The sequence below is a fragment of the Camellia sinensis genome, chromosome 12 (genome assembly GCF_055761805.1).
Source record: "Camellia sinensis isolate YWXY chromosome 12, ASM5576180v1, whole genome shotgun sequence".
NCBI classification, from domain to species: Eukaryota; Viridiplantae; Streptophyta; class Magnoliopsida; order Ericales; family Theaceae; genus Camellia; species Camellia sinensis.
In genome coordinates this window covers 146,477,491-146,549,579 of record NC_138972.1, presented here as the reverse complement: position 1 = coordinate 146,549,579, position 72,089 = coordinate 146,477,491, and the positions used below count along the sequence as shown (strand labels likewise).

Sequence of the window (72,089 nt, the reverse complement as noted above, 5' to 3'; positions counted from 1 at the left end):
GGTTCAATCCCGAGCTACCGATATCCACTCCCTTGATAAGATTGAGATTTTTGGCTCTTTGGATGAGAATATTTAGACCTTCAACCACAAGATTAAAGAGAAAGGGGGAGAGAGGGTCACCTTGCCTTAAGCCTCTCTGAGGGGGAAATTCTTGAGAGGGGGATCCATTCACCAAGACAGAAATATGAGGGGAAGAAACACATTCCTTAATCCAAGAGATCCACTTTGCACCAAAACCGAAATTTTGAAGGATATGAAAAAGAAAGTTCCAATTGACACTATCAAAAGCCTTCTGAAAATCCAATTTGAGAAGAAGCCCACCTGAAGAGTTGCGCTTCCACAAATCAACAACTTCATTGGCGATGAGAATACCGTCCAAGATTTGCCTCCCTTTAACAAAAGCTGATTGAGTTTCATCGATCAGGTTTGGCAAAACAGATTTCAATCTACTTGATAAGACCTTGGCTAGAACCTTATAGATACATCCTAGCAAGCTGATGGGTCTGTAGTCAGATAGAGAAGATGGGTTTGGAATTTTTGGAATCAAGGTTAAGAAGGTGGAATTCAGGCCTTTCTTAATCCTGCTGTTAAGATGGAATTCATTGAAGAAGAGACAAAGATCTGCTTTTATGAAGGCCCAGCATTTTTTGATGAATTTCATATTGAAGCCGTCAGGACCAGGAGCCTTATTACCTTCGCAATGATTTATAGCATCCAGGATCTCAGTCTCAGAAAAAGGTTGTTCTAACAGAGAGGCATCCAAATCAGAAAGGGAGCGCTGAAAAGGTTCTGAAAATGTGGGTCTTGAGGGCCACTTTTCGGAGAAAAATTCCTGAAAATGAGTACTAACTGCTCTTTTTATTTGCTCCGGATCTTCTAAGTGAATTCCATTGATGACTAGATTGCCAATTGAATTTTTCCTCTGCCTTGTGCTTGCAATCATATGGAAATATTTGGTATTTTTATCTCCATTCTTGAACCACACTTGCCTAGATTTTTGCAGCCAAATGCTCTCAATCAGCCTTGAAGTTATCCAGAAATCGAATTTCAGCTTTCTCTTGTTTGTTGACTCCTCCTCAGATAAAGAACGGGTCTCTTGAAGGAGATCTAGCGAGTGTAATTGATTACCAATGGAAGTGAGTTTTTCATTTTGATCACCAAACTCCTCCATATTCCACTGTTTGAGAGCTGATTTCACTTCCTTGAGCTTCATGAAAATTCTGTGCCCAGCCCAGCCAAGGTGCAGACTCTGATTCCAAGCACCTTTGACAACATTTAGGAATTTAGGATGGGAGGTCCAGGCGTTGAGGAACCTGAACGGCTTTGGACCCCAGTCTCTATTATCCACCATGAGGAGAATTGGACAATGATCGGATAATAAGCGTTGAAGACCCCATTGTTTAAAATCGAATCTGTCCAGCCATTGTGAGTGGAGGAGAAACCTGTCTAATCTACTCCATCTGTCAGCCTCTTGATTATTGGACCAAGTGAAGGATCTGCCTTGCAGGGGAAGGTCTCTAAGCTCCAGATTGGCCACTAGGTCACTGAGATGTTTCATACTAGCGGAGATTGTAAGACAGCCTTTTCTTTCCCCAATTCTAATAATTTCATTAAAGTCTCCCCCAATACACCATGGTAAATCATAACTAACTCTGAGACTTAATAATTCATCCCATAGAATTTTCCTTGCCCTGGCTTCATTAGGAGCATAAATATTGATCAAAATACAATCAAAGTCCGGAGAGATCGTACCTTTAAGAAGGATGAAGTTCGGCCTCTGAATGCATTCACAGACTGAAAAAACTGATTTATCCCAGACGCTAATAATACCACCCGAAGATCCCTCGGCCTCCACTGCTGCAAAACCCGGGTCATTGTGGGGCCAAATAGAGTGGATGAGTTGATTTGTGATGGTTGCTACCTTGGTTTCTTGAAGGAGCAGAAAGTCAGCTTTGTGCTGAGAGATAAGATTTTTGATTCCTCTCCTTTTCTCCCTTTTCCCTAGGCCCCTTATATTCCAAGAGATAATCTTCATGGAAAACAAAATTAAAATTCCATGGATAGGCCGAATGAGCAGATTGTTAAGTTTTATGTTTGTATTTGCCCTTCCATTATGAAAGGAATGGGGAGAAAAAAAATATGAGAGCATGAGTTGGGAAGGTTTTGCATCATCTGCAAATCTGGAAATTTGAGATTGTGGACCTCGGCAGAGAAATATTGATGCTGGTGGAATTGATACTTTAGACTCTCCAGTACACGTGTTTTTCATTGTTCACCTTGGGATTGTTGGAAAAATTGGTTTATATAGGCATATTTTGGGCCAATTTTGAGTCCAAAATTGAGTGGGTCCCAAACGTCTTTTGGGGCAGGTCCGAAGAGGTGAAGTGTTCCTTGCCCCGTGGCAAGTCACACGGTGAAGATGGTACATCAAAACCATTTTTGAGTGAATGGGAAGTTGACGTCGTTTTCGGGTTCGTGGAATTGAACATTTAAGTTTTAATAATGGGTTTCCTTGTGGGTTGTCCTACATTGAAACTTTAAGAGAGTTTATTTGTGTATGTAAGCTCTAGCCTACAACACTTGGGTTGGACCCCAAGGGGCACCCCAAGTTTGTAGAAGGGAGGAGTTATGGACAAAGTGAACCTTAGTCGAAACAAACACACGCACGCCGCCGTGCCAGGCTGGGTTGGGTTGGGGGTCGGTTCTAATATTAATTTTTTGGACAAAATTCATTTAAATTTTTTTCAGAAATTATTGCGGGAAATTAATTCAAAATTTGAATTCTAGATTTCTGTCCATTTCTTGTCCGAAATTAGAACAGTTCAATCAGGTCTTATTTGTTGCAAACCGGACAGATTTAAAATTCAAATCTGTCCAGGCAGTTGGCGGTTTCAGCAGCAGATAGGTAACTGCAGCAGTTAATCTGTTCCACACAGGTTGCATCTGTTCACTTCATTTTAGTACCTGTTCGAGTCTATATAATCTAGACTTGTTCCAGCAGATTTGGGTCGATAAAAAACTTCAAGTAAATTCTGTCCAGGCTTGTTCTTCAATCTGTTGAAATTTTGGACAGTTTCTAAATTTGCACAGATTCAAATTTGTCTAGTTTCCATACTAAATCTGTTCAAGGGTTTAGCATCTGTTGAAGTTACAGAAACTTATCTGTTCGGACAGCTTTTGTTGCCTACATATACCAAACATTTCCAACAGTTTTGTTCATGGAAAATAGTCTGAAAAATACTCCTTTTGCTGTCCAACTTTGCTTTGTTTTGCATTATTCTACATTTTAGTTTTAGAATAAAATTCAGAGAGTTAGAATACAGGCTTGGTTCGCCGTACAATTTGTTTTGGAGTGCGACTACAAATTGGTTAAGATCATTGTATCTTGGGAGATAGACGCCACTTAACCGTAAGCACCGTAGCGGGGTGTAGACACCCCATTTTTGACCAACCTTAAGACTTAGACGTCATCGATTGAGCGCTCGGTGATTGTGCATGTTGTGCTCGTTTCGAGGTTTCAGAGTTCTTGGCTGAGAGCCTCACCTCCGGACCTCGGGACCCTTTGTACTTTGACTCGGTCCGCAGACCAAGTTTTGTTTTCTCTTCCCGGAGAGAGGGAGAGGTCTTGTAGACCATCTCTCAGTGGTCGTAGGCTACTTTTCATGGTCGTAGGCCACTGCTCCTATTTGGAGACTAGTTTCCGATTTTCGGAGCCGTCGGCCGTGTCCCTCGGCTTGGGACCGCTTAACATTCTCCGCTTGGCACAGTTTTTTGGAACACACCTGGTTTCCTCTGTCTAGAGGGACACTGTGGTCCGGAAGACCACTTTTGTGGTCGTACGCCACTTTTGATGCTCGGCAGTTGGTTTTCGGGGCTCCCGGTCGCACGTCTTGCCTCCCAAACCCTTGTCTTGCACCCGTTTTGGTTTTTCTTGGATATAAACCTTACTTTCCATGTTTGGGAAGTGGTACAAGGGTGGAAGACTAGCTTTTATCCTTGGAAACCATTTTTCTCCCCGCCAGCCGGTTTTTTGTTCGGGAAACTGGTTTTCTTGGTCTTTGGGCCACATTTTCTGGTTTCCCACCGCACCATTGGCTTGCTTTCAGTGTGGAGACCACCAATTACCCTGGCCAACCACTTTTTTTTTTGGGAAACCACTTTGGGTGGTCAAATGACCACTAAAAGTAGTAGGCCGACCACCTTTTCTGGTCGGCAGGTTTCCTCCTGTTTTGTCTGACTGAATGTATGCCAGCTGTGCCAGCTGGAGGGCACAGACTGTATCCTCTATACACGTGTTTGGAGGGGTTGCATCCAAGTTTAGCTTCTCCAAGAAGCTTGAACCCTTTGTTTCTTCTATAAGAGAGGCTCTCCCTCTCCTTGAACCAGGTTCAAAAAAATTTCCTAAGGCACAAACACATATCTCTCTCTATATCTCTATATTTTGAGTCAAAAGTGTGTATGGTTCTTGACCTTTAACACCCCAACTCTTAGCCATTCATCCTTACCATTGAAATGAGGTTCCTAGAGGTTATTTTTGGAGGTTAAAAGGGTGGTTTTTGGCTGAGGAACTTGCTGGTTTTGCTGAGCTTCAAGGGTAATCTCTTTTCTTTCTTTTTAAGCTCTGACTTGATCACTCTCATAGCCATACTTGCATGCTTATTTGAGCTTTGTTGTCAACTGAAAAAAAGGTCCATATTTAAGTGTTTTTCATGTTTGTTTAAGGCCCTTTTGGTGCTGAGGGTCATCTTCCCTCTTGCATGCCCTATTTGGCCTTGTTTTGTGCCATGCCATAAGGCCTTTGAGTTAACCCTTGCATGGCCTTTTAGCCACTGAAAACTAGTGGATTTTCAGTGGTTGGCATGTGGTTTTGAGGCCCTAAATCAGAGAGGGCTGACCCTCTCTCTTTTGGTCTTGTTTGCTTGCATTTTTGGCCTACCAAAGGAGCATGTATTTTCATACTTTCAAGGCTTGGTTCAGGTACTTTTTGGTGACTTTTAGGGCCTTCCTAAACTCTATCTATGGCCGGTTTGGTTACCTTGGGTTTGTCTCTTGAATGTGTAGAGTAATCCCTTTTGTGGCTTATCAAAGTAGCATGTTATTCTTGCATGTATTGGTCATATTTCAGTGGATTTTTTGTCATCATTTGGCATGCCATGACTCTGTTCTTGGCTGGTTTGGTAGCCTCTCACATGCTTCATATGCTTGTAGTGTAAATCATGTTTACTAGCTTAGAATGCATGATGTTTTGGCCCTCTATTCTAGCATATTTTGGCCATGCTCCAACCTGGTTTTGTTTATATTTTGTGCTGTCTTAGCTCTGTTTTGAGGCCTCTTGGTCGAAAGATGCTTGCCATGCATGCTTGTAGTGTAATAGCCTTGACTAGTTTCGAGTTTTGAAGTCCCTTGCATGCTTAACTTGAGGTATTTTCATGTTTTGGTATTATTGAGCATGATATTTCAGAGCATATAGGGCTGTCATACTTCCATATTTTCCACTCTTTAAATGCCCTTGAGAGTTGTGCTTTTATACCCTATTTTGTGAGCCATTGCATGAGCTTCATTTTTGTGCCTTTCAAGCCATCATCCCAACTCATTTTGCTACTGTTTTGGGCCTGCATAGGGTCTGTTTGGAGTTGGTTTGGCCATTTGAGCATTGCCTTGCATACCTATAGTGTAATACACTTCACTAGTTTCGATGCTTGAGCCATTCAACATGCATTACATGAGTCGTTTGCATAATTCGAAGTCATTTTGTATGCCATTTCAGAGCTAAAACATGTGTCATTGCACTCCATATTTCATCCTTTCAATGCGTTTAGAAAGTTGTGCTTTGTGCCTTAGACTTGGGGCCGTTGCATTGTGCATGATTGTATGTGTTTTGATGCCTTATTTCCATCATCTATTGGCCACTGATTTGGGTGTGGCTGAGGCCCATCCATTTTGGTTTAAGTCCATTTTGCATTGAGTATGCCATTGTAGTTCATAGCATTGAGTATGCCATGTTGTCGCATGATTGATCATTGCATTGTGCATGCCTTGTTCATCTCATTGTGTATGCTAGTTTCTATATGCATTGTGTATGCTAGTTGCATGTTTGCATGTTATCCCTTGCATGTTTGCATGACTTAGTTGCATTGCATTGAGATTGTATGCTAGAGTTGCATTGGTGCATGCCTTGTTTGTTGCATTGTGTTTGGAATAGGGGTTAGTCCAAACACGGGAAACGAGGGATGTTTCATGCTTGAAATGATGAAACGTGCCTCGATTCCCGGTCACTGACACTCTTGACTACCCATGACGGAGTTGTTGGCTTCAGGTGCTTGTATGTGCATTCATTTCACATTGAGTCGTGCAATTCGACTTCTCGGCTATCATGCATCGAGATGCGTGATTGGTGGCCCGAGGGTCAAGGACTACACTCCCTTGAGCTTATGCAATGATGGGGAGAGTGGTCGTGCACACATGTGTTGCGAATACTTTGCCATCTCTCTCTCTTGCCTTCTGTTGCAGAAAATCGGAAACCAGGGGCAGAAATTGGTCGGCCAACCAGATTTAGTGGCTAACTGACCACTTTTTTTGGTTTTTTACCACAAACGTGGTCGGTAGGTGGTCTCCAAGGCCAATAGCTGGTCGGCAGCCTTCCCACAGATTCCTAGGGTGGAGTTTTAGCCTTCTGGAGCTTTGTGCAGTGTTCTGAGATCAACTGCAAACAGAGGCAAGTTGGGGCGTCGTGAGGGATTTCTGAACAAGGCAATTCAAGCATGCATGCATCTTTTGTCATTCAAAGCAGAGCTGGGGCAGCCCACATTCATTTAGTTTGCATGCTCATTTAGATTGCTTACTTAGTTAATGTTGTGTAATAAGTAGTTGTAACTTGTTATTAATTTCGTCGTGTAATAACTAGTTTAATTAGATTAGCTTAGATTAGCTAGCTGGTTCTGTATTATTTATTCAGATCCTCCGTCGAGAGGGCAAATTTTGTAATAAGTGTGTGTGTGTGTGATGCATGTCTTCCAACCCCCACTTCTTTCTCTTTTTTTATTTACCAACTTACGATGGTTAGTTTTAGGGCATGTTTCAATTAACATCCTTATACTCGCATGTTTGCATCTATTCATCTGTCTTGCATGCACCAGGCTCGGCGCATCATACTAACTGCATCGTATTTCAATTCCAAGTTGAATGCGTGTTATCTGTAGCATCTCATATGCCATATTAGAATGGCCGAGCCTATCTTAGTTGCATTTTGCATGTGTTGCATTAGCCATCTTAAACATGAACTAGGATCATGCATTGATTTCTAACATATCTTTTGTTTTGGCTCGAAGTACTCGGTAAGTGTTTATGCTTTAGCATCTTTGCATGTGTGTGAGTGACTGCCATGATATCATGCTTACCATGAGGCTATTTGCTTATGTGATATAACTGCCTGATTGCTTGTGGGTGAAGGTTAGATTACTTGAATTGGGACAATTCATTGATTGCGAGTTTTAAGCCCACTTGAGAGTGGCAAATCACCATATTTTCTAAGCCCACTTGAGGGTGGCAAAATCCGCATTTTAACCTACTTGCGAGTAGCAAATCGCTTTAAAAAACAAACATGAGCTGTTTTGTTCCAAATTAGGCGATCCAGTCTATACTTGTATGCTGTGCGCATCACATAGTAATTCTAGGCTAATAAACCGGAATAAGAGCACATGTGTTTTTAAAAACAAGATATCATGTTTAGTAGTGGCCGATCTTTAATCGGGCGAGCAGGGGTGCTCATTGCATGACCTTCCCCTCTCGTACCCAAGTTCTCGAGCCGAGATAACTTTGGTGATGACGGACACGTGGCCTTAGGCGCGAGTTTGGGTTTCCTAAATTTTTCAAAATAAAAACATTTAGGTGGCGACTCTGTATCTGGCAAAACAGTCCATGTTTGGCACTTCTTTCTAAAAATCAGTTTTTCAAATCGATTTGTCGAATTTGGACTCTTTGGTGATTTATCGATCTTGTATTGCACTTTGTGAGATTAGATTCAGAACCGTGACATTGAGTTCGAACTGTAGTGAGCCTAATGAACAAAACGGGATTTTCCCGGGACGTTCGGGCGCGTCCACACAGGGTGAATCTGTCTTAAGGATAGAGTGTCACACACTCGACTTGGTCTTTGAATTTTTAATTCAGTTCGATGAATAAATTCGGTACGTTATTTATTTATTTGTTTGACTTTGTTTCAATTTATTTTATTTACATAGAAGATTGTTCCAACAATCTTCAGACAGATTCGAATTATTCTGTTTACAGAATTTTTTGTTTATTTCATTTTCTCTTTCTTCTTTTAAGAAAATTATTTTATGTGAATTTACAAAATAATATTCTGGTTGGAAAAACAAATAGTGATTATATGCTATTTGACAGATAGTAGTAATATACTGTCTATTTTCTTTGACAACTAGTAGTAATATACTGGTGTCATTAACAATTTAGAATATATTTTTGTGAAATTTTTTTCAGAAATTAATTTTGATTTTTAGAAATTATTTTCTGAGTTTTCATTAATTAAAATTCTGTTTTAGTATTTTAATTATTGAAGTGTTACAGAAATTAATTTTCTGTGTGAAATTACTTTGGTTAAATAAATTTTATTTTATTTTATTTTCAAATTAATTGGAAATAAAAGTTACATTTCTTGTTTCTTTTATTTTTACAGAATTTAAAATTCTGTGTTTTTTGGTTTAAATTTTCTGTGTAGTATAAAATTCTAATTCTAATTTTATTTTATAATTTAGAATTTATGGCTACTGAAACTGGTCAAACTAATGTTTAAACTAGTATTGGTATGGTGATTGCCATTACCCAACCTCTCCTTATGTTGGGACTGTGCCAGTGAATCATGGTGAAAAACCAGAGAAGTTCTTAGGAAGTGTTTTTAAAAGATGGCAGAAGAAAATGTTATCTAAAGGAGGGGAAACTAAGAAGTACAAGTTTAATAGCATGTATTACATTTGTAACAAAGAGGGACATCGGGTCAGAGATTGTCGTAGCAAAGGCAAAAGTAAAAGAAGAACAAGCAAGAAGCCTGCTAAAGCCTATATAACTGAAGTGGACAAGATTTCCAATGGTGTGGATGACATCAATCTTTCTGCAGTTGTTTCTGAGGCAAATCTTGTCAGAAATCCTAAAGAATGGTGGGTGGACACTGGTGCTACTCGTCATATTTGTGTCGACAAAAAGATGTTCACATCTTATTCTACAGTGGACAATGGTGAACAACTTTTTATGGACAACTCCTCAACTTCCAAAGTTGAAGGACAAAGAAATATTGTACTCAAGATGACATCTGGAAAGAAACTCACTCTCCACAATGTGCTGCATGTACCGGACATTCGCAAGAATCTTGTTTCCGGATCCTTGTTGAGTAAGGATGGGTATAGGCTAGTATTTGAGAGTGATAAATTTGTACTTACTAAGAATGGGATGTATGTAGGAAAATGCTACACGTCTAAATGGCCTTTTCAAGTTAAATGTAATGACCATTGTACCCTCAGTTATTAAAAATAATACATCTTCTTCTTACTTGCTTGAGTCTCAAATTTATGGCATGGTAGACTAGGACATATTAATTATGGATCTTTACGTAGATTAATTCATATGGAATGTTTATCTAATTTTGACATTGATTCAAATCATAAATGTGAAATTTGCGTTGAGGCAAAATTATTCAAAACTCCTTTTCATTCAATTGAAAGAAGTACGGAACCACTTGAATTAATTCGTAGTGACATTTGTGATTTTAAGTCAATTCAAACAAGAGGTGGGAAAAAGTATTTTATTACTTTTATAGATGACTATACTAGATATAGTTATATTTATTTAATTCGAACCAATGATGAGAAACTTTCATTCAATATAAGAATGAAGTTGAAAATCAACTTGATAAGAAAATCAAGAAACTTAGAAGTGATAGAGGTGGTGAATATGAATCACCTTTCGGTGAATTTTGTAAAGAACATGGAATAATTCATCAAACCACCGCTCCTTACTCACCTCAGCAAAATGGAATTGCTGAAAGGAGAAATAGGACTTTAAAAGAAATGATGAATGCCATGTTAATCAGTTCTGGATTACCTCAGAACTTGTGGGGGGAAGCAATACTTTTTACTAATTATATACTTAATGAAGTGCCCCGAAAGAAAGTGAATCAAACACCTTATAAATTGTGGCATGGAAGAGTACCATCCTACAAATACTTAAAAGTGTGGGGGTGTTTGGCTAAAGTGGCTATACCTAGTCCTAAAAAGACTAAGATAGGTCCTAAGACCATTGATTGCATTTTTATTGGTTATGCCAAGAATAGTAGTGCATATTGGTTTTTGATTTATAAATCAGAACATACCGAAATGCATGTAAATACTATTATTGAGTCTCAGAATGCATCTTTCTTTGAACATGTGTTTCCAAATAAGACTGGACAAGAGACTAGTAACAATAAAAGATCTCATGATGCTATTACTAGTCAGGATCAAGAACATGATCAAGAACAAGAGTTAGATCAAAATGAGGAAGAGGAACTTAGGCGTAGTAAACGTGCTAGAACCTCAAAATCTTTTGGTCCAGATTTCCTAATATTTTTGTTAGAAAATGAGCCTTTAACTTTTAAAGAGGCTATGTCCAGTCCTAAGGCTCCTTTATGGAAAGAAGCTGTCAATAGTAAAGTTGAATCCATCTTGCAAAATCACACTTGGGAATTGATGGATTTGCCACCAGGTTATAAACCTCTTGGGTACAAGTGGATTCAAAAGAAAAATGAAAGCGGGTGGATCAATTGACAAATACAAGGCAAGACTTGTGGTCAAAGGTTTTAGACAAAAAGAAGATCTTGATTATTTTGACACATACTCACCAGTTACTAGAATAACATCCATTAGAATGTTAATTGCCATTGCATCTTTGTACAATCTAGAAATTCATCAAATGGATGTGAAAACCGCTTTCTTAAATGGTGAGTTAGAGGAAGAAATTTACATGGAACAACCAGAAGGGTTTTCTGTTCTAGGGAAAGAAAAGAAAGTGTGTAAATTGGTTAAATCATTATATGGTTTAAAACAAGCGCCTAAGCAATGGCAAGAGAAATTTGACAAGGCAATGATGTCAAATGGATTTAAAATTAATGAGTGTGACAAATGTGTTTATATTAAAAACATAGACAAAGGTTATGTCATTGTATATCTTTATGTAGATGATATGCTTATCATCGGTAGTAATAATGTCATGATTAAAACTACCAAGAAAATGTTGAATAAACATTTTGACATGAAAGACATGAGAATTGCTGATGTAATTCTTGGTATGAAAATTACCAAAACATCAGAAGTATATGCTTTGTCACAATCTCATTACATTGAGAAAATACTTGACAAATTTAGCAAAGATGATGATCACCTTGCTAGAACACCTATGGATGTTAATTTGTATCTTTCTAAGAATGTACAGGAAAGTATTTCTCAATTAGAGTATGCCCAAATTATTGGAAGCTTAATGTACTTGATGAACTGCACTCGCCCAGATATAGCTTATGCAGTAAGTAAATTAAGTATATATACAAGTAATCCGGGAATAGAAAATTGGAAAGCAATTATAAGGGTTCTAAGGTATCTCCGATTTACTCGTAACATTGGGCTTAATTATACGAGATATCCAGCAGTACTTGAAGGATACTGTGATGCAAATTGGATATCAGATTCTAAAAACTCAAAGTCTACCAATGGGTATGTCTTTACTCTTGGTGGGGCAGTTGTATCTTAGAAATCTTCCAAACAGACTTGTATTGCTAGGTCTACTATGGAATCAGAATTCATAGCTTTAGACAAAGCTGGGGAAGAGGCAGAATGGCTTCGCCACTTCCTTGAAGATATACCAATATGGCCAAAACTGGTGCCTGCTATATGCATATATTGTGATAGTCAATCAGCAATTGGTAGAGCACAGAGTCATATGTATAACGGTAAGTCTCGACACATTCGTCGTCGACATAATACCGTAAGACAACTACTCTCTAATGGAATTATTTCTATTGAATATGTGAAGTCTAAAGACAACATAGCGGATCCACTAACCAAAGGGTTAGCAAGAGAGCCAGTTGAGAATTCATCGAGGGGAATGGGTCTAAAGCCTATTAAATAAGAGTTACCATAACAGCAACCCAACCTAATTGACTGGAGATCCCAAGATCTAGGTTCAAAGGGACAACCGAGTTGTGAATGACTCAGAAGGATCACTGGAGAGTCTAACTCCTACCCATTTCTATGATGAAACAGTGATGTTTACAACGTTTTAGGTTAAGTAATATTTTTAATAATTCTTATATCTTGGTAAACCTAGTGGAGTATGGCAGAATACTCTTCATAAGAATCACCTATGTGAGTGTGAACTGGGCCGGTTCTATGAGATTTGTGAAGGGCTACAAGTCTTTAGAGCACTTATAAAAGACCAGGTTGTTCAGGGCCAAAATGAACACAATAGTGAGAATTAAACTGTGTCTGGGGATATTCTGTGTGAGTTCTATTATCTTGGTTTACACAAACGAACAATTCAAGACATCATGTTCACTGGTTAGCTAGTAAATCCGATAGTGTCTCACAAGGGAAGGTTCAAAGCCAAAAGCTACCTATCCTTTGCAAAATATTCTCAATTTTTGTACTCTCTGTAATTAGATCATGTTGTTGCATTTTCTCTTCGTCAAATTCCATTCATGTGGGGGATTGTTGGAAAAATTGGTTTATTTAGGTATATTTTGGGCCAACTTTGAGCCCAAAATTGAGTGGGCCTCGAAATTCATTTGGGGCGCGTCTGAAGAGGTGAAGTATTCCTTACCGCATGGCAAGTCACACGGTGAAGACGATACGTCAAAACCATTTTTGAGTGAATGGGAAGTTGACGTCATTTTCGGGTTCGTGGAATTGAACATTTAAGTTTTAATAGTGGGTTTCCTTGTGGGTTGTCCCACATTGAAACTTTAAGAGAGTTTATTTGTGTATATAAGCTCTAGCCTACAACACTTGGGTTGGGCCCCAAGTTTGTAGAAGGGAGGAGTTATGGACAAAGCGAACTTTAGTCGAAACAACCACACGCGCGCGCGCGCCGCCGCCGCCGGTCGTGCGCGGGTGTGGGTTGTGGATCGGTTCTAATATTAATTTTTTAGGCAAAATTCATTTGAATTTTTTTCAAAATTTCTTGTCCGAAATTAAAACAGTTCAATCAGGTCTTATCTGTTGCAAACTGGACAGATTTAAAATTCAAATCTGTCCAGGCAGTTGGCGGTTTCAGTAACAGATAGGTAACTGCAGCAGTTAATCTGTTCCACACAGGTTGCATCTGTTCACTTCATTTTAGTACCTGTTCGAGTCTATATAATCTAGACTTGTTCCAGCAGATTTGGGTCGATCAAAAACTTCAAGTAAATTCTGTCCAGACTTGTTCTTCAATCTGTTGAAATTCTGGGCAGTTTTTAAATCTGCACAGATTCAAATCTGTCCAGTTTCCATACTAAATCTGTTCAAGGGTTTAGCATCTGTTGAAGTTACAGAAACTTATCTGTTCGGACAGCTTTTGTTGCCTACATATACCAAACATTTCCAGCAGTTTTGTTCATGGAAAACAGTTTGAAAAATACTTCCTTTTGCTGTCCAAGTTTGCTTTGTTTTGCATTATTCTACATTTTAGTTTTAGAATAAAATTCATAGAGTTAGAACACAGGTTTGGTTCGCTGTACAATTTGTTTTGGAGTGCGATTACAAATTGGTTAAGATCATTGTATCCTGTGAGATAGACACCACTCAAACATAAGCACCGTAGCGGGGCGAATCTGTCTTAAGGACAAAGTGTCACACACTCAACTTGGTCTTTGAATTTTTAATTCAGTTCGATAAATAAATTCGATACGTTATTTATTTATTTGTTTGACTTTGTTTCAATTTATTTTATTTACACAGAGATTGTTCTAACAGGGATGGCCTGCTCTGATCCCTTGAATCTGACAACCCAAATAGTTCTGGTTTTAGTTTGCTAGGCTCACAATAATGGAAACCAATAGTTTGCACCTCATAGTTTAGATTTTTTTTGGTAGGATGAAGGTGGTTTATTATTTAAATTTTGTGCTTGTGAAAATGAAACTGAATAGGTTTCGAGCATATAGGGAGGAGGTACACAAACCAAATTAGTTGTCTGCGTCAACTTTTCTTTTATTTCTGTACTGGTTGACCTCTTCGAGTTTCAATTTTAATGTATCTTCTTTACAGATATTTGCAGGGTAACTACTTAAGTGAATTAATTCCTAGTGATCTGGGAAATCTTTCAGTGCTCGAAAATCTGTAAGTTCTTTCTCTTATACAAATTAGTGGTTGCTGTTATGCATGGTCAGGAAATTAGTTTTAGTGAAGCAGCTGACAAATATCCTTTCAGTAAGGTAAGGTTGCGCCGAAACCTAGATTCAGATTATTCCAATTTAAAGACAAAAATTAGCTAAGCTTTATGGTTTTCATGCGTGTCTTTCTTCTAGAAGTGAGACACGTGGGTCTTCCTTTCAGAATAATTCATCAAACAACATGAAACTTGGTACTATGCATAATGGTTTTGAAAATCCTCTTTTCTTTTTGGGCTGTTGGAACTTACTACTGACAGTGAAAAGAAATTATCAATGGGAATGAATATATTTCAGACAAACTGTGAAACATCATAATCAGAAACTGAAACTGAAACTCTGCTCATCTGCAGGTGGTTGTCTTAACTCCAGTACATTCAAACGAAAAGAAAGGGACATAAACCATTTGGACAGTTTGAATTCTTTGAATTTTCCCTACTGAACAAGAAAAGTTTCAATTATTTCAACTTAAAGCGAATGATCTTTCGAAATGTCAAAAATATCCAATTGATAGCCCTCTCTATGGTGTACTAGTTTTGACTTCATTTAATTTGTTTCATATGGGTTCACAGTTTGGCTTTGATCATTATGGACCGGTACCAAGATTGAGTTCTAGGCAAGTTGACCTAATTATAACAAAGCGACCATAAGAGAAATAGATGGGCACTATGAAAATGGCTCCTTTAGTGAAAAACTTTGAGCTAATGCCTGAACAAAAATATTTCATGGCTATGGCCAATGAGAGCCTTCATTATTACAAGAGGGGCATTCTGTCAGTACGGATAATCAGGGAGTCAATAATCAAATTCCTGTGGATGTCTATTTTCCAGGCTGGCTCCCTAAACAAGTGGGAAGTATATACTATTGAATGAATGAAACCTAGAAAAATCAGGTATGAGTAAATAAGAAATGATGGGAATGAGGATTTAGTTTTCACTTCTGAAATTTCATCTGAAGATATCTGTCCTTCAAGCAAGTGTGATTGGTAAAAACCTTGAAATTCTGGAAGGAAAGAAATTCCAGTGGCTTTTTTCTTGGGTTAGAATGGTTCTCTACCATTGTTAGCTGGAAGGGAGGCGCTGACCAATAATAAGATACTATCACATTAGGAAGTCTGATTTGCTCTGGTGTTGTGACAGGGATATCTCTAGTAACTCTCTAAGTGGATCTATTCCACTATCACTTGAGAAGTTGTACAAGCTCTTAACTCTGTGAGTAGGCCAACTTCCTTCATGATTACTGTTTAATTGATTTCATTGAGCCTGAAATTAATCGTTACAATCTTATTTAATGTATGAAGAAACGTGTCAACCAATTTTTTGGTTGGGCCAATTCCATCTGATGGTGTGCTTATCAACTTCACGGAGAGCTCGTAAGTACAAAGCGTTGATTTTATTCCCTTGTCATCAAAGATCTGTTATGTTTACATTCTGTAACTTGACATATAATGTGGTTCCTTGTATTGTTTGTTTGCATATTTTTTCAATAATTGCTTTTGTGTGGCGTGCATGTAATTGTGTAATACCGATGAGACTCCTAATTTTAAAACATCTTTTTGAGTATGTTTAATTGTTTTTTTTGTTTTTTTGGGTATGTTTTATGGTTTTCATGGTTCATTAGTTCAAAACTTGTCATCATGATTAAACATCATTCTAGTGCCTAAAGAGCTGCAAGACATTGTCATGCTATACAGTTTTAATATAAAGCACTTGTGCAGCTTTGTGGGTAATCGTGGTTTGTGTGGGAAACAAGTCAACAAGAGATGTGATGATGCCGGAGGTCCTGCATCAGACTCCCAACCCATTTCAGGTAAACCTTTGTAAGAAAGTGGCTGTATAGCGTTCTATACAAAACCAAGGCTTTTTTTTTTTTTTTCAATTTAAATTTTTTGAAGTCAATGACCATAAAAGCCTCAATTTATATGGTCAAGGAATTGAAAATTTTTCTGTATGTATGGCTACTGTGTGACCTCTTTAATACTGTCAAGTAGGAGCTCATATATGACATTGACAGTCCTCCAAACATTCCCAGAAATGTGTTGTATATGCCTCAAACATGTCTGTCTAGTGTTTTATTTTATAGAACAGTGACACATGTTGAACTTGTGGCAAATATCTTTTATACAGAGGGGTGATGCTATGGTACATTTAGATGTACCATACATTCAGTTATGAACTTATATGATTTTATGTTATAACTGATACCATATTAGTCATAATCACTATCATATTCAGTCATAACTTAGTTATAATCAGTTATTCATTTATATCATATTACTTCATAACCAGGTCATAATTAAATTATTTAAATAATTTAACTCTCAAATAGGCAACCGGTGTAGCCGGTTACAAGGGGAGCAAAATTGAATCAGTCGTGCTTGGCCCTCTTGTTGGCTCTTCTCCTCCCTCTTCTCTTCCGCCAAAGCCGAAGCTTCCGAGGGCCACAAGCCTCGTCGGAGATCCGGGCTTCAGCCATGTCGACATTTTCTTCACAAGCTCTCACTCTCTGGATGTCTCCACCATGGGTTTGTGAGCAAAGACCTAGTCATCGTCTTTTCCCTTCCCTTCCATTTGAATCGAATTTTTCCGAGAACTCTTTTCCGTAGTTCAGGTTTGTTGCTAACTCTAAGCTTCATCTAAAATGTGCCATTGATGCTTTGATTTCAAAACCCTAACCATTGAATATCATCTAAATGTGCCATTGATGCTTTGATTTCAAAACCCTAACCATTGAATATCTGTTATTAATTTTTTTTATCAGTCAAAATTAATATCCATAGCCACCCAAGATAGTTGTGCCATTGGGGCTTTGATTTCAAAACCATAACCGTAAAGAATGAATATCTTATATTTGTTCTCATTCAAAATTAACATCGGTTCTCAGTCATATTCACATTCCTCATGCTTCTTCAATCTAGTGCTCTGTAATGCAAAGAATTTATTTTTTTTTGTCATTTTGTTTTATTTTTCTTCATAGTAATTTTACTGATATCTAGTAAAAGTTGCTAAAAACACTTTTTAATATATATATTAGAGTATACTTCATTATCATAGCCCACCCTACTTGAGTGGGATTTAAGGCTTAGTTTGGTTTGAGCATGCTTTGTTATGAAAATTTCTTTGTCTATGAACTGCAATATATTTTTTTTGGGTTGATAAATCTATGAACTGCAATATTATTTATCTCTCTCTCCCAACCCACCTGTAAGAAGGAGCAGTGCACTGGGAAAGATAGATTGGTTCTACTACCAAAACTACTCTATTTTTGAAAACTTGAACTTCCAATGAATTGCCTGGTTGTATTGTAAATGCTTGTAAAAACAAATTTTCTTTGAATATCAAGGAAAAGACTTGTCCACTCCCTATTTCCATACCTTGTTTAACGTCTTCAAACTTGACTTTGAGAAAGAAGATGCTTGATGTGAGTTGAATTGGGTAACAGAACTGTTTGGTTATTAATGACAACTTTGTTGGTTTAATGGCCAAAATCATATGATGATGCTGTCCTTTTGTATAAATTATCAACATCAACAATTTGAAGGACAAACAAATAAGTTTATGGGAGTAGAATAATATCTTTTCAATTCATAAACTCTATAATGTAACCCATTGTAGGTTTGGTATTCACAAACTGCTCTAAAAGCTTAACTTGTTACAAAGGGTGTAGCTTAAAGAATATATATTGTCAACATGCCCCCTCATGTGTGCCAAACTCCAAATAAGAACCAAATTCTTAAGGTTTTAAGCAATCGGAAAGGGTTTGAAGTTTTTTTTTATATTGTCAACAGGCTGCCTCTGGTATGGCCAAATTTCTTTCATTGAGTTGGCAAACTCATGCATACCTTAAATTTTATTAGGTGAGCTTGAGACTTGAATACAAGACCTTCCTATTATGATGCCATGTTAACCAACAATGGCTCTTAAAAGATTTTAGAGGAGTTGAGCAAATGGTTTTTAACATGGCATTAAAGCAAACAAGTCTTGAGCTTGTATTACACAGTTACCTTATAGATGTCATACATAATTGTCATTGGCTCGCTCATGGACGGGATTTTGGCCACACGAGGAAGTGCATTGATGATGTAAATACAATTACACTTTCTAATAGCTTCAATTTTTAGATTTTGGTTGTTAAGTTTATAGGATATAATATTTCATGTATTGTCAAATAGCTTGCATGAGTATATTGTACTCAATGTTTTAAATTCTTCTTAAAATTTTGAACTGTTAACTATATTTATGAATATTCTTTTGCAGGAAATTTCAAAATTAAGATACGAATTATGCCCGTGCGTGATGAAAGAAAGGACCTGTTAATCAATGTCGTATAATTCAAAATCAAGAAACTGATTTTTTGGGAAGGACCTATTACAAATATACTTGTTTTTATTTGGGCTTAAATGGGTTTTTGGGAAGTTGGTTAAAAACTGATTTTTTGACTTTTTTTAAAAAAAAATTAAGAAATATATAAAAAAAATAGAGAGATGATATGATCAAAAATAGATTAAAAGTTGACTTTTGACATTTAGCCATTTTCCCAACAAGGCCTAAGTTAACCCATTGGACACCCAACCAAAAAAGGTAATAACCCGTAAATTCCATTGCTTGCGTCTTGAGTTGAACCAAAGAGTGACCGTATCTGACCCATCCATATCCAACCCGCTATCTAAATGGATGATTTTGAGCTAACACTCTTTTGATCCGTTACCCATTTCAACCTGCCCAAACACGCCCATTTGCCACCTCTAGACTATTTTGATTATGGCAATATTTTTAGATCTTGGTATGGAGAATTTTTACTTAAAACAGTTAAATCAAGATATAACTTGAAATCTTTATTCAACAGCAAACAGAAACATGAACAGTCATTATTTACGACTAGATTCATTGTTTGGATATATTGTTTCAACAAGAAACATGTTTGTTTCTTGTTTGATGAAATGCCTCAATGAGTTCTCTACATAAAGATAACATAGTAGGCTTGTACTTGGTGGCCATATCACATGTTTTGAATATTTTTGTGCAAAAATTTATAATGTTAACTGTGTGGGATTGCAGGTTTTGACCATATCAATAATTTTTTTATAATAAAAAAATGCTTAGATTTTTAAATGTCTAGAAAAGGTTTTTAAAGTTGTGAGTTGCAAAATGCTATGACCATTATTTACCATAGTAGCGATGATGCTGTCCTAAAAATGTTTTACCCTTCTAAAGACATTTTATAGTAGAATATATATAGATATAGATTTATTCTTTCATTGAAAAGGAGAGAGGGGCGGGAACTTGTTGGGTGTGATAGATTTAGCACCTTGTAATAGATCTTATGCTTGATAGAAATATTAGATTGCATAGAGTCATCGAATGAGGTTTTGTGCTTTACTGTTGCTCTTGATACTGCTTTGGTGTCTTACGTTTTGCCTTTCTTGTTGCTTGTAGAGGTATTCTTTAATCGGATTTTAAATAGCTGCTTTGACTTTTACAGATATCCGGACTCGTAAGGATTGTTACAAAACATGACAACTGCAGCTCGACCTACATGGGCACCTACAAAAGGTGGTAATGAACAAGGTGGTACTCGAATTTTCAGCCCCTCCCAAAAATACTCTTCAAGGGACATTGCCTCTCACACAACCCTAAAGCCCAGGTTGGAACTTCTGCAATTTCCACATTTTAAGGTTTATAATTCTCTTTAGGGTTTGATTGCATAATATGAATATTATGGAAAACCATTAAGGTGGATACTATCTAGTAAAAGCAATTATATGGTCTGAGGTAATGATCTCCAATTGTGATCGTTAAGATGCAATTTGAGATTTGAGTCCCCTATTGTCATGCAAGTTAAGCCTTTATGATTTTAAGGATTTTGACAACCCCTACCAAGAACTTCATATTTCAAATATTTGGAAACGAGAATTACAATTTATACTTGATAAAATGGCTAAGTTTTAGTATATAATGTATAAAATGAAATCTGAGTCTTTCAATTTGAAACGTCATAAACAATAGGTGCACTGAAGCAATTTCACTCATTGTGAGGAAATGCACTCAAAAGACTCAGATCAATGACACCTCTGCTTAGAAGTTGAAATTTTCACTTGTAGTGAGGGAATGCCCTCCAAAGGTTCAGATCAATGACATCTCTGTTTAGGAGAAGTTGAAATTTGAGGATAGCTTCTACAATAAGAAAGCCTAATAACCATGTGCTGATAAAGACGGTGATGGTCTGGCCTTGTCAACCCAATCATGATACTTAGGGATGGGACTTAACTAAGAAATTTGGCTTTAATTTCTTTCTGGTTCTTTACAATTTCCGCCCCTTGTCCCTTTCTCTGCCAACAAGGGGATTGTGAAAATAATTATTTGGCAAACATTTTTTAGTGAAGTGATAAACATATTTGAATATAAGGGCCACATGTTTAGTTTCCCAGCACAAAAGACGAACACACAACTGGAGCTGGGGGTGTTCTAAAATTGAATTTGCAAGAGTTTGAAAAATATTGTGGTGGACAACTGATGTGGGGTATGGGGAGCCCCTCTATTTCAAATACCAGGCGTCGTGATTTTTTTGTTTGGGTTCTGGTAGTACTTCAAACCAGGCCTATCCGTTCTTGTTTATTTTTTCTTTTTTTAATTCTTTATTTATGCGGCCATGGTAGTACTTCTATGTCATCTGCATATGCATGCAGCTGTTTTTCTTTCTAACGCCTATCTACAGAAACTGTTCACTGATTGGAATATTTGCTGCAGAAAGGATGGGCAAGACACTAAAGAGGAATTGCAGAAGAGGAATCTCCGTGATGAGTTGGAGGAGCGGGAATGGAGGCATTTCTCGTCGAAGGATAAGTCCTATAGTGGTAGAGAAGTTTTTGACAACCCTTTTTGCTCTATGTTTCTTCCTTTACTATTGTTGTTGTTTTGTTGTTGGACAGTATTTTGTAATTGTTTTGTATCAAATTATTTATGGGTGCAGACGATAGAGATCGTAGAAAAGGAGGCCACCTTCTATTGGAAGGTGAGTACTACCTTCCATGCTTTGTGTACCAAAAACACTAGCTATCACTACAACAAAAGTTACCTATAACCACGTTTCTTACGCAACATTTTTTTGAAAAACGCTGTGGAAGAGGTAAAGTGAAATTAAAAGGCACGCATTTTCCTTCTATAAACACGTGTTCGACTTTTAAACGGTGCTCCGTCTCCCTCTATCCCCATTTCTGTTTCCGTCATTCTTTTTTCTCTATCCATTTCTCTCTCTATCGTTTTCTCTCTCCGTCCTAGATCTAGGGTTTCCTCCGTCTCCTCATGCTCCTTGAGAGATTCACCAGGGTTGATTCCGATTACTTGTTCAGATCTAATTCTAAATCCATCGATTCTTGAATCGATTTGGTTAAAATTTCTTGATGGTTTTTTGTTTTTCTTGATTATGATTCTGATGATTTTATAGAGGAAGATGGACCGGTTGAGTTGCACAAATCGGCGGGGTTACGAGACCGATGAGTGAAGAAGGTTCAAGATCATCGAGAACGGGATCGAGACAGGGATCGGAACTGAGACCAATCGAATTGGGGACTGAGGAAACCAGCCGATTGAGTGAATACTGGGTTTCTAGTAATCGAGTTGCTACGTTAGCGAGGGGATTTTATCTAGAGTTTCGAACCTGTTAAAGCTCCTTCTCAGGTATGGTCCTCCCATCGCTACTATCCCTCAAGTCTGGTCCTCTCACTCTCTCTCTCTCTCTCTCTCTCTTTCTCTCTCTCTCTCGCTCCATCTGGTCTCATACACAGGACTCACTGTATTCCTCGCTCTTCTATCTGGCCTCTCTTCAGTCGAATTGTACTCTTTTTAATCTTTTCCCTTGCCATTTTTGGTCTGCTCTCTTTTCAATAGAATCTCATTCACTTTGATATTTTTGTTTTTCAATCTCACTATTTTCAATTTTTTCAATCTATGTTTGTATATTGGTAGAACATAATTTTATGTATTTCTAATGAACATAGATAATTAGACTATGTTATTCCTTTTTGTCTTGAAGGAAGAACACTAGAATCCTTAATTTATTTATTTTTTCTAAATTTTTTTTTACTATAATGCGATGTTGGTTGTAGGTATTGGGCTCAGGATAAGTGTGTTTGTGTTTGCTTCATGGTCCAAGCATCATAGTTTTTGTGTTGCTGCGGTTTTATGGTGGAAGTTTGGTGTATAAACAGTACTGTTCTTGATGTAGTTGTTCTCAACTCTGTCAAACTTCCTTTCATTTTTTTTCTGCATTTCTACTTCATATGTCATATGACCTTGGTCTTCAAGTTGAGAACATAAAAATCATTTGTAGTGTTTGATTGATCTTTTTTAGCAAGCGTGTCTCTTCAGTTGATGAAGATTGAAACTCAATCCGAATCATTTCCAATTGATTATATCGATTCATTTAATTTTTTATTTATTTTTTACACCCAATCATCTGCTTACTTATGTGCGAATATTTTTTTTTTGTGGATGATCACAGATGTGGACATTCTTTTTGTTACAACTGCGGATCTTGTAACGCCCTCAAAATAATAACAATAAACCCATCAGATAAGACATGCATTTACATTTAAACTAACCGCATTCCTTTCATTCATTAGAATTCCAAGACATAAGTATTACATGTTAACCTCATAACAAAATGCCCTACGGGCTTACAGCTTTCCAAGTTAACACTTGGTTACAAGAAAGAGTACTAACTCGTTTACACATTAAGCCCTTGGCTTGAAATTACATGTAATACATCAAAAGTAAAACGACAAAACTATGCCCGCCACTAGCCTCCCAGCTATGTCCTTGGAGGTGGCATGCTTCCTGTACCTGAAAATGATATTCCCATATAGGGTGAGCCACAGCCCAGTAGAAATACACTAAACCAACCATGGACAATGACTAAAACATTAGCAATTGATAGTTGGTCAACACTGATACAATCACATAAATTACATATTTATGTCAACGACTTACAAGTCCCAATTACTTTTCATTTTCCCTTTTCAACAGATAAGCATGCTAGCTCTATCATCATTTCCACAGATATGTATAAAAACTATATCTCACATTCTCAATAGACATGTATATCAACAATATCCACAGATAAGCATACAAGCTGTATCCACATTCTACAACAGATATGTATATCAACAATATCCACAGATAAGCATACAAGCTGTATCCACACTTCACAAAGATAAGCATATGAGCTCTATCTTCACTTCTCTAGACAAGCATATGAGCTCTGTCTACGGAGTTCATCCCCTATCTCCTCCCAATACCTATCCGGTTTAGAGGTACATCCCCTATCTTCCCCTAAACCGCGGAGTACATCCCCTATCTCCTCCTCTACACATAACATATATAAACACATTGGTTCTATATGCAATCACACAATACATACAATTAATGTATTCTATCAACTGTCAGGTTCCATGACACATTCTATTGATTAGTTTCCGTTTACTTAATCATCATGCATTGTCTACAACAATTCCGACTATCCTCCACCGATAGCCCAAAGCAGTTATTTCTAAAACAGAAAATAAATGCACAAATGGATATTCAATCAACATTTCATTTCCTCATTTTTCACCAATTAATTATCCCAATTAATTAAACAATGTAATTAGGCCATTTTCCATAATTATCATTTCAACCCTTAGGACCCATTTTCATCAATGATTCAACAATCATTCCATTTTTTTATGCCTAACATGCATCTAGGTTTATTATGAATAAAACCCCAACTTTTGTATAATTGCACAAAAGCCCCAAACTTTTACAAAATTACCAAACCAAGCCCAACATCTCAAAATACCAAAATTTAAAGACAAAACCCATAGAGAGGAGTAGGATATCCCTACCTTGAAGTTTTAGCCCAAAAGGAGATGAAGACTCCAAGATCAACTTGCTCCAATTCCAAACCTTTTCAGATTAAATCGAAGCTCTCAACGCCCTCTATCTTTTTAACAAAGGCCCTAGGCTAGATTCCCACCCTAGGGAGATCAAATCTTAGAGAGAGTGCAAGTTTAGAGAGAGAGAGTGTCGAATTTAGGTTTTGCTCAAAGAAAGGGACTGAAAAAGTGATGTTTAAGACGCTGCTGTCCGCTGATATAAAACACTTTCGCTCGAGCGAAGGATTGGTCGCTCGAGCGACCAGACACAGAAAACTCTCGCTCGAGCCAAGAAGTTCTCGATCGAGCGAAGAAAAACCCAGACCGCTCGAGCCACGAAAAGCTCGCTCGAGCCAGAAACTACAACTCTCAGGTCCAAAACCAGGTGCAACACAACGCTCGCTCGAGCGACAAACTCCTCGCTCGAGCGAAGGACCAAAAATCTGGGCAGCAACACTAGGCTCCCAAGCACAACCAACCTGTAACAAACCTGCCCAACACATCCCATAACTCAATATACAAAGTAAAGAGGATGCAAACTAGAAAATAAACAACTACCAACATTCACGGACACATGTCCGGATCACTGTACAACAAGGGTAAACTCGGGATCGCTATAACCTCCCCCCCTTAAAGAATTTCGCCCCCGAAATTAAGCACAAGTTTTCAAAAACAGGTTTTCCTCCATTTTAAACAATGTTACAATTTAACATTCAACAAGTCGACCCATTACCGGTCATCCCATCCCTTTAACAAGAGACATATCACAATATGTAAACAACATATGTATTATCAACATGCATCAACATTATGCACTAACTTTCCAATGTCAACAATATACTTAACACCTATAATGTTACATTCAACTTCCATATGAGGCAAGTTCCAAAACATACTTCCAATAACCAAAACATTTTCAATGTTTCACAACTTAAGACATATATAAAAGCTCTTAAGTTCAACAAAATGTAAAAATTTAAATACAAAATTACATATCAATAAACAAGTCCGGATATTTCTCTCGGACTTCCAACTCACGTTCCCAAGTGGCTTCCTCCACTCCGTGATGTTTCCACAAGACTTTCACCAAAGGAATGGTCTTGCCACGCAGGACCTGATCCCGCCTATCCAAGACCCGAACCGGTCTCTCCTCATACGAGGCATCCTCATCTACCTCTAAATCGGTCCAATCCAGCACATGTGATGGATCTGGCTCATACTTCCGAAGCATACTCACATGAAACACGTCATGTACTCCGGACAACTACGGCGGTAAGGCTAAACGATAAGCAACCTCACCTATCCTCTCAAGGATCTCAAAAGGACCAATAAACCGAGGGGATAACTTCCCACTCTTCCCAAACCTCATCAAGCCTCGCCTAGGTGATATCTTCAGAAAGACATGATCACCTACCTCAAACGCCAAAGGTCTCCTCCTACGGTCGGCATAACTCTTTTGTCGACTCTGGGCTGTAACAAGCCTCCTACGGATAAGCTCAACTTTCTCCGTCGTCTCCCTAACCAACTCCGGACCCAACAAAGGTGCATCACCCACCTCGGCCCAACAAACTGGAGACCTACACGGTCGGCCATACAAGGCCTCAAACGGTGCCATACCGAGGCTAGACTGAAAACTGTTGTTGTAGGCAAACTCTACCAATGGCAAGTGCCTCTCCCACGTCCCACTGAAGTCCAGGACACAACCCTGAAGCATATCCTCGAGGATCTGAATAGTACGCTCGGACTGCCCGTCAGTCTGAGGATGATAAGCCGTACTAAAGGTCAACTTAGTGCCCAAGGCACTCTGCAAACTCTGCCACAACCTAGCAGTAAAACGAGGATCTCTATCTGAGACGATCGTCACTGGGACCCCGTGCAATCTCACTACGTCCCGAATATACAAATCGGCAAGATGATCTACCGAATCTCTCACGCGCATAGGAATAAAGTGCGCCGACTTAGTCAACCGGTCTACAACCACCCAAATAGCATCACTACCCCGTTGAGTCCTCGGAAGACCTACAACGAAGTCCATAGTGACATGCTCCCACTTCCACTCGGCAATAGGCAAGGGTTGCAACAAACCCGCTGGCCTCTGATGCTCGGCCTTCACTTGCTGGCAAGTAAGGCATTTCGATACGAAAACAGCCACATCTTTCTTCATACCCCGCCACCAAAACTGGCGACCCAAATCCTGATACATCTTAGTACCTCCCGGATGCACCGCAAGGCGCGAATGGTGAAACTCTCGGAGTACTTCCTCACGGCAAGCCTCCGGTACAAACAAACGGTCTTGGTATCTCACACTCAGGTCGGGATACACCGTCAAACCCTTCTCAACTTTCCCACTGGAGATCTTCTCTCGGAGGGATTCTACCTCAAGGTCACCTCTCTGTGCCTCTAACACTCTAATCACAAGTGTAGGCTGCGCAACAACAGAAAACAAGGCCGCAGTCTCAACAGATTCGCCCAGTAGCAAATCAAACTCGCCAAGTGCTCCCAACATTTCCCATTCCCGGATGGCTATACAAGCTACATCACTAATGGTCTTCCTACTAAGGGCATCGACCACAACATTGGCCTTTCCCGGATGATAATGCAACTCAAAATCATAATCCTCGATGAACTCCATCCATCTCCTCTGCCTCAGATTCAAGTCTCTCTGTGTAAACAGATACTTCAAACTCTTGTGATCCGAGAATACCTCGAACCTCTCACCATAAAGGTAGTGCCTCCAGATTTTCAAGGCAAAGATCACAGCTGCTAACTCTAGGTCGTGTGTGGGGTAATTTTTCTCGTGTATTTTCAACTGACGTGAGCCGTAAGCTACCACTTTCCCCTCTTGCATCAACACACAACCCAAACCCTCTCGTGAGGCATCACAATATACAGCATAACCCAACCCTCTCTCCGGAATAATCAACACCGGAGCGGTGGTCAATCTAACTTTCAACTCTTGGAACGACTTTTCACAAGTCTCACTCCACATAAACTTGACTCCCTTCCGAGTCAGTCTAGTCAACGGTGACGCTAACCTGGAGAAATCTTTCACAAACCGACGGTAATACCCAGCTAATCCCAGAAAACTGCGGATCTCAAACACACTCTTAGGCTGTGCCCAATCTTGCACTGCCTCAACCTTGGACGTATCAACAGACACCCCTTCCCCGGATACCACGTGGCCTAAGAATATGACTTCCCTCAGCCAGAACTCACACTTCCCAAACTTGGCATACAGCCTATGGGCTCTAAGTAACTCAAGCACCACTCTCAAGTGTTCCTCGTGCTCCTCCTCAGAAGACGAATAGATAAGGATATCGTCCACGAAAACAACCACAAATCGGTCTAAGAACTCCCGGAAAATCCGGTTCATCAAGTCCATAAAGACTGCCGGTGCATTGGTAAGCCCAAATGGCATCACCAGAAACTCATAATGGCCATACCGCGTACGGAAAGCCGTCTTAGGAATATCTTCCTCCCTGACCCTCAACTGATAGTAACCCGATCTCAAGTCTATCTTAGAGAAACAACGGGAACCCTTCAACTGGTCAAACAAATCATCTATACGGGGCATAGGATACTTATTCTTAACCGTAGCCCGATTCAACTTCCGATAATCAATACACAATCTCAAGGCACCATCTTTCTTTTTAACAAAGAGGGCCGGTGCTCCCCACGGTGAAACACTAGGGCGAACAAAGCCCTTATCGAGCAATTCCTGGAGCTGAACTTTCAACTCAACCAACTCTGCTGGAGCAAAACGGTAAGGTGCCATAGAAATCGGCGCCGTACCAGGCACTAAATCAATAGAGAACTCTATCTCTCGGTGAGGTGGCAAACTAACAAGATCTTCGGGAAAAACATCCGAATACTCACAAACCACCCTCGGTAACACAACCTGGGTCTCAACACACTCACTACTCTCAAAGCTAGCAAGTAGACTACTAAGCTCACTTCGCCCTCGCGAGTCATACCCCGGTGGCAAAACACTACCAACCCGGTCTCCCAAGAAATGGAACCACTCCCCGCTCAAGGTACATAATGTAACCCTCTGGCGATAGCAATCAATAACAGCCCGGTATGACGATAGCCAGTCCATACCCAAAATAACATCAAAACCCTTCATGGGCATGACAACAAACGGAAAAGGAAGCCTATAATCGGCGACCTCAATATCACATCCTCTAACACCCTGTTTCAGGATCAACTCACCGCCCAAAGGCGATACCACACAAATAGGAGATGCTAACTGTGCTAACTCCAATTCCAAAACAGATGCAAATGCAGCAGATACAAAAGAATGAGATGCACCCGTGTCTATCAACACATTAGCAACCGAGTTGCAAAACAGAAAAGTACCTCTCACTACTGATGGAGCCGGTACTAAATCCTGCGCGGTAACAGCATACACGCGCCCCGTAGGCCCCTGGTCTACCTGCTCACCTCTCGGAGCAAAAGACTGCTGCACAGACTGGGATGACGAAGCTCCCGGATTGGCCCTCGAGGCCTGCACAGACTGAGCTGGCTGAAAACCCTGCGTCTGCCTAGAACCAGACGCTCCCGAAGTGGCACTCAACTGTGGACAAAACCTCTTCATGTGCCCAGGTTGTCCACACTGATAACAAGTCAAGAGCTGCCCCCTGCCCAAACTCTGACTCGGCGGTCTAGCTGAAGAAGAAGCAGCTTTCTGACCCCCACCCTTCTGCGGGCAAACCGAAACCTTGTGACCCAGCTGGCCACACTTGTAACAAGTGAATTCTCCCTGACTGCCTCTCCCCGAGCCTACACTAGGCACTGGAAAGGTCGATCTAGAGACTGCACCCTGAGACTGCTGAGGGTTATTACCCTTCTGTCTCCTGCCATCACTCTGACTATCCTGGCTCCTCTTGGAGCCTCTCTGACCCTCATCCTCCTCCTGCATCATAAGCTCCATATGAGCTGCAGCATCCACTAGGTGTCTATACTCTCGAATATAAGACCCACCAACTCTCAACTTGAGGCCCCGCCTCAACTTCCGCTCAAACTCATAGCAACGGCGTTCCTCAGACGCCACCAGTTCAGGTGCAAACCTAGACAGACTGGTAAAAGTAGCCTCAAACTCGGCCACTGACAAGCCCTGCTGATTAAGCCGGCTAAACTGATCCCTCAGCTTCTCCCTAGCCACTGCAGACAAAAATCTCTCCTGAAAAGCATTCACAAACGCCTCCCAAGTACCACCAACACGAGCCTTCTCGTACTTCCACCATTGACCCGCATCTCCCTTCAGTTGGAAGGATGCCAAGGTCACTTTCAGTGCTCCGTCCTCGATGCCAAGCATCTCAAACGTCTTCGTTGTCTGTTCGAGCCATTCATCTGCCTTCAGTGGCTCCTTAGGATCCCCGATAAACTCGTTCGGATTACACCGGAAGAACTCCCTCTTCAAGAAAGAAGGCCCTGCCTCAGCTGCCTGATTCCCAGCTCTAAGAATACCCAAAGCTCCTGCTATCTCTCTGGCCAAGGCACCCATAGCCTGCTGACCCACTGGCTCGGCCACATTGGCCTGCCCAACTCCCTCCTGCACTGCCGGAATCTCACCCTGTAACGGTACTTCCTGCCTCGCAGGTCTACCACGCCTAGCACCTCTTCCTCGTCCTGACATCCTAATAAAGGTAACACAGAACGTTAGCACATTCATAGGTGTGCCGAAACTAAACACTCACGTCCTAATGCATGGACAAGTGTAATTCACTCCACATAAGCACATAAACACATAAGCACTTACGAATTTCATTTCCGGATAATGATAGTCCCAAGGCGTTACTAGAGTTCCGGTTAGAAACAGCATTGATCAAGTGCTTTTCCAACAAGACTCCCAGAAACTCAAGGACCCAATCAACATCCCAGAAATTAAATCCCATACCCACATAGTCACATAAGCATGTTATCACTTAAGCACATAGCATATGATACTACATCTAAGTCTCTATCAAGCGAGACAAACCCATTGTGATCCTAATCACTTCCCACGTACCCAAAGTATTCGAACCCGGTACGCTCTGATACCAAGTTGTAACGCCCTCAAAATAATAACAATAAACCCATCAGATAAGACATGCATTTACATTTAAACTAACCGCATTCCTTTCATTCATTAGAATTCCAAGACATAAGTATTACATGTTAACCTCATAACAAAATGCCCTACGGGCTTACAGCTTTCCAAGTTAACACTTGGTTACAAGAAAGAGTACTAACTCGTTTACACATTAAGCCCTTGGCTTGAAATTACATGTAATACATCAAAAGTAAAACGACAAAACTATGCCCGCCACTAGCCTCCCAGCTATGTCCTTGGAGGTGGCATGCTTCCTGTACCTGAAAATGATATTCCCATATAGGGTGAGCCACAGCCCAGTAGAAATACACTAAACCAACCATGGACAATGACTAAAACATTAGCAATTGATAGTTGGTCAACACTGATACAATCACATAAATTACATATTTATGTCAACGACTTACAAGTCCCAATTACTTTTCATTTTCCCTTTTCAACAGATAAGCATGCTAGCTCTATCATCATTTCCACAGATATGTATAAAAACTATATCTCACATTCTCAATAGACATGTATATCAACAATATCCACAGATAAGCATACAAGCTGTATCCACATTCTACAACAGATATGTATATCAACAATATCCACAGATAAGCATACAAGCTGTATCCACACTTCACAAAGATAAGCATATGAGCTCTATCTTCACTTCTCTAGACAAGCATATGAGCTCTGTCTACGGAGTTCATCCCCTATCTCCTCCCAATACCTATCCGGTTTAGAGGTACATCCCCTATCTTCCCCTAAACCGCGGAGTACATCCCCTATCTCCTCCTCTGCACATAACATATATAAACACATTGGTTCTATATGCAATCACACAATACATACAATTAATGTATTCTATCAACTGTCAGGTTCCATGACACATTCTATTGATTAGTTTCCGTTTACTTAATCATCATGCATTGTCTACAACAATTCCGACTATCCTCCACCGATAGCCCAAAGCAGTTATTTCTAAAACAGAAAATAAATGCACAAATGGATATTCAATCAACATTTCATTTCCTCATTTTTCACCAATTAATTATCCCAATTAATTAAACAATGTAATTAGGCCATTTTCCATAATTACCATTTCAACCCTTAGGACCCATTTTCATCAATGATTCAACAATCATTCCATTTTTTTATGCCTAACATGCATCTAGGTTTATTATGAATAAAACCCCAACTTTTGTATAATTGCACAAAAGCCCCAAACTTTTACAAAATTACCAAACCAAGCCCAACATCTCAAAATACCAAAATTTAAAGACAAAACCCATAGAGAGGAGTAGGATATCCCTACCTTGAAGTTTTAGCCCAAAAGGAGATGAAGACTCCAAGATCAACTTGCTCCAATTCCAAACCTTTTCAGATTAAATCGAAGCTCTCAACGCCCTCTATCTTTTTAACAAAGGCCCTAGGCTAGATTCCCACCCTAGGGAGATCAAATCTTAGAGAGAGTGCAAGTTTAGAGAGAGAGAGTGTCGAATTTAGGTTTTGCTCAAAGAAAGGGACTGAAAAAGTGATGTTTAAGACGCTGCTGTCCGCTGATATAAAACACTTTCGCTCGAGCGAAGGATTGGTCGCTCGAGCGACCAGACACAGAAAACTCTCGCTCGAGCCAAGAAGTTCTCGATCGAGCGAAGAAAAACCCAGACCGCTCGAGCCACGAAAAGCTCGCTCGAGCCAGAAACTACAACTCTCAGGTCCAAAACCAGGTGCAACACAACGCTCGCTCGAGCGACAAACTCCTCGCTCGAGCGAAGGACCAAAAATCTGGGCAGCAACACTAGGCTCCCAAGCACAACCAACCTGTAACAAACCTGCCCAACACATCCCATAACTCAATATACAAAGTAAAGAGGATGCAAACTAGAAAATAAACAACTACCAACATTCACGGACACATGTCCGGATCACTGTACAACAAGGGTAAACCCGGGATCGCTATAACCTCCCCCCCTTAAAGAATTTCGCCCCCGAAATTAAGCACAAGTTTTCAAAAACAGGTTTTCCTCCATTTTAAACAATGTTACAATTTAACATTCAACAAGTCGACCCATTACCGGTCATCCCATCCCTTTAACAAGAGACATATCACAATATGTAAACAACATATGTATTATCAACATGCATCAACATTATGCACTAACTTTCCAATGTCAACAATATACTTAACACCTATAATGTTACATTCAACTTCCATATGAGGCAAGTTCCAAAACATACTTCCAATAACCAAAACATTTTCAATGTTTCACAACTTAAGACATATATAAAAGCTCTTAAGTTCAACAAAATGTAAAAATTTAAATACAAAATTACATATCAATAAACAAGTCCGGATATTTCTCTCGGACTTCCAACTCACGTTCCCAAGTGGCTTCCTCCACTCCATGATGTTTCCACAAGACTTTCACCAAAGGAATGGTCTTGCCACGCAGGACCTGATCCCGCCTATCCAAGACCCGAACCGGTCTCTCCTCATACGAGGCATCCTCATCTACCTCTAAATCGGTCCAATCCAGCACATGTGATGGATCTGGCTCATACTTCCGAAGCATACTCACATGAAACACGTCATGTACTCCGGACAACTACGGCGGTAAGGCTAAACGATAAGCAACCTCACCTATCCTCTCAAGGATCTCAAAAGGACCAATAAACCGAGGGGATAACTTCCCACTCTTCCCAAACCTCATCAAGCCTCGCCTAGGTGATATCTTCAGAAAGACATGATCACCTACCTCAAACGCCAAAGGTCTCCTCCTACGGTCGGCATAACTCTTTTGTCGACTCTGGGCTGTAACAAGCCTCCTACGGATAAGCTCAACTTTCTCCGTCGTCTCCCTAACCAACTCCGGACCCAACAAAGGTGCATCACCCACCTCGGCCCAACAAACTGGAGACCTACACGGTCGGCCATACAAGGCCTCAAACGGTGCCATACCGAGGCTAGACTGAAAACTGTTGTTGTAGGCAAACTCTACCAATGGCAAGTGCCTCTCCCACGTCCCACTGAAGTCCAGGACACAACCCTGAAGCATATCCTCGAGGATCTGAATAGTACGCTCGGACTGCCCGTCAGTCTGAGGATGATAAGCCGTACTAAAGGTCAACTTAGTGCCCAAGGCACTCTGCAAACTCTGCCACAACCTAGCAGTAAAACGAGGATCTCTATCTGAGACGATCGTCACTGGGACCCCGTGCAATCTCACTACGTCCCGAATATACAAATCGGCAAGATGATCTACCGAATCTCTCACGCGCATAGGAATAAAGTGCGCCGACTTAGTCAACCGGTCTACAACCACCCAAATAGCATCACTACCCCGTTGAGTCCTCGGAAGACCTACAACGAAGTCCATAGTGACATGCTCCCACTTCCACTCGGCAATAGGCAAGGGTTGCAACAAACCCGCTGGCCTCTGATGCTCGGCCTTCACTTGCTGGCAAGTAAGGCATTTCGATACGAAAACAGCCACATCTTTCTTCATACCCCGCCACCAAAACTGGCGACCCAAATCCTGATACATCTTAGTACCTCCCGGATGCACCGCAAGGCGCGAATGGTGAAACTCTCGGAGTACTTCCTCACGGCAAGCCTCCGGTACAAACAAACGGTCTTGGTATCTCACACTCAGGTCGGGATACACCGTCAAACCCTTCTCAACTTTCCCACTGGAGATCTTCTCTCGGAGGGATTCTACCTCAAGGTCACCTCTCTGTGCCTCTAACACTCTAATCACAAGTGTAGGCTGCGCAACAACAGAAAACAAGGCCGCAGTCTCAACAGATTCGCCCAGTAGCAAATCAAACTCGCCAAGTGCTCCCAACATTTCCCATTCCCGGATGGCTATACAAGCTACATCACTAATGGTCTTCCTACTAAGGGCATCGACCACAACATTGGCCTTTCCCGGATGATAATGCAACTCAAAATCATAATCCTCGATGAACTCCATCCATCTCCTCTGCCTCAGATTCAAGTCTCTCTGTGTAAACAGATACTTCAAACTCTTGTGATCCGAGAATACCTCGAACCTCTCACCATAAAGGTAGTGCCTCCAGATTTTCAAGGCAAAGATCACAGCTGCTAACTCTAGGTCGTGTGTGGGGTAATTTTTCTCGTGTATTTTCAACTGACGTGAGCCGTAAGCTACCACTTTCCCCTCTTGCATCAACACACAACCCAAACCCTCTCGTGAGGCATCACAATATACAGCATAACCCAACCCTCTCTCCGGAATAATCAACACCGGAGCGGTGGTCAATCTAACTTTCAACTCTTGGAACGACTTTTCACAAGTCTCACTCCACACAAACTTGACTCCCTTCCGAGTCAGTCTAGTCAACGGTGACGCTAACCTGGAGAAATCTTTCACAAACCGACGGTAATACCCAGCTAATCCCAGAAAACTGCGGATCTCAAACACACTCTTAGGCTGTGCCCAATCTTGCACTGCCTCAACCTTGGACGTATCAACAGACACCCCTTCCCCGGATACCACGTGGCCTAAGAATATGACTTCCCTCAGCCAGAACTCACACTTCCCAAACTTGGCATACAGCCTATGGGCTCTAAGTAACTCAAGCACCACTCTCAAGTGTTCCTCGTGCTCCTCCTCAGAAGACGAATAGATAAGGATATCGTCCACGAAAACAACCACAAATCGGTCTAAGAACTCCCGGAAAATCCGGTTCATCAAGTCCATAAAGACTGCCGGTGCATTGGTAAGCCCAAATGGCATCACCAGAAACTCATAATGGCCATACCGCGTACGGAAAGCCGTCTTAGGAATATCTTCCTCCCTGACCCTCAACTGATAGTAACCCGATCTCAAGTCTATCTTAGAGAAACAACGGGAACCCTTCAACTGGTCAAACAAATCATCTATACGGGGCATAGGATACTTATTCTTAACCGTAGCCCGATTCAACTTCCGATAATCAATACACAATCTCAAGGCACCATCTTTCTTTTTAACAAAGAGGGCCGGTGCTCCCCACGGTGAAACACTAGGGCGAACAAAGCCCTTATCGAGCAATTCCTGGAGCTGAACTTTCAACTCAACCAACTCTGCTGGAGCAAAACGGTAAGGTGCCATAGAAATCGGCGCCGTACCAGGCACTAAATCAATAGAGAACTCTATCTCTCGGTGAGGTGGCAAACTAACAAGATCTTCGGGAAAAACATCCGAATACTCACAAACCACCCTCGGTAACACAACCTGGGTCTCAACACACTCACTACTCTCAAAGCTAGCAAGTAGACTACTAAGCTCACTTCGCCCTCGCGAGTCATACCCCGGTGGCAAAACACTACCAACCCGGTCTCCCAAGAAATGGAACCACTCCCCGCTCAAGGTACATAATGTAACCCTCTGGCGATAGCAATCAATAACAGCCCGGTATGACGATAGCCAGTCCATACCCAAAATAACATCAAAACCCTTCATGGGCATGACAACAAACGGAAAAGGAAGCCTATAATCGGCGACCTCAATATCACATCCTCTAACACCCTGTTTCAGGATCAACTCACCGCCCAAAGGCGATACCACACAAATAGGAGATGCTAACTGTGCTAACTCCAATTCCAAAACAGATGCAAATGCAGCAGATACAAAAGAATGAGATGCACCCGTGTCTATCAACACATTAGCAACCGAGTTGCAAAACAGAAAAGTACCTCTCACTACTGATGGAGCCGGTACTAAATCCTGCGCGGTAACAGCATACACGCGCCCCGTAGGCCCCTGGTCTACCTGCTCACCTCTCGGAGCAAAAGACTGCTGCACAGACTGGGATGACGAAGCTCCCGGATTGGCCCTCGAGGCCTGCACAGACTGAGCTGGCTGAAAACCCTGCGTCTGCCTAGAACCAGACGCTCCCGAAGTGGCACTCAACTGTGGACAAAACCTCTTCATGTGCCCAGGTTGTCCACACTGATAACAAGTCAAGAGCTGCCCCCTGCCCAAACTCTGACTCGGCGGTCTAGCTGAAGAAGAAGCAGCTTTCTGACCCCCACCCTTCTGCGGGCAAACCGAAACCTTGTGACCCAGCTGGCCACACTTGTAACAAGTGAATTCTCCCTGACTGCCTCTCCCCGAGCCTACACTAGGCACTGGAAAGGTCGATCTAGAGACTGCACCCTGAGACTGCTGAGGGTTATTACCCTTCTGTCTCCTGCCATCACTCTGACTATCCTGGCTCCTCTTGGAGCCTCTCTGACCCTCATCCTCCTCCTGCATCATAAGCTCCATATGAGCTGCAGCATCCACTAGGTGTCTATACTCTCGAATATAAGACCCACCAACTCTCAACTTGAGGCCCCGCCTCAACTTCCGCTCAAACTCATAGCAACGGCGTTCCTCAGACGCCACCAGTTCAGGTGCAAACCTAGACAGACTGGTAAAAGTAGCCTCAAACTCGGCCACTGACAAGCCCTGCTGATTAAGCCGGCTAAACTGATCCCTCAGCTTCTCCCTAGCCACTGCAGACAAAAATCTCTCCTGAAAAGCATTCACAAACGCCTCCCAAGTACCACCAACACGAGCCTTCTCGTACTTCCACCATTGACCCGCATCTCCCTTCAGTTGGAAGGATGCCAAGGTCACTTTCAGTGCTCCGTCCTCGATGCCAAGCATCTCAAACGTCTTCGTTGTCTGTTCGAGCCATTCATCTGCCTTCAGTGGCTCCTTAGGATCCCCGATAAACTCGTCCGGATTACACCGGAAGAACTCCCTCTTCAAGAAAGAAGGCCCTGCCTCAGCTGCCTGATTCCCAGCTCTAAGAATACCCAAAGCTCCTGCTATCTCTCTGGCCAAGGCACCCATAGCCTGCTGACCCACTGGCTCGGCCACATTGGCCTGCCCAACTCCCTCCTGCACTGCCGGAATCTCACCCTGTAACGGTACTTCCTGCCTCGCAGGTCTACCACGCCTAGCACCTCTTCCTCGTCCTGACATCCTAATAAAGGTAACACAGAACGTTAGCACATTCATAGGTGTGCCGAAACTAAACACTCACGTCCTAATGCATGGACAAGTGTAATTCACTCCACATAAGCACATAAACACATAAGCACTTACGAATTTCATTTCCGGATAATGATAGTCCCAAGGCGTTACTAGAGTTCCGGTTAGAAACAGCATTGATCAAGTGCTTTTCCAACAAGACTCCCAGAAACTCAAGGACCCAATCAACATCCCAGAAATTAAATCCCATACCCACATAGTCACATAAGCATGTTATCACTTAAGCACATAGCATATGATACTACATCTAAGTCTCTATCAAGCGAGACAAACCCATTGTGATCCTAATCACTTCCCACGTACCCAAAGTATTCGAACCCGGTACGCTCTGATACCAAGTTGTAACGCCCTCAAAATAATAACAATAAACCCATCAGATAAGACATGCATTTACATTTAAACTAACCGCATTCCTTTCATTCATTAGAATTCCAAGACATAAGTATTACATGTTAACCTCATAACAAAATGCCCTACGGGCTTACAGCTTTCCAAGTTAACACTTGGTTACAAGAAAGAGTACTAACTCGTTTACACATTAAGCCCTTGGCTTGAAATTACATGTAATACATCAAAAGTAAAACGACAAAACTATGCCCGCCACTAGCCTCCCAGCTATGTCCTTGGAGGTGGCATGCTTCCTGTACCTGAAAATGATATTCCCATATAGGGTGAGCCACAGCCCAGTAGAAATACACTAAACCAACCATGGACAATGACTAAAACATTAGCAATTGATAGTTGGTCAACACTGATACAATCACATAAATTACATATTTATGTCAACGACTTACAAGTCCCAATTACTTTTCATTTTCCCTTTTCAACAGATAAGCATGCTAGCTCTATCATCATTTCCACAGATATGTATAAAAACTATATCTCACATTCTCAATAGACATGTATATCAACAATATCCACAGATAAGCATACAAGCTGTATCCACATTCTACAACAGATATGTATATCAACAATATCCACAGATAAGCATACAAGCTGTATCCACACTTCACAAAGATAAGCATATGAGCTCTATCTTCACTTCTCTAGACAAGCATATGAGCTCTGTCTACGGAGTTCATCCCCTATCTCCTCCCAATACCTATCCGGTTTAGAGGTACATCCCCTATCTTCCCCTAAACCGCGGAGTACATCCCCTATCTCCTCCTCTACACATAACATATATAAACACATTGGTTCTATATGCAATCACACAATACATACAATTAATGTATTCTATCAACTGTCAGGTTCCATGACACATTCTATTGATTAGTTTCCGTTTACTTAATCATCATGCATTGTCTACAACAATTCCGACTATCCTCCACCGATAGCCCAAAGCAGTTATTTCTAAAACAGAAAATAAATGCACAAATGGATATTCAATCAACATTTCATTTCCTCATTTTTCACCAATTAATTATCCCAATTAATTAAACAATGTAATTAGGCCATTTTCCATAATTACCATTTCAACCCTTAGGACCCATTTTCATCAATGATTCAACAATCATTCCATTTTTTTATGCCTAACATGCATCTAGGTTTATTATGAATAAAACCCCAACTTTTGTATAATTGCACAAAAGCTCCAAACTTTTACAAAATTACCAAACCAAGCCCAACATCTCAAAATACCAAAATTTAAAGACAAAACCCATAGAGAGGAGTAGGATATCCCTACCTTGAAGTTTTAGCCCAAAAGGAGATGAAGACTCCAAGATCAACTTGCTCCAATTCCAAACCTTTTCAGATTAAATCGAAGCTCTCAACGCCCTCTATCTTTTTAACAAAGGCCCTAGGCTAGATTCCCACCCTAGGGAGATCAAATCTTGGAGAGAGTGCAAGTTTAGAGAGAGAGAGTGTCGAATTTAGGTTTTGCTCAAAGAAAGGGACTGAAAAAGTGATGTTTAAGACGCTGCTGTCCGCTGATATAAAACACTTTCGCTCGAGCGAAGGATTGGTCGCTCGAGCGACCAGACACAGAAAACTCTCGCTCGAGCCAAGAAGTTCTCGATCGAGCGAAGAAAAACCCAGACCGCTCGAGCCACGAAAAGCTCGCTCGAGCCAGAAACTACAACTCTCAGGTCCAAAACCAGGTGCAACACAACGCTCGCTCGAGCGACAAACTCCTCGCTCGAGCGAAGGACCAAAAATCTGGGCAGCAACACTAGGCTCCCAAGCACAACCAACCTGTAACAAACCTGCCCAACACATCCCATAACTCAATATACAAAGTAAAGAGGATGCAAACTAGAAAATAAACAACTACCAACATTCACGGACACATGTCCGGATCACTGTACAACAAGGGTAAACCCGGGATCGCTATAACCTCCCCCCCTTAAAGAATTTCGCCCCCGAAATTAAGCACAAGTTTTCAAAAACAGGTTTTCCTCCATTTTAAACAATGTTACAATTTAACATTCAACAAGTCGACCCATTACCGGTCATCCCATCCCTTTAACAAGAGACATATCACAATATGTAAACAACATATGTATTATCAACATGCATCAACATTATGCACTAACTTTCCAATGTCAACAATATACTTAACACCTATAATGTTACATTCAACTTCCATATGAGGCAAGTTCCAAAACATACTTCCAATAACCAAAACATTTTCAATGTTTCACAACTTAAGACATATATAAAAGCTCTTAAGTTCAACAAAATGTAAAAATTTAAATACAAAATTACATATCAATAAACAAGTCCGGATATTTCTCTCGGACTTCCAACTCACGTTCCCAAGTGGCTTCCTCCACTCCGTGATGTTTCCACAAGACTTTCACCAAAGGAATGGTCTTGTCACGCAGGACCTGATCCCGCCTATCCAAGACCCGAACCGGTCTCTCCTCATACGAGGCATCCTCATCTACCTCTAAATCGGTCCAATCCAGCACATGTGATGGATCTGGCTCATACTTCCGAAGCATACTCACATGAAACACGTCATGTACTCCGGACAACTACGGCGGTAAGGCTAAACGATAAGCAACCTCACCTATCCTCTCAAGGATCTCAAAAGGACCAATAAACCGAGGGGATAACTTCCCACTCTTCCCAAACCTCATCAAGCCTCGCCTAGGTGATATCTTCAGAAAGACATGATCACCTACCTCAAACGCCAAAGGTCTCCTCCTACGGTCGGCATAACTCTTTTGTCGACTCTGGGCTGTAACAAGCCTCCTACGGATAAGCTCAACTTTCTCCGTCGTCTCCCTAACCAACTCCGGACCCAACAAAGGTGCATCACCCACCTCGGCCCAACAAACTGGAGACCTACACGGTCGGCCATACAAGGCCTCAAACGGTGCCATACCGAGGCTAGACTGAAAACTGTTGTTGTAGGCAAACTCTACCAATGGCAAGTGCCTCTCCCACGTCCCACTGAAGTCCAGGACACAACCCTGAAGCATATCCTCGAGGATCTGAATAGTACGCTCGGACTGCCCGTCAGTCTGAGGATGATAAGCCGTACTAAAGGTCAACTTAGTGCCCAAGGCACTCTGCAAACTCTGCCACAACCTAGCAGTAAAACGAGGATCTCTATCTGAGACGATCGTCACTGGGACCCCGTGCAATCTCACTACGTCCCGAATATACAAATCGGCAAGATGATCTACCGAATCTCTCACGCGCATAGGAATAAAGTGCGCCGACTTAGTCAACCGGTCTACAACCACCCAAATAGCATCACTACCCCGTTGAGTCCTCGGAAGACCTACAACGAAGTCCATAGTGACATGCTCCCACTTCCACTCGGCAATAGGCAAGGGTTGCAACAAACCCGCTGGCCTCTGATGCTCGGCCTTCACTTGCTGGCAAGTAAGGCATTTCGATACGAAAACAGCCACATCTTTCTTCATACCCCGCCACCAAAACTGGCGACCCAAATCCTGATACATCTTAGTACCTCCCGGATGCACCGCAAGGCGCGAATGGTGAAACTCTCGGAGTACTTCCTCACGGCAAGCCTCCGGTACAAACAAACGGTCTTGGTATCTCACACTCAGGTCGGGATACACCGTCAAACCCTTCTTAACTTTCCCACTGGAGATCTTCTCTCGGAGGGATTCTACCTCAAGGTCACCTCTCTGTGCCTCTAACACTCTAATCACAAGTGTAGGCTGCGCAACAACAGAAAACAAGGCCGCAGTCTCAACAGATTCGCCCAGTAGCAAATCAAACTCGCCAAGTGCTCCCAACATTTCCCATTCCCGGATGGCTATACAAGCTACATCACTAATGGTCTTCCTACTAAGGGCATCGACCACAACATTGGCCTTTCCCGGATGATAATGCAACTCAAAATCATAATCCTCGATGAACTCCATCCATCTCCTCTGCCTCAGATTCAAGTCTCTCTGTGTAAACAGATACTTCAAACTCTTGTGATCCGAGAATACCTCGAACCTCTCACCATAAAGGTAGTGCCTCCAGATTTTCAAGGCAAAGATCACAGCTGCTAACTCTAGGTCGTGTGTGGGGTAATTTTTCTCGTGTATTTTCAACTGACGTGAGCCGTAAGCTACCACTTTCCCCTCTTGCATCAACACACAACCCAAACCCTCTCGTGAGGCATCACAATATACAGCATAACCCAACCCTCTCTCCGGAATAATCAACACCGGAGCGGTGGTCAATCTAACTTTCAACTCTTGGAACGACTTTTCACAAGTCTCACTCCACACAAACTTGACTCCCTTCCGAGTCAGTCTAGTCAACGGTGACGCTAACCTGGAGAAATCTTTCACAAACCGACGGTAATACCCAGCTAATCCCAGAAAACTGCGGATCTCAAACACACTCTTAGGCTGTGCCCAATCTTGCACTGCCTCAACCTTGGACGTATCAACAGACACCCCTTCCCCGGATACCACGTGGCCTAAGAATATGACTTCCCTCAGCCAGAACTCACACTTCCCAAACTTGGCATACAGCCTATGGGCTCTAAGTAACTCAAGCACCACTCTCAAGTGTTCCTCGTGCTCCTCCTCAGAAGACGAATAGATAAGGATATCGTCCACGAAAACAACCACAAATCGGTCTAAGAACTCCCGGAAAATCCGGTTCATCAAGTCCATAAAGACTGCCGGTGCATTGGTAAGCCCAAATGGCATCACCAGAAACTCATAATGGCCATACCGCGTACGGAAAGCCGTCTTAGGAATATCTTCCTCCCTGACCCTCAACTGATAGTAACCCGATCTCAAGTCTATCTTAGAGAAACAACGGGAACCCTTCAACTGGTCAAACAAATCATCTATACGGGGCATAGGATACTTATTCTTAACCGTAGCCCGATTCAACTTCCGATAATCAATACACAATCTCAAGGCACCATCTTTCTTTTTAACAAAGAGGGCCGGTGCTCCCCACGGTGAAACACTAGGGCGAACAAAGCCCTTATCGAGCAATTCCTGGAGCTGAACTTTCAACTCAACCAACTCTGCTGGAGCAAAACGGTAAGGTGCCATAGAAATCGGCGCCGTACCAGGCACTAAATCAATAGAGAACTCTATCTCTCGGTGAGGTGGCAAACTAACAAGATCTTCGGGAAAAACATCCGAATACTCACAAACCACCCTCGGTAACACAACCTGGGTCTCAACACACTCACTACTCTCAAAGCTAGCAAGTAGACTACTAAGCTCACTTCGCCCTCGCGAGTCATACCCCGGTGGCAAAACACTACCAACCCGGTCTCCCAAGAAATGGAACCACTCCCCGCTCAAGGTACATAATGTAACCCTCTGGCGATAGCAATCAATAACAGCCCGGTATGACGATAGCCAGTCCATACCCAAAATAACATCAAAACCCTTCATGGGCATGACAACAAACGGAAAAGGAAGCCTATAATCGGCGACCTCAATATCACATCCTCTAACACCCTGTTTCAGGATCAACTCACCGCCCAAAGGCGATACCACACAAATAGGAGATGCTAACTGTGCTAACTCCAATTCCAAAACAGATGCAAATGCAGCAGATACAAAAGAATGAGATGCACCCGTGTCTATCAACACATTAGCAACCGAGTTGCAAAACAGAAAAGTACCTCTCACTACTGATGGAGCCGGTACTAAATCCTGCGCGGTAACAGCATACACGCGCCCCGTAGGCCCCTGGTCTACCTGCTCACCTCTCGGAGCAAAAGACTGCTGCACAGACTGGGATGACGAAGCTCCCGGATTGGCCCTCGAGGCCTGCACAGACTGAGCTGGCTGAAAACCCTGCGTCTGCCTAGAACCAGACGCTCCCGAAGTGGCACTCAACTGTGGACAAAACCTCTTCATGTGCCCAGGTTGTCCACACTGATAACAAGTCAAGAGCTGCCCCCTGCCCAAACTCTGACTCGGCGGTCTAGCTGAAGAAGAAGCAGCTTTCTGACCCCCACCCTTCTGCGGGCAAACCGAAACCTTGTGACCCAGCTGGCCACACTTGTAACAAGTGAATTCTCCCTGACTGCCTCTCCCCGAGCCTACACTAGGCACTGGAAAGGTCGATCTAGAGACTGCACCCTGAGACTGCTGAGGGTTATTACCCTTCTGTCTCCTGCCATCACTCTGACTATCCTGGCTCCTCTTGGAGCCTCTCTGACCCTCATCCTCCTCCTGCATCATAAGCTCCATATGAGCTGCAGCATCCACTAGGTGTCTATACTCTCGAATATAAGACCCACCAACTCTCAACTTGAGGCCCCGCCTCAACTTCCGCTCAAACTCATAGCAACGGCGTTCCTCAGACGCCACCAGTTCAGGTGCAAACCTAGACAGACTGGTAAAAGTAGCCTCAAACTCGGCCACTGACAAGCCCTGCTGATTAAGCCGGCTAAACTGATCCCTCAGCTTCTCCCTAGCCACTGCAGACAAAAATCTCTCCTGAAAAGCATTCACAAACGCCTCCCAAGTACCACCAACACGAGCCTTCTCGTACTTCCACCATTGACCCGCATCTCCCTTCAGTTGGAAGGATGCCAAGGTCACTTTCAGTGCTCCGTCCTCGATGCCAAGCATCTCAAACGTCTTCGTTGTCTGTTCGAGCCATTCATCTGCCTTCAGTGGCTCCTTAGGATCCCCGATAAACTCGTCCGGATTACACCGGAAGAACTCCCTCTTCAAGAAAGAAGGCCCTGCCTCAGCTGCCTGATTCCCAGCTCTAAGAATACCAAAAGCTCCTGCTATCTCTCTGGCCAAGGCACCCATAGCCTGCTGACCCACTGGCTCGGCCACATTGGCCTGCCCAACTCCCTCCTGCACTGCCGGAATCTCACCCTGTAACGGTACTTCCTGCCTCGCAGGTCTACCACGCCTAGCACCTCTTCCTCGTCCTGACATCCTAATAAAGGTAACACAGAACGTTAGCACATTCATAGGTGTGCCGAAACTAAACACTCACGTCCTAATGCATGGACAAGTGTAATTCACTCCACATAAGCACATAAACACATAAGCACTTACGAATTTCATTTCCGGATAATGATAGTCCCAAGGCGTTACTAGAGTTCCGGTTAGAAACAGCATTGATCAAGTGCTTTTCCAACAAGACTCCCAGAAACTCAAGGACCCAATCAACATCCCAGAAATTAAATCCCATACCCACATAGTCACATAAGCATGTTATCACTTAAGCACATAGCATATGATACTACATCTAAGTCTCTATCAAGCGAGACAAACCCATTGTGATCCTAATCACTTCCCACGTACCCAAAGTATTCGAACCCGGTACGCTCTGATACCAAGTTGTAACGCCCTCAAAATAATAACAATAAACCCATCAGATAAGACATGCATTTACATTTAAACTAACCGCATTCCTTTCATTCATTAGAATTCCAAGACATAAGTATTACATGTTAACCTCATAACAAAATGCCCTACGGGCTTACAGCTTTCCAAGTTAACACTTGGTTACAAGAAAGAGTACTAACTCGTTTACACATTAAGCCCTTGGCTTGAAATTACATGTAATACATCAAAAGTAAAACGACAAAACTATGCCCGCCACTAGCCTCCCAGCTATGTCCTTGGAGGTGGCATGCTTCCTGTACCTGAAAATGATATTCCCATATAGGGTGAGCCACAGCCCAGTAGAAATACACTAAACCAACCATGGACAATGACTAAAACATTAGCAATTGATAGTTGGTCAACACTGATACAATCACATAAATTACATATTTATGTCAACGACTTACAAGTCCCAATTACTTTTCATTTTCCCTTTTCAACAGATAAGCATGCTAGCTCTATCATCATTTCCACAGATATGTATAAAAACTATATCTCACATTCTCAATAGACATGTATATCAACAATATCCACAGATAAGCATACAAGCTGTATCCACATTCTACAACAGATATGTATATCAACAATATCCACAGATAAGCATACAAGCTGTATCCACACTTCACAAAGATAAGCATATGAGCTCTATCTTCACTTCTCTAGACAAGCATATGAGCTCTGTCTACGGAGTTCATCCCCTATCTCCTCCCAATACCTATCCGGTTTAGAGGTACATCCCCTATCTTCCCCTAAACCGCGGAGTACATCCCCTATCTCCTCCTCTGCACATAACATATATAAACACATTGGTTCTATATGCAATCACACAATACATACAATTAATGTATTCTATCAACTGTCAGGTTCCATGACACATTCTATTGATTAGTTTCCGTTTACTTAATCATCATGCATTGTCTACAACAATTCCGACTATCCTCCACCGATAGCCCAAAGCAGTTATTTCTAAAACAGAAAATAAATGCACAAATGGATATTCAATCAACATTTCATTTCCTCATTTTTCACCAATTAATTATCCCAATTAATTAAACAATGTAATTAGGCCATTTTCCATAATTACCATTTCAACCCTTAGGACCCATTTTCATCAATGATTCAACAATCATTCCATTTTTTTATGCCTAACATGCATCTAGGTTTATTATGAATAAAACCCCAACTTTTGTATAATTGCACAAAAGCCCCAAACTTTTACAAAATTACCAAACCAAGCCCAACATCTCAAAATACCAAAATTTAAAGACAAAACCCATAGAGAGGAGTAGGATATCCCTACCTTGAAGTTTTAGCCCAAAAGGAGATGAAGACTCCAAGATCAACTTGCTCCAATTCCAAACCTTTTCAGATTAAATCGAAGCTCTCAACGCCCTCTATCTTTTTAACAAAGGCCCTAGGCTAGATTCCCACCCTAGGGAGATCAAATCTTAGAGAGAGTGCAAGTTTAGAGAGAGAGAGTGTCGAATTTAGGTTTTGCTCAAAGAAAGGGACTGAAAAAGTGATGTTTAAGACGCTGCTGTCCGCTGATATAAAACACTTTCGCTCGAGCGAAGGATTGGTCGCTCGAGCGACCAGACACAGAAAACTCTCGCTCGAGCCAAGAAGTTCTCGATCGAGCGAAGAAAAACCCAGACCGCTCGAGCCACGAAAAGCTCGCTCGAGCCAGAAACTACAACTCTCAGGTCCAAAACCAGGTGCAACACAACGCTCGCTCGAGCGACAAACTCCTCGCTCGAGCGAAGGACCAAAAATCTGGGCAGCAACACTAGGCTCCCAAGCACAACCAACCTGTAACAAACCTGCCCAACACATCCCATAACTCAATATACAAAGTAAAGAGGATGCAAACTAGAAAATAAACAACTACCAACATTCACGGACACATGTCCGGATCACTGTACAACAAGGGTAAACCCGGGATCGCTATAACCTCCCCCCCTTAAAGAATTTCGCCCCCGAAATTAAGCACAAGTTTTCAAAAACAGGTTTTCCTCCATTTTAAACAATGTTACAATTTAACATTCAACAAGTCGACCCATTACCGGTCATCCCATCCCTTTAACAAGAGACATATCACAATATGTAAACAACATATGTATTATCAACATGCATCAACATTATGCACTAACTTTCCAATGTCAACAATATACTTAACACCTATAATGTTACATTCAACTTCCATATGAGGCAAGTTCCAAAACATACTTCCAATAACCAAAACATTTTCAATGTTTCACAACTTAAGACATATATAAAAGCTCTTAAGTTCAACAAAATGTAAAAATTTAAATACAAAATTACATATCAATAAACAAGTCCGGATATTTCTCTCGGACTTCCAACTCACGTTCCCAAGTGGCTTCCTCCACTCCGTGATGTTTCCACAAGACTTTCACCAAAGGAATGGTCTTGCCACGCAGGACCTGATCCCGCCTATCCAAGACCCGAACCGGTCTCTCCTCATACGAGGCATCCTCATCTACCTCTAAATCGGTCCAATCCAGCACATGTGATGGATCTGGCTCATACTTCCGAAGCATACTCACATGAAACACGTCATGTACTCCGGACAACTACGGCGGTAAGGCTAAACGATAAGCAACCTCACCTATCCTCTCAAGGATCTCAAAAGGACCAATAAACCGAGGGGATAACTTCCCACTCTTCCCAAACCTCATCAAGCCTCGCCTAGGTGATATCTTCAGAAAGACATGATCACCTACCTCAAACGCCAAAGGTCTCCTCCTACGGTCGGCATAACTCTTTTGTCGACTCTGGGCTGTAACAAGCCTCCTACGGATAAGCTCAACTTTCTCCGTCGTCTCCCTAACCAACTCCGGACCCAACAAAGGTGCATCACCCACCTCGGCCCAACAAACTGGAGACCTACACGGTCGGCCATACAAGGCCTCAAACGGTGCCATACCGAGGCTAGACTGAAAACTGTTGTTGTAGGCAAACTCTACCAATGGCAAGTGCCTCTCCCACGTCCCACTGAAGTCCAGGACACAACCCTGAAGCATATCCTCGAGGATCTGAATAGTACGCTCGGACTGCCCGTCAGTCTGAGGATGATAAGCCGTACTAAAGGTCAACTTAGTGCCCAAGGCACTCTGCAAACTCTGCCACAACCTAGCAGTAAAACGAGGATCTCTATCTGAGACGATCGTCACTGGGACCCCGTGCAATCTCACTACGTCCCGAATATACAAATCGGCAAGATGATCTACCGAATCTCTCACGCGCATAGGAATAAAGTGCGCCGACTTAGTCAACCGGTCTACAACCACCCAAATAGCATCACTACCCCGTTGAGTCCTCGGAAGACCTACAACGAAGTCCATAGTGACATGCTCCCACTTCCACTCGGCAATAGGCAAGGGTTGCAACAAACCCGCTGGCCTCTGATGCTCGGCCTTCACTTGCTGGCAAGTAAGGCATTTCGATACGAAAACAGCCACATCTTTCTTCATACCCCGCCACCAAAACTGGCGACCCAAATCCTGATACATCTTAGTACCTCCCGGATGCACCGCAAGGCGCGAATGGTGAAACTCTCGGAGTACTTCCTCACGGCAAGCCTCCGGTACAAACAAACGGTCTTGGTATCTCACACTCAGGTCGGGATACACCGTCAAACCCTTCTTAACTTTCCCACTGGAGATCTTCTCTCGGAGGGATTCTACCTCAAGGTCACCTCTCTGTGCCTCTAACACTCTAATCACAAGTGTAGGCTGCGCAACAACAGAAAACAAGGCCGCAGTCTCAACAGATTCGCCCAGTAGCAAATCAAACTCGCCAAGTGCTCCCAACATTTCCCATTCCCGGATGGCTATACAAGCTACATCACTAATGGTCTTCCTACTAAGGGCATCGACCACAACATTGGCCTTTCCCGGATGATAATGCAACTCAAAATCATAATCCTCGATGAACTCCATCCATCTCCTCTGCCTCAGATTCAAGTCTCTCTGTGTAAACAGATACTTCAAACTCTTGTGATCCGAGAATACCTCGAACCTCTCACCATAAAGGTAGTGCCTCCAGATTTTCAAGGCAAAGATCACAGCTGCTAACTCTAGGTCGTGTGTGGGGTAATTTTTCTCGTGTATTTTCAACTGACGTGAGCCGTAAGCTACCACTTTCCCCTCTTGCATCAACACACAACCCAAACCCTCTCGTGAGGCATCACAATATACAGCATAACCCAACCCTCTCTCCGGAATAATCAACACCGGAGCGGTGGTCAATCTAACTTTCAACTCTTGGAACGACTTTTCACAAGTCTCACTCCACACAAACTTGACTCCCTTCCGAGTCAGTCTAGTCAACGGTGACGCTAACCTGGAGAAATCTTTCACAAACCGACGGTAATACCCAGCTAATCCCAGAAAACTGCGGATCTCAAACACACTCTTAGGCTGTGCCCAATCTTGCACTGCCTCAACCTTGGACGTATCAACAGACACCCCTTCCCCGGATACCACGTGGCCTAAGAATATGACTTCCCTCAGCCAGAACTCACACTTCCCAAACTTGGCATACAGCCTATGGGCTCTAAGTAACTCAAGCACCACTCTCAAGTGTTCCTCGTGCTCCTCCTCAGAAGACGAATAGATAAGGATATCGTCCACGAAAACAACCACAAATCGGTCTAAGAACTCCCGGAAAATCCGGTTCATCAAGTCCATAAAGACTGCCGGTGCATTGGTAAGCCCAAATGGCATCACCAGAAACTCATAATGGCCATACCGCGTACGGAAAGCCGTCTTAGGAATATCTTCCTCCCTGACCCTCAACTGATAGTAACCCGATCTCAAGTCTATCTTAGAGAAACAACGGGAACCCTTCAACTGGTCAAACAAATCATCTATACGGGGCATAGGATACTTATTCTTAACCGTAGCCCGATTCAACTTCCGATAATCAATACACAATCTCAAGGCACCATCTTTCTTTTTAACAAAGAGGGCCGGTGCTCCCCACGGTGAAACACTAGGGCGAACAAAGCCCTTATCGAGCAATTCCTGGAGCTGAACTTTCAACTCAACCAACTCTGCTGGAGCAAAACGGTAAGGTGCCATAGAAATCGGCGCCGTACCAGGCACTAAATCAATAGAGAACTCTATCTCTCGGTGAGGTGGCAAACTAACAAGATCTTCGGGAAAAACATCCGAATACTCACAAACCACCCTCGGTAACACAACCTGGGTCTCAACACACTCACTACTCTCAAAGCTAGCAAGTAGACTACTAAGCTCACTTCGCCCTCGCGAGTCATACCCCGGTGGCAAAACACTACCAACCCGGTCTCCCAAGAAATGGAACCACTCCCCGCTCAAGGTACATAATGTAACCCTCTGGCGATAGCAATCAATAACAGCCCGGTATGACGATAGCCAGTCCATACCCAAAATAACATCAAAACCCTTCATGGGCATGACAACAAACGGAAAAGGAAGCCTATAATCGGCGACCTCAATATCACATCCTCTAACACCCTGTTTCAGGATCAACTCACCGCCCAAAGGCGATACCACACAAATAGGAGATGCTAACTGTGCTAACTCCAATTCCAAAACAGATGCAAATGCAGCAGATACAAAAGAATGAGATGCACCCGTGTCTATCAACACATTAGCAACCGAGTTGCAAAACAGAAAAGTACCTCTCACTACTGATGGAGCCGGTACTAAATCCTGCGCGGTAACAGCATACACGCGCCCCGTAGGCCCCTGGTCTACCTGCTCACCTCTCGGAGCAAAAGACTGCTGCACAGACTGGGATGACGAAGCTCCCGGATTGGCCCTCGAGGCCTGCACAGACTGAGCTGGCTGAAAACCCTGCGTCTGCCTAGAACCAGACGCTCCCGAAGTGGCACTCAACTGTGGACAAAACCTCTTCATGTGCCCAGGTTGTCCACACTGATAACAAGTCAAGAGCTGCCCCCTGCCCAAACTCTGACTCGGCGGTCTAGCTGAAGAAGAAGCAGCTTTCTGACCCCCACCCTTCTGCGGGCAAACCGAAACCTTGTGACCCAGCTGGCCACACTTGTAACAAGTGAATTCTCCCTGACTGCCTCTCCCCGAGCCTACACTAGGCACTGGAAAGGTCGATCTAGAGACTGCACCCTGAGACTGCTGAGGGTTATTACCCTTCTGTCTCCTGCCATCACTCTGACTATCCTGGCTCCTCTTGGAGCCTCTCTGACCCTCATCCTCCTCCTGCATCATAAGCTCCATATGAGCTGCAGCATCCACTAGGTGTCTATACTCTCGAATATAAGACCCACCAACTCTCAACTTGAGGCCCCGCCTCAACTTCCGCTCAAACTCATAGCAACGGCGTTCCTCAGACGCCACCAGTTCAGGTGCAAACCTAGACAGACTGGTAAAAGTAGCCTCAAACTCGGCCACTGACAAGCCCTGCTGATTAAGCCGGCTAAACTGATCCCTCAGCTTCTCCCTAGCCACTGCAGACAAAAATCTCTCCTGAAAAGCATTCACAAACGCCTCCCAAGTACCACCAACACGAGCCTTCTCGTACTTCCACCATTGACCCGCATCTCCCTTCAGTTGGAAGGATGCCAAGGTCACTTTCAGTGCTCCGTCCTCGATGCCAAGCATCTCAAACGTCTTCGTTGTCTGTTCGAGCCATTCATCTGCCTTCAGTGGCTCCTTAGGATCCCCGATAAACTCGTCCGGATTACACCGGAAGAACTCCCTCTTCAAGAAAGAAGGCCCTGCCTCAGCTGCCTGATTCCCAGCTCTAAGAATACCCAAAGCTCCTGCTATCTCTCTGGCCAAGGCACCCATAGCCTGCTGACCCACTGGCTCGGCCACATTGGCCTGCCCAACTCCCTCCTGCACTGCCGGAATCTCACCCTGTAACGGTACTTCCTGCCTCGCAGGTCTACCACGCCTAGCACCTCTTCCTCGTCCTGACATCCTAATAAAGGTAACACAGAACGTTAGCACATTCATAGGTGTGCCGAAACTAAACACTCACGTCCTAATGCATGGACAAGTGTAATTCACTCCACATAAGCACATAAACACATAAGCACTTACGAATTTCATTTCCGGATAATGATAGTCCCAAGGCGTTACTAGAGTTCCGGTTAGAAACAGCATTGATCAAGTGCTTTTCCAACAAGACTCCCAGAAACTCAAGGACCCAATCAACATCCCAGAAATTAAATCCCATACCCACATAGTCACATAAGCATGTTATCACTTAAGCACATAGCATATGATACTACATCTAAGTCTCTATCAAGCGAGACAAACCCATTGTGATCCTAATCACTTCCCACGTACCCAAAGTATTCGAACCCGGTACGCTCTGATACCAAGTTGTAACGCCCTCAAAATAATAACAATAAACCCATCAGATAAGACATGCATTTACATTTAAACTAACCGCATTCCTTTCATTCATTAGAATTCCAAGACATAAGTATTACATGTTAACCTCATAACAAAATGCCCTACGGGCTTACAGCTTTCCAAGTTAACACTTGGTTACAAGAAAGAGTACTAACTCGTTTACACATTAAGCCCTTGGCTTGAAATTACATGTAATACATCAAAAGTAAAACGACAAAACTATGCCCGCCACTAGCCTCCCAGCTATGTCCTTGGAGGTGGCATGCTTCCTGTACCTGAAAATGATATTCCCATATAGGGTGAGCCACAGCCCAGTAGAAATACACTAAACCAACCATGGACAATGACTAAAACATTAGCAATTGATAGTTGGTCAACACTGATACAATCACATAAATTACATATTTATGTCAACGACTTACAAGTCCCAATTACTTTTCATTTTCCCTTTTCAACAGATAAGCATGCTAGCTCTATCATCATTTCCACAGATATGTATAAAACTATATCTCACATTCTCAATAGACATGTATATCAACAATATCCACAGATAAGCATACAAGCTGTATCCACATTCTACAACAGATATGTATATCAACAATATCCACAGATAAGCATACAAGCTGTATCCACACTTCACAAAGATAAGCATATGAGCTCTATCTTCACTTCTCTAGACAAGCATATGAGCTCTGTCTACGGAGTTCATCCCCTATCTCCTCCCAATACCTATCCGGTTTAGAGGTACATCCCCTATCTTCCCCTAAACCGCGGAGTACATCCCCTATCTCCTCCTCTGCACATAACATATATAAACACATTGGTTCTATATGCAATCACACAATACATACAATTAATGTATTCTATCAACTGTCAGGTTCCATGACACATTCTATTGATTAGTTTCCGTTTACTTAATCATCATGCATTGTCTACAACAATTCCGACTATCCTCCACCGATAGCCCAAAGCAGTTATTTCTAAAACAGAAAATAAATGCACAAATGGATATTCAATCAACATTTCATTTCCTCATTTTTCACCAATTAATTATCCCAATTAATTAAACAATGTAATTAGGCCATTTTCCATAATTACCATTTCAACTCTTAGGACCCATTTTCATCAATGATTCAACAATCATTCCATTTTTTTATGCCTAACATGCATCTAGGTTTATTATGAATAAAACCCCAACTTTTGTATAATTGCACAAAAGCCCCAAACTTTTACAAAATTACCAAACCAAGCCCAACATCTCAAAATACCAAAATTTAAAGACAAAACCCATAGAGAGGAGTAGGATATCCCTACCTTGAAGTTTTAGCCCAAAAGGAGATGAAGACTCCAAGATCAACTTGCTCCAATTCCAAACCTTTTCAGATTAAATCGAAGCTCTCAACGCCCTCTATCTTTTTAACAAAGGCCCTAGGCTAGATTCCCACCCTAGGGAGATCAAATCTTAGAGGGAGTGCAAGTTTAGAGAGAGAGAGTGTCGAATTTAGGTTTTGCTCAAAGAAAGGGACTGAAAAAGTGATGTTTAAGACGCTGCTGTCCGCTGATATAAAACACTTTCGCTCGAGCGAAGGATTGGTCGCTCGAGCGACCAGACACAGAAAACTCTCGCTCGAGCCAAGAAGTTCTCGATCGAGCGAAGAAAAACCCAGACCGCTCGAGCCACGAAAAGCTCGCTCGAGCCAGAAACTACAACTCTCAGGTCCAGAACCAGGTGCAACACAACGCTCGCTCGAGCGACAAACTCCTCGCTCGAGCGAAGGACCAAAAATCTGGGCAGCAACACTAGGCTCCCAAGCACAACCAACCTGTAACAAACCTGCCCAACACATCCCATAACTCAATATACAAAGTAAAGAGGATGCAAACTAGAAAATAAACAACTACCAACATTCACGGACACATGTCCGGATCACTGTACAATAAGGGTAAACCCGGGATCGCTATAGATCTCCTCTAATAGCCCACTACTGTAGTAAATGTAAGCATTAAGTCCTCATAGATGCCAGCCTTTTTGCTCTTCTACTGCAAGTTAAAATGTAGAAAAGTAGTGCATGGTATGGTGCGCAGAGAATGGAAATATTATTATTTAGGTGTATATATGGAGTCATTGGAAAACAAATCAGGAGCCATCTTCAGGTAAATATTTTAGGCCAACCATAGTAACTTGAAAAAGTCTCTGAGGTCTCAGATTTTTATTTTTATTTTTGGGGCATTGTTATATTCATATACTTGTATATAAGCACACAGATTAAGAATAACTCCAATTTTGGTTTGGCAGAAATACAGGCTCAGTAAGAATCTCCATGGGCACTCTAATATTGGAACAAACAAAATTGGTAAGAAGTTCAACAATTATGGAGTATAAATTATTTTGAGCTACGCCAACTACTGGCAATGGAATAGCTTACAGAATTTAGGAATGCTTGTAGTGGCAGGAGAAAGGATGTCTGAGGCAAATGGAACTCATGAGTAATTCAAGCATTGAAACCCAAAATAAATAAGTAAGATCTCGAAACCCATTTCATGTTCTTTCTGCTCCTTTATCCATTCCTTTGTTTTCTAAAAATTACTTGAACTGATACTTTAATTATGAAACCTTTTATTCAGAAGCTTACATATAAGCGAAGCAATACGGATGCAAACTGAAATGCAGACAAGGCTACATGAACAGCTTGAGGTACAAAACACTGAGAAATTTCCTGTGTGTACAATTATAGGAAGCCTTTCTTCAATGCTATAATAAAAAAATTCTGCACCAATTCAAGATAAATGTAGATGTCACTTACTTTAATCTAGAAGACATTATATGAAATGGGAAGAAAGAAACAGACAACAAACAAGTTAACCAATTATACAGATGCATAGCTATACTACCTTTAATCAAGAAAGAATATTAAAACATATTTATCAGATATTAACATATGATGTGTGCACAATATTCTTCTTACATATATGCATTTTACAAAGAGAAAGTTGAAGTATATCTAAACACAATGCTTCAAATTGACAACTATGATATAAAGTGCATCTCATCATTTTTGGAGACAGAACATATCACATGCAACTTTATTATAAAGCAACTGCTATATTACCAAGCATCATTTTTAACTTGTCACAAGGAATATTAATTAAAGGCACAATTGTTCAAATATTTATACTCTGTTTTTCTTGCAGGATATTCAAAAGATAGAAGCAGTGTCGTGGCCATAGGACTCAATGTTCACACAGCACTAGTTGATGACACAAGTACCGAAACCATGGGCATATATGATGCAGCAGAGTGCTTGCAGTGAGTTCTCTACTATGCTCATCACTTAGTTTTCCATGTAACATTTTTGTTCACCAAATATACAATCAATCAGTGAGATGTACATTCGCCAGTTTTAAACTATTATTGAATTCCTTCTCTTAGGTTATCACACATTGAACCCTTATTTTAGAACTATATTGCATGATTACTTATGCATACAATGTGTGGTGAGAAATGAAATATTAAGACTAGCAGTTAAAAAGTGTATTAACTTTTCTATCATGATATCTATCATAACAGCTTATGGTGCACTGAATTTTTATTTTTATAGCTATATTCTAAATGATACTTTTTGCCCAAATGGATTATGACAATGACTATTCATCTTTCGAATGTGATTTACTGGTTGAATGATGCATTGCACAAAATATGATCTTAAAATTAGTAATGAGATGGTGTGTTTTTGCAGTTGTAAATTTATTTATGTTAGATAGTTAGTGATGCTTTGTTGTGTTTGATGGCAAGGGAAATGGGTTAATGATGGATAATGCATATATATTAATTGCTAGGTTGCATGATGGGTTAGTGATAGATTTTGCAAATTTACTTACTGGGTTGCATGACGAATCATTTTTGCGCAACAGCACTTTTAAGAGACCATCATTTTTTAGTCTTCCAAGTAATAATGGCATGCTCAATGGCTAATGTTTATTGGGTTGATTGTTAATGGCTGCTGTAAAAATCTAACTATCTAGTCTATTTTTTTCTGCCTCTTAACTTCTTTCTAATCAGATAGAGTTTTGTCTTTTTTTTCCTTTTGATTACAGTAAAAAAAGCTTTTATGATCTTGAGAATGACAAAGAATGGAAAGATGATTCAGGTATATAATCATCATTTCGCTAAAGAGGATTGGAGGACTTGAAGATGAAGTTATTTTCAGAGTTTGGAGAGCAACCCCCATATTTTTTTTATTAAAATGTAAAAATATTAGTAATTTTTTTTTTTTTTTGGTATTTGAGTTAACATATTGGGTATGTGTGATTGTCGATTTATGCTTGATAGACCTGCTCCATTTTTTTCAAATCAGTTACTATAAAGGATGAAATGTTTTTAAAGTATAATCTTGAAGACAATATGCAAATGTGCATGTGAATATAGTTGAATTTTTTTTCTAACACTTGATTTTGTTATTACTGACGTGTAAATGTACTATTTGAAATTTGTTATTACGGAAGTGTCATTATTTTGTGTTTAGTGACGATGACGATGATGAGGATGGCACAGAAGCTCTTTTGCTTGAACTTGAACAGATAAAGAAGGAACTTGCCATCTTTTAAGTTTCATGTTCAGTTGAATTGAATCAGATCTAGTAGCGCTCACTATTAAGAAAGAGTTTGATTGTGCAAGTATGAATTAGGTGAAGAAAACAATTTAAGAAATTGAGATTCCATTGTAATATGTTAACATTCCATGAAATTTCGAGAATTGATTGATTGATGTCTGTGTTCTACCTTGGTGCAAAGCAACCATTTTTGTTGGTGAATAGTTGTTGTGTGATGAGATTCCATAGCTAAATGTTGTTTCGTTGTGTGAAATTGGAAAATAATTGCTTTATTCTCTCTATTGAGCTTCACCTTTTGGAACATCGTTGGTTAAAAAGTTGGTTTTACCTCTTGCTTTCTTTTTCATTTCTTTTTTAATAGATTTTTTTGTAGGATCATGTTGGTTGGGATTAAAAAATAATAGTTGCTTTTTCAGTTAGACTTATCCTCATCTTTAGTTATTTAACATTTTTAAAAGATTCACAAGTCAATTGTTGTAAAAAAAAAAGTTTAAAAAATAGAATTATTTTTGCTTTTAGTATTTTTTTTTAAAATTGTATAGTCAAGATAGATTTAAAAAGTAAATATTTTTTTATATAATTTTAAAAAAAGTTAACATTTCGATATAATTTTAAAAAAATAAACCCAAAAAACATACCAACCCTTTTTTATCCAAATTACCAAAAAAAGAAAAAGGGATCAAATAAGCTTTCTACATCAACAAATATATTAAATATATCGAAATTGTACAAAATTCTTGTAAGAGCACACAACCAACAACCAAGGGAGTACATGATTGATCGATTACTTTTTACACCATGCTCACACCATAAATAAAAGAAAAAAATAAAAAATAAAAAAACTGTCCTAAAGAGAAAATGCAGCCAACAAAACTTGATAAATGCACTGCCAACAGATTGGTAAAAACACATCCACTCTAAAGCAAACAATTCTGATATTTCTTTTTTGGGTTCTAATTAGCTCAACCAATAATGTACACGCGTTTTTGAGGCAGCGATGAACATTTCTCAGGAAGCAAGCACTAAAAGCATGCCCAGCAGCGCTCTACGTCTCACTCTCCTTCAGTTCATCCAAAACAAATTCAGCATACAAATCCTTGAGAGCAATGAGAACAGTAGTTATCAGCGGTCCCATTATTGCTCCCTGAGCCATAAATTTCAACCAGTGTTAATCACTACATTTAAATCAAATATTTACATGCCAACCAACAAAAATAATTCTTTCATTAGAGATTGTACAAAACCATTTCAAATATCAGATTAATAAACCAGTAAATGAATAGTATTTATGAGCAAATACAAGGAAACCAAACCAAAGTTATAATTTAACTTACAAACAGTGATGAATACCTTTTAATCACAACATTTAAATCAAATCTTACATGCTACCCAACTAAAAAAATTCATTCATTAGAGATTGCATAAAAACCATTTCAAATATCAGATTAATAAACCAATAAATGAAGAGCATTTTTGAGCAAATAGAAGGAAACCAAGGTTATCATTGATGAACAATCAATGGAAACCTTTTAACAGAGATAGCAATCAACAATAGTTGGTAACTTATATTTCATCACAATGAAGATTTAACCGACTGTCCTCTTTCTGTTTCGCCTACCAAGGATTCAACACCTTTTTATCACGAAGTGTAGAGGTTATTAACTACTGATCAAATAATTCAAGTGCAATAGAAAGTAACGGTAATGTACAGGTCTCTTCAAATCAAAATTTGATCTACAATATGATAATTCCAGTTCAATCAGTTACCATTTGAACTATCAAATCAAAATATGAATACATAGAAGCACATGTAATGCTACCACCAGTAAGTGTTATTGAACTAAAAAAATCATAAACTACAGTGCAATAATTTACAAAATATGAATTCAAGGAAGCACATGAAATACTACCACATGTAAGTGTTATCTCCACCTCGCTCCGGAGATGATTATCTTGAGCCCTGAGAAATAAAAATCGAGTGTTATCTATAGATTCAAAGAAAGGCGGAAGTGCAATACGTAGCCAGAAAATTACCCGTCATAAGAGAAGTCATCATCCAAATTCAAGGCATCAAGTTTGAACGTTTTGGCAAAGTGACAAAGTCAAAAGGTGCATGAGTTACATCTTCTGGCAGATTAACTTCTACAGAAGCAAATGCTTTTCTTATGGTTATCAAAAAAAAATTGTAGTCTTGGTACAGATAGTTGACTTTCTTTGAATATATCCAAACAACGCCCAGTCGAAGACGACCTGACATTCTTAGTGCAATGTGAACTTTGGGATACATGATGTGCTCTAGAAGAAACATTCAGGGGGGAAAAGACTATTAAAAAAAGTTATCAAACAAGGCCATTACATGCCATTTGATGTATGATTTTAAGCAAGCTAAACACATAGGTTTAGAGGAAGAATGAGAATAGAACTAGAGTACATTAAGAAAATAAGCAACAGATTGCTAGTCAAATGATGAAGCAATAAAATAATTCTATGTAACATTTTCAACATTGAAGAGGATAAGGATCTTCACCAGCATACCCCGAAAATAAATAAATAAAAATTCCCTTGATTTCAAGTGCTATGCAAGTAGGAAGTTTAACTTGTTGCATCCCACCAGTAGACTCCCATACTCAAACTACTCAAAAGTAAATACTCATTCACACAAATATAGCAACTATTTTGCAAATAGTGAATCCTAAATATAGGAACATAAACCATGAGTGTTAGGTGAGTAATTGAAATCAAACAAAGGATTCTAGTTGCCGTTAGAAGAACTTCGAAAAGCAAGGATGACTCTTCTACCTTATTAAAGTGATCCTAATTCAACCATATAAATTTACCATAAGATGAAGGTCTCTTTAACATCCCCTATCACAACTTGAAGGTATGACAACCAAAATGCTTCGTAAAACATCAAAAATAGTGATGGCATCCCCATCATCTTCTAAACACACTAAACATACCCCAATTCAAGCATGGAGATTTGCTAACTAACCAAGTTCTCTTATTAACATCTCCCTCTCTTGACTTCATGCTGCTGCAAATGTGCAGGCATGAAGGTGAAAGCCCACCTGCATATGCACCAACTGAAATTATAATAAATAAATATGGATTGATTAACCTCACAAAAAAAATCCTAAATCACAAATGTAAGCCATCAACTATTGGCAAGATTGATCTACTATGCATCTAAGAATCAAAAAGTGTAGCAACTAGCAACCATTGATTGAAATTCACTTAGCTTTAACATACGTTGAAACTCATCTATGTTGGACCAATTGTTTGGTGCAAGTTAGAGCATATCCAATCATTCACCATTTCTTTCATTTGATGAAAAATTGCTGAAAAATAACAACATCCAATCCTTTCATTAAATCAATGGAGACTCATTTTTTCATCAAATTGAGAATTCATAAAATCCTTCATCAAATTTGAATTTGATAAAAAATTAAAAAGATGAAACATTGGAAGTGATTTTTTTTCATCAAATTTGATGAAAAGTGAAATTTGGAATAAAAAGGGAACTTCTATATACATTTTGATGAAAATTTAATGAAATTTGGAATAAGAAGGGAACTTCATCCACACGATATAGCAGTTAAATTCCAATTGAATTTTTCAGTGGTTCTTCAAAGAATCCACAATATATTATCCACCAACAGCTCCACTTAACTCTCAGTCGCTCAGTTCATGGAATTGCAGAGTCCAGGCTTTGCTAATGTAGTGATGAATAGTTTCATTAAAAAATAAAAATAAAAATAATCAAAAAAGAGAGCTAATAAAGCTACCTCAGAATCTGATGCCCACTGTAGAACAGAGGACAAATTACTTGGCTCCGTTAGTATCCAGAATCCTTTTTCCTTCATGTTAGCACCTCTTGAATTTAATGATTCCCTAGATGCACTGGGTGTGGAACGATAAATTGACTTAACAAGATGGTGCAACTGTTTTGGGATACGTGATGCCGGAAATATATCCACATAACCTGGGTCAGTGATAATATTTTCATTGAACCTGACCAAAAACAGATACAAAATAATCGCACAATTAGCCAGCTACGAAATCTTTGTTATGTTAAATAATTAAAAGATATTCACTTCACCATAGAATGGAAGAAGAATATCACTTTAACAAGATGAAGGGCAATAAAACGATAAGAACTATAGCAAAAAGAAAAAAGAAGTCACTTTAAAATCCATATTATATAAAATAAAAATAATGATGCAAATGATCAAAATGTTTAGTAATGAAGTAGTTTAACAAAAATTCTTGTGTCAATGCAAATGATATTGTGTTTGGCAAGTATGTCAACTCAAATTATATTTCCAGATCACCATTGAATATACTGATGTGCAAGATAAACAAAAAAGACAAATATCTAAATAATAATATAAAATAAAAAAAACAAATAAAATCTCCCAAGTTTAGAATGGTCAGCTAAATCAATACTTTTTTCTTCTTCTTCTTCTTTTTTTTTGTTGTATTTCATATTGTTTACAAATATATATATATATATATTTTAATCTTTTAACCAAACACCCTACATTAAAATTTTAACCAAACAACCTACATTTATATTTTAACCAAAAATCTTACAAATATTTTAAGTCAAATCAGTACATTTATATTTGTTTCACAAATTCTCATCAAATATAAGAAATTCTCTAATGCAACCGCTAGAGAAGAAGGGATGGAGGAGGTATAGCTTTACTTCTACGTTAAGATGGAGAAATTGAGGACCTATGACAAACAAAAACAGAACATTAAAATAGATTAGTAAAGAAGACAATACGTAAGGAAATTAATAATTGTGGGGAGAAAAGAAAGAATCTATGTACGAAAAATATTATTTTGCACATCTTTTGACATTAACAAACTGCATGAACAATAATAGAGATGAAAGTTTACTACCTTTGTTCAAAGTCTCAATAACAATTACATAAATAAACACTTAAACAAATGTACCACAACCAACCGTTTGACCACTTTAACAAAAAATTAAATAAAAATATATACAAAAAAAAAATTTATTTGATTGGATGAACTATTGGATTATTTGATAGATCATAACTTGGTTAATTTCCTAGTAGTTTCCTGTGTCAAAGGTGAAGCTAAGTAGCTTCTAAATGGATGGACTATTGGATTCTTTTTTTTGAAAACTTTGTATCCGATCTATTGAACTATTGGACTACTGGATTTGGATTATTTTTATTGGATTTTCTGATCTTGATAGAACTTTTATGCTATGTTTAGATCATGGATATGAGTAGAAATTTGAAAAGGAAAAGGAAAAATGTGAGTGAAATGTCAATGAACTATAATTACATTCAACACACCTTTTCCCTTTCCCTTTCCATTTCCAAATCCCTAGCTAAATCCATGATCCAAACATGACATTCAGGAAATATGATGGTTTCAACGTTATAGAAAGCAAAGCACATTCACATAATTTTCTTCTTCTTTTGTGCTAATTTATTATTTTCCAAAAAAATTCAAAATATAAAAAAATTGTGGGAGTGTATTTACCAAATGATTTGAGCCAACATCAATCCATATGTTATAGTTACATGAAGTTATATATCATAAAGTGAGTAATTATAAATGACAGCAACTATGGCTTTGGTTATAATTCTTGCTTAACATAAATTATTTTTACATAGAAAAGTTCCTAGAATTTGAATGTTTGGTATAGATTTAACTTGATGTGATGTGGACCACACCCTATATCAATGACGATCATTGATGATGCTAATAATGACAACTATTATGACATATTAGTAGTTTACCCTTTTATTTGTTACTGGATTCAATGTGATGATAATGAAAGCATTTTATTTTATTTTTACTTAAATTACTTCATTTTTGACACATGGTGGCATAGGCAGCATCAGAGCTAATTCGAAGTTCTGCTGAGCCAATTCTCGAACAATATAGATCAATTATCTTATCATCTCTCAAGTTTTCAAAGTTGACTCTTGGTACTGTGGCTGCACAATTCACAGGTTTGTTTGATTTTTGTTTGATCTTTGATGAGGAAGTTTAACTAATTTTTAACTAGTTAAATAAGGAAGTTTAACTAATTTTTATCCCAATGCTTTCATGGATTTTGGAAAGAATTGTATTTCTCAATTTACAATTACATTCTTCGGAGAAAATCAAATGAGAAAAGAATGGCCTATCAGATTGGATTGGTCTAAAGTTATTGCACATTAGCAAGTCAGAATTCACTCCACAACTTCTGTTTCTTTAATCTTCAAAAATATATATATTTTATTTTTCACTTTATGGAATTATTATGGCCAGAGGTAGAGTCAATCATCTTCAAGAATAGACACAAGAATTGAAGGAAATAATTTAAATTTATTTGGACCATTAATTTTATTTTATTTTTAATCTTTTTTAAGGTATTGATAGAAAATTGTTGATCTTTTTAGGGGTTCCAATTATTGAAGGCGATGCTAAGGGAATCACGATGGAATTGAAAATGCAATGGGATGGAAAGTATCATACTTGATGTTAAAACTAGAGTCGGCATTGGATTACCTATACAGGTGATCTTCAACTTATTTCTCATATCAATAAAACTTTTTCCTAGTAGCAAAACTATTACAAAACTATTCTAAAATTTATTTTATTTTCACTTTTTATTTATTTATTTATTTTTTGTATATATAGTACTTCTAATACTTATTTTACAAATCTATTTTGTTCAAAAATTGGACAAATTTTGAATTACTCATATATGAACTTGCAGATTATTGAGAATTGGAAGATTCAAAATTTATTATGCTCAAAACCTAAACAAATTTAGAACCAACTCAGCTATGAACTTGCAGATTTTGAATGTTTTAGTCAAAAACAAAATAATTCATGTTGCCCAACCAAACGAGCTCTAAGTTGAACAATTCCTCTGTCATTCAGCATCTTAGCAAAAGTAAAAAAAACATAGTCATCAATTTATTTAATGCCTAAAATGTATTGAAAACCCGTAAACTAATAGCTCTTTCCAAATTCAATCAATGAACCAAACTGAAAGAAAACCAGTAACATAGACAATAAGATAAGCCAAAACCACTAACAAAATGCGCAAGCAATGATGCTACCAATTCCCATTGTCAATTGTCAATTATACAAGTTTAAGAGAACTGTTCAAGATCATGAAACATATGGTAAAAAGGTATATTGGCTAAGCATCAATGCATAATAATACTTCAAAAATCGCCCGCGATGCCAACTAGGGGGTGTTTGGGAAGAAAAAAAATAGCCTAGTTTAGGCTAAAAATCACAAAAAGACAAAATAGACTAAAATAGCTAATAGGACAAAATATCACATCAAACCCATAATCATTTCACTTTTTCTCTCACAAACATCACATCCAACCACAAAAAAATCCAATCATCTTCCCAAATACAAAAATTTTAGCCTACTAAAATAGCCTACTAAAATAGTCACTTCCCAAACGAGGCCATATATAAGATGATGATACTAATAGACACCACTTAAAACCCATCAAAATTCATGGTCTCACTTTTTCTTTTTCTTTTTTAAAAAAGTCAATTACAAAAAAGCAAAAGCACCAAAATCACACTTAAAATAAAAAAGGTCCACCCCATTCAATAATGCACTTGGTTTCATTGAGACAATTAGCATCAGATGCTCATACATACATACAAATATACAAATACAAATCTATACAGCATAAACTGAAAATAACAGCATACATACACACGTATAATATAATCAAATAAAAAGAGATAGAAACACTAGCTTCATGAAGTGAGTAAAAAGATCTGAGAAAGGAAAATGAGCAAAAAACTCACAACTCCAGTTGGAGAATAGGTTGTGACAGTGAACTTGTGGTCGCTCTGGTAGTCCTTGTAGAGAAGATCTAGCATAAAAATTAAACAATTAAATCACTCAAAATATACAATCAACACACCAATAACTCAACAAGAAACATAGATACATGATTCATACACGTATACACAGAGAGAGAGAGAGAGAGAACCTCGTGCTTTCTTGCCAATTTCAGTGTAAAGACCAGGACCTTGGCCATGATTTCCTGCAGAAATGGAGACCAAAAAACACAGAATCGAGAGAGAGAGAGAGAGCTCTGTTCCAACCAAACAACGCAGAGATGCGATTTGGGGCTATATATATAAAACCAGAAAGCCCTACTTCTTCAGACTTTTCTTAATGGTGTGTGCGACGACTGCTTCTTCTTTGGAGAATCTAGACCGTAGATTTTAACGAGAAGGAGTGACAGGGTAGGACTTGGTGAGGCCAGGCAACATCAGAATATCTGCTGCTGCTCCAACGCTGCTTCTCCTCCTCCGACGACGATGGGTTTGAGATTGGGGATTTTTTTGTTTGGGGGGGGGGGAAAGGGGCGGGAATAAAAAATTAAAAATAAAAAATATTTTTTTTTGAATAGAAATGAAATTTAAATAACAAAATAATCCCGTTTAATTATATATATATATATATATTTTTTTTGCGACGAGGGTTGCCGTTGTCAAAAAATTTTTATTTTTTGTCAAAATATATATTTTTTTGTAGTTAATGAATTTTTTTTAAAAAAAATTCTTTTTTTTTAGTTACTAAGATTGAAAATTTATTTGTTTTATTTTTATTTTAATGAAAAAAATATTATTATTTTTTATTTGGTAGAAGTAGGGGTAATATTTTAATGAAAAATATTTTCCACTAAAATAAAAGTTAATTTTCTGTGGTCAATAAAAAATATTTTTCTGCGGCCTATTTTTTTTTGTTATTAAAAATCATGAATTAATTTTTTGTGCTAGAGGAGAGGGAGTGGCAGGAGTGGTGAAGGTGGTGGATAAGAGATGATGGTGGTGGTAGTGGTGGTGGTGATGGCAAAGGAGATTAGTGGTGAAGTTATGGTAGTGGTAGAGTAGATGGAATGGCAGGGGTGAAGGAGAAGTAATGATAGTAGTAGTGGTAGTGGTGGTAATGGTGGTAGTGGAGTGGTGGCAATGGTAGTAGTAATGGTAGTCGTAGAGGTGAAGTGGCGACAGTGGTAGTAATGGTGGTAGTGGAATGGCGTTTGCAGTAGTGGTGAAGGTGGTAAAGGAGATGGGTGGTGAGAGAAAGATAGAGAGATGAGTGAAAGACAGATAGATGAGAGAGACAGAGACATAGTGATGAGCGAGAGAGAGACAAAGTGGTCTCTAAAAGTACATTTTTCTCGTAGTAGATAGATAAATCGAGAGGGAGCTCAGTAAATAGAAAATATGGAAGGGCGAGAATGAGTAACGCGAACACAGTGGGGGGGGTGAGAGAGAGAAAAAGAAGGGAGAGAGAGGGAGAGAGAGAGAAAGAGAGACAAAAAAGATAAAGAGATAGAGAGTGAGAGACAGAAAAAAAGACAGAGAGAGAAGAGATATGAACGAGAAAGAAAGAGAGAAGAGAGATGAGCGAGAGAGACATAGAGAGAAGAGAGATGAACGAGAGAGATAGAGAGAAGAGAGATGAGCGAGAGACAGAGAGAGATGCGAGATGAGAGAGATAGAGAGATGAGCGAAAAAGACAGGGAGAGAAAAGAGATGAGAGAAGAGATAGATGAGTGAGAGACACAGAGAGATAGAGAGAGAGAGATTGACAGAGAGAGAAGAGTGATGAGTGTGAGAGAGAAAGAGAAGAGAGAGAAGAAGATAAAAAAATGGGTGAAAAGATATAGACAGAGAAAATGAGAGAGAACAAAAAAGAGCGAAAAAAGATAAACGTGAGAGAGACAGGGAGAGATGAGCGAGAGAGATAAAGAGAAGAGAGATGAGAGAGATAGACAGAAGAGAGATGGACGAAAGACACAAAGAGAAAGAGAGAGAGAGACAGACAGACAGACAGACAAAGAAGAGTGATGAATGAGTGAGAAAAAGAAGAGAGACACAGAGAGAAAGAGACAGACAGACAGACAAAGAAGAGTGATGAGTGAGAGAGAGAGAGAGACAGAAAGAAGAGAGACAGAGAAAGAGATAGGAAGATGAAAAAATGGGTGAAAAGAGAAATGTTCAAAAGAGTAAGACTACGTCGTTTTTTTTTTTTTTGTTTTTTTTTTTTTTTTGGTGACAGAAAAATATCGTTGCATTTATTTAAACCATTTTGTGACTATATATATATGAAGCCGTCTCAAAGCCACAATATATATATAGATATATATATATATATTTTTTTTGTGTGCAACGGTACCTATTACGGTTGCAAAAAACTATTTTTTTTTTTTTTTTTTTGCGACTGCAGCTGGTACCGTCACAAAAACTCTATTTTTTGCAACGGCAAGTTGTGCCGTCTCAAAAGGTCACATTTTTTTGAGACAGCAAGTTGTGCCGTCTCAAAAAGTCACATTTTTTTTTGTGACAACAAGTTGTGCCGTCTCAAATGGTCACATTTTTTGCGACAGTAAGCTGCGCCGTCTCAAAAAGTCACATTTTTTGGCGACAGTAAGTTGTGCCGTCTCAAAAGGTCACATTTTTTGCGGCGGCAAGGTGTGCCGTCGCAAAAAGTCACATTTTTTGCGACGACAAATGTGCCGTCGCAAAAAGTTTCGTCTTTTAAGCCCACTTTTCTTGTAGTGATGTGAGAGGGGTGGTATTTATAGGACTTGGGAGGGAAGAGTTAATTTATATATATATATATATAAATAAAATAAAATAAAAATTGATTGTTGGTGGAATTAACGGTTATATGACTCTTTCAAATTGTTTTGATTTAAATTTTTGACCATTGCACTGACAAGGGGGGCAGGGAGCCATTGGGGTCAAGTCGAGCCAGATGGGGAAGAAAATTTCGGGACGAGCTCACGGGATGGGTCACACTCCATAACACCAGGATCGGACCGAGATCTATAACACATATCTTAAGTTGGGTTTAGGCTCAAGCCTAGTTTTGCCTACCCAGGGCACGAGCGGACTTGGGGTGTGCCGCGAGCTCGTGGGCCAAATTTACACCCCTATACGTGGGTAGTGGTTATGAGATATATGATTAGTGGTTATGATATTTGTGATATTGATTATGAAACAAAGGGTGCTGGTTATGAGATGTGGTTATAACATACGTGGGTAAAGGTAATGAGATATATTATTAGTGATTATGAGATATGTGATTTTGGTTATGAGCAGAGTGGTATAGTTATAAGTCAAAGAGTGTTTGGTTATGAGATATGTGATTAGTAGTTATGATATATGTGATGTTGGTTATGAGATATGTAGGTAATGGTTATGAGCAAAGTGGTGTCAAAGGGTGTTTGGTTATGCTATATGTGTTAGTGGTTATAAGATATGTGGGTAATAGTTATGAGCAAAGTGGTGTCAAAGGGTGTTTGGTTATGCTATATGTGTTAGTGGTTTATGAGATATGTGAGTAATGGTTATGAGTAAAGTGGTGTCAAAGGTGGTTTATGAGATATGTGAGTAATGGTTATGAGCAAAGTGGTGTCAAAGGGTGTTTGGTTATACTATATGTATTAGTGGTTATAAGATATGTGAGTAATGGTTATGAGCAAAGTGGTGTCAAAGGGTGTTTGGTTATGTTATATGTGTTAGTGGTTTATGAGATATGTGGGTAATGGTTATGAGCAAAGTGGTGTCAAAGGGTGTTTGGTTATGCTATATGTGTTAGTGGTTATGAGATATGTGGGTAATGGTTATGAACAAAGTAGTGTCAAAAGGTGTTTAGTTATGCTATATGTGTTCGTGGTTATGAGATATGTGGGTAATGGTTATGAGCAAAGTGGTGTCAAAGGGTGTTTGGTTATGCTATATATGTTAGTAGTTATAAGATATGTGGGTAATGGTTATGAGCAAAGTGGTGTCAAAAGGGTGTTTGGTTATACTACATGTGTTAGTGGTTATGAGATATGTGGGTAATGGTTATGAGTAAAGTGGTGTCAAAGGATGTTTGGTTATGCTATATGTGTTAGTGGTTATGAGATATGTGAGTAATGGTTATGAGCAAAGTGGTGTCAAAGGATGTTTGGTTATACTATATGTGTTAGTGGTTATGAGATATGTGGGTAATTGTTATGGGCAAAGTGATGTCAAAGGGTATTTGGTTATGCTATATGTGTTAGTGCTTATGAGATATGTGGGTAATGGTTATGAGCAAAGTGGTGTCAAATGGTGTGGTTATGCTATATGTATTAATGGTTATGAGTTATGAGATATTGGTTATGTAACTAGTGGTTATGAGATATGTGATGTTGGATATTAGATATGTGACTAGTAGTTATGAGATATGTGATGTTGGTTATGATCAAAGTGGTGTGGTTATGAGCAAAAAGTGTTAATTATAAGAAATGTGATTAGTGGTTATGAGATATGTGATGTTGGTTATGACAAAAATGTGTTGATTACGAGATATGTGAATAGTGGTTATGAGATATGTGATGTTGATTATGACTCAAAGGGACTAGTTATGAGATATGGTTATGATTTATATGGGTAGTGGTTATGATTTATATGGGTAGTAGTTATGAGATATGTGATCAATGGTTATGAGATATGTGATATTTGTTATGATCAAAGTGGTGTTGGTTATGAGATATGTCATTATGATTATGAAATATGTGATATTAGTTATGAACAAAATGGTGTTGGTTATGAGATGTGGTTATGAAATATGTGATATTAGTTATGAACAAAATGGTATTGGTTATGAGATGCGGTTATGACTAAGTTATGATCAATTTGATTATAGTTATGAAGAAATATAATTTTAGCTCATAACTATAAAAAAGTGACCTGTTTAGCATGTCACTTTTAATGATGTGGCTCAATCCTAACCATTGATTTTTTGTGTACCGTACATTTTTTGAATACAGAGTAAGAATATTATAAATGTCAGAAGCAACAACGATATTAAGAGGAGTTGTAGCAGTAATATCTTTAATATACTAGTGGTGTGGTATGCAGTGCACCTCATCCTACGCAATCTTCTTGTTTTAATTAATATTTTATGCTGCTGTTAATGTATTTGTAGCACAAAACCAAGGGCATAAAAAATACTCTGGGTGGCTACTTATAAGTACATCTGCTACCGTGGGTGCACTACTTTTGGTGGCATTGATGTGTTTTTGGGGCTGCTTTCTTTATAAGAAACTTGGTAAAAACGATGGTAGAGGTCTTGCAATGGATGTCAGTGGAGGTGATTCTCTCATTATTACTACTTCACGAATTATCATTTGAAAGCATTCTCTTGTTGTTTTCAGTTACATCTTTGTGCTTTTATATTCCAATAATTTGACCATATACATTTACAAAGTCTTCTTGCTTCAGGCGCATCAATCGTTATGTTTCATGGAGACTTGCCATATTCTTCGAAGGATATCTTTCAGAAATTGGTGACTTTGAATGAGGAACATGTAATTGGTTCAGGGGGCTTTGGGACAGTGTACAGGCTTGCAATGGATGATGGTAGTGTATTTTCTTTGAAAAGAATTTTAAAGATGAATGAGGGCTTTGATCGCTTTTTTGAGAGGGAGCTTGAGATTCTTGGAAGTATAAAGCATCGGTACCTAGTGAATTTGCGGGGATATTGCAAATCTTCAACATCAAAACTGTTAATTTATGATTTCTTACCTGGTGGTAGCTTAGATGAAGCTCTTCATGGTGAGATCTGTTTTTCTCTTATGTTTATCTTTATTAGACACGTGTGATTTGATAGGACATGCATATACTTGTGCGTACACAACTTTTCAATTTTGTTTTGTTGTAGAAGCATGGAATTTTTCAGGTTCTGAGGCATGTTAGCCATCTTCCAGAAAGTCAATTTATGAAGCTAATAGAACATGTTAATTGCCAATCAGAGAATTAACCTTAGAAGACACATATAGCAGACGATTTATCAACAGAAGGCTAGACCATTCTGAATTCTTGTCATGATTGTTTTGAATAAAGCTTAGTGCACTGTCTACACAGCCACTGTTCTTTCTTTGAAAATTCTAAAATTGAAGTTTCGAACTCTTTGATTACTTTGGCTTGTCCAGATTGTTTACAAATTTGTCAACCTTTAGAACATGATTTTTTTGCTACATGATTTTTGGGCACAATTTTGAGAATACTTCTGTCTTCATGAGAAACATTCAAGGAGGCCTAGTCCACTTTTTTATTCTCTTCTTTGTATAGGCTTTCAGGGAACTTAAAATATTCTTAACAACTTCAGTATTTATGACTAATTCTTACGTAGCGTCTAGATGGATGTATTTGAAATGAAGGGATATGAGGTTTGAGTCTACGGTGTATAGGAGGCTGGCCATTAAAAGGTCATCTCCGGTCTATAGGTGTATAGGTTTGAGTCTACAGAGATTTTCAGGTTCAAATTAAAAAAGAATAATTTTTAAAATAATTAGCTAAAATAAAGAACCTTATTGGAGTACATGCATAAAAAAGTGGCTAGCTAAAACAGATACTGTACTTTTTGATATACTTTTGCTAGGCAAAATACCTAATATAGTGTTGGAGATGCTCAATATGACTGCCTTTGTATTTTTCTTTTGATAACAGAAAACAAAGTTTGTCTTGAGTTGCTTGCCTAATGGATTACTTGTGTCAATAGATATGTCTAGAACAACTACCTAGTCTAAGGATGAAATAGAAAAGCAAAAATATTGCTGATTACCTTGAGTGATAAACGAAAATGAGTTGGGGGTTGCATGCAAGTGTCACCCAGTACCAAAAGATAAAAAATGGAGTTATTTCCCATAAATAAAACATGGTGGAAGCCAAGCTAATTTGGTGCTACACTGTTACTTTTCTATAAAAGATCAAATTGAGTTTTCTGAAGCCTGCTTCTAATGCCCC

General features: G+C 39.9%; 3 protein-coding genes and 1 long non-coding RNA gene across 24 annotated transcripts; 3 read left to right on the top strand and 1 right to left on the bottom strand.

Moving 5' to 3' along the window:
* Positions 1-14,150: 14,150 nt before the first annotated feature.
* Positions 14,151-71,236, top strand: LOC145803963 (LRR receptor-like serine/threonine-protein kinase FEI 1). Its single transcript, XM_082897358.1, has 8 exons — positions 14,151-14,186; positions 14,293-14,354; positions 14,405-14,449; positions 15,544-15,615; positions 15,705-15,776; positions 16,122-16,213; positions 70,270-70,434; positions 70,566-71,236. Exons 1-8 carry the CDS (start codon positions 14,151-14,153, stop codon positions 70,943-70,945), a joined length of 924 nt encoding a protein of 307 aa, XP_082753484.1. The 3' UTR covers positions 70,946-71,236.
* LOC114268006 (uncharacterized) lies at positions 16,746-22,937 on the top strand. Of its 2 annotated transcripts, XM_082900088.1 has the most exons (6): positions 16,748-17,014; positions 18,661-20,047; positions 21,151-21,257; positions 21,374-21,415; positions 21,848-22,080; positions 22,904-22,937. In XM_082900088.1, exons 2-5 carry the CDS (start codon positions 19,917-19,919, stop codon positions 21,898-21,900), a joined length of 333 nt encoding a protein of 110 aa, XP_082756214.1. In that variant the 5' UTR covers positions 16,748-17,014; positions 18,661-19,916; the 3' UTR covers positions 21,901-22,080; positions 22,904-22,937. The 2 variants fall into 2 exon arrangements, with proteins under 2 accessions (XP_082756213.1, XP_082756214.1); XM_082900087.1 differs by having other exon boundaries at positions 16,746-17,014; positions 21,151-21,415.
* On the top strand, positions 54,624-57,573 carry LOC145804854 (uncharacterized). 2 transcript variants are annotated; one of them, XR_014347470.1, is made up of 6 exons: positions 54,624-54,661; positions 54,962-55,019; positions 55,113-55,184; positions 55,291-55,360; positions 55,858-55,972; positions 56,761-57,573. It is a non-coding gene; the product is annotated as an uncharacterized LOC145804854 (long non-coding RNA). The 2 variants fall into 2 exon arrangements; XR_014347469.1 differs by having other exon boundaries at positions 54,630-55,019.
* LOC114323301 (mitochondrial intermediate peptidase, mitochondrial) lies at positions 57,976-65,640 on the bottom strand. Of its 19 annotated transcripts, none has more exons than XR_014347464.1 (7): positions 65,282-65,640; positions 65,094-65,161; positions 61,061-61,286; positions 60,525-60,613; positions 60,236-60,343; positions 59,186-59,570; positions 57,976-58,419 (listed from the first exon to the last, which is right to left on the bottom strand). XR_014347464.1 is itself a non-coding variant. In XM_082900085.1 (4 exons), the coding sequence occupies exons 1-4, from the start codon at positions 65,327-65,329 to the stop codon at positions 58,321-58,323; spliced, it is 441 nt and encodes a 146-aa protein (XP_082756211.1). In that variant the 5' UTR covers positions 65,330-65,640; the 3' UTR covers positions 57,976-58,320. The 19 variants fall into 19 exon arrangements, 1 of the variants encoding a protein (XP_082756211.1); XR_014347467.1 differs by having other exon boundaries at positions 59,186-59,235; XR_014347465.1 differs by having other exon boundaries at positions 60,268-60,343.
* Positions 71,237-72,089: the final 853 nt, after the last annotated feature.

Excerpts from the sequence above, each read along its gene's own strand:
- LOC145803963 (XM_082897358.1), top strand. The coding sequence starts at position 14,151 with ATGAAACTGAATAGGTTTCGAGCATATAGGGAGGAG. Across the intron at positions 14,187-14,292 it reads TTCGAGCATATAGGGAGGAG|GGTAACTACTTAAGTGAATT; the intron begins GTACACAAACCA and ends AGATATTTGCAG. Across the intron at positions 15,616-15,704 it reads TTGTACAAGCTCTTAACTCT|AAACGTGTCAACCAATTTTT; the intron begins GTGAGTAGGCCA and ends TAATGTATGAAG.
- LOC114268006 (XM_082900087.1), top strand. The coding sequence starts at position 19,917 with ATGACAACTGCAGCTCGACCTACATGGGCACCTACAAAAGGTGGTAAT. Across the intron at positions 20,048-21,150 it reads CACACAACCCTAAAGCCCAG|AAAGGATGGGCAAGACACTA; the intron begins GTTGGAACTTCT and ends TATTTGCTGCAG. Across the intron at positions 21,416-21,847 it reads AGGCCACCTTCTATTGGAAG|AGGAAGATGGACCGGTTGAG; the intron begins GTGAGTACTACC and ends ATGATTTTATAG.
- LOC114323301 (XM_082900085.1), bottom strand. The coding sequence starts at position 65,329 with ATGGCCAAGGTCCTGGTCTTTACACTGAAATTGGCAAGAAAGCACGAG. Across the intron at positions 61,287-65,093 it reads CCTATTCTCCAACTGGAGTT|GTTCAATGAAAATATTATCA; the intron begins GTGAGTTTTTTG and ends GTTTTTGGTCAG. Across the intron at positions 58,420-61,060 it reads AGTGGGCATCAGATTCTGAG|GGAGCAATAATGGGACCGCT; the intron begins GTAGCTTTATTA and ends TTTATGGCTCAG.